This window comes from Oncorhynchus gorbuscha, linkage group LG15 (assembly GCF_021184085.1).
Source record: "Oncorhynchus gorbuscha isolate QuinsamMale2020 ecotype Even-year linkage group LG15, OgorEven_v1.0, whole genome shotgun sequence".
Classification (NCBI taxonomy): Eukaryota; Metazoa; Chordata; class Actinopteri; order Salmoniformes; family Salmonidae; genus Oncorhynchus; species Oncorhynchus gorbuscha.
The window spans coordinates 73,365,619-73,435,816 of NC_060187.1; the positions used below are offsets into that span (position 1 = coordinate 73,365,619).

General features: G+C 44.2%; 5 protein-coding genes across 8 annotated transcripts in view; 1 reads left to right on the forward strand and 4 right to left on the reverse strand.

The window, feature by feature from the left end:
* Positions 1-17,443: 17,443 nt before the first annotated feature.
* LOC123997199 (syntaxin-12-like) lies at positions 17,444-33,794 on the reverse strand. Of its 3 annotated transcripts, none has more exons than XM_046301348.1 (10): positions 33,641-33,794; positions 32,504-32,658; positions 31,982-32,051; positions 27,523-27,616; positions 26,846-26,983; positions 26,620-26,663; positions 26,371-26,482; positions 25,832-25,904; positions 25,588-25,670; positions 17,444-18,069 (listed from the first exon to the last, which is right to left on the reverse strand). In XM_046301348.1, exons 2-10 carry the CDS (start codon positions 32,601-32,603, stop codon positions 17,977-17,979), a joined length of 807 nt encoding a protein of 268 aa, XP_046157304.1. In that variant the 5' UTR covers positions 32,604-32,658; positions 33,641-33,794; the 3' UTR covers positions 17,444-17,976. The 3 variants fall into 3 exon arrangements, with proteins under 3 accessions (XP_046157304.1, XP_046157302.1, XP_046157303.1); XM_046301346.1 differs by having other exon boundaries at positions 26,620-26,666; XM_046301347.1 differs by having other exon boundaries at positions 26,620-26,666; positions 32,504-32,640; positions 33,641-33,762.
* A 2,349-nt stretch (positions 33,795-36,143) lies between these two features.
* LOC123997963 (tRNA selenocysteine 1-associated protein 1-like) lies at positions 36,144-39,428 on the reverse strand. The gene is made up of 7 exons (XM_046302719.1): positions 39,285-39,428; positions 38,809-38,906; positions 38,533-38,632; positions 38,260-38,312; positions 37,839-37,998; positions 37,647-37,680; positions 36,144-37,419 (listed from the first exon to the last, which is right to left on the reverse strand). The coding sequence occupies exons 1-7, from the start codon at positions 39,306-39,308 to the stop codon at positions 37,274-37,276; spliced, it is 615 nt and encodes a 204-aa protein (XP_046158675.1). The 5' UTR covers positions 39,309-39,428; the 3' UTR covers positions 36,144-37,273.
* A 40-nt stretch (positions 39,429-39,468) lies between these two features.
* On the forward strand, positions 39,469-51,235 carry LOC123997961 (mitochondrial folate transporter/carrier-like). The gene is made up of 7 exons (XM_046302716.1): positions 39,469-40,151; positions 40,399-40,549; positions 43,326-43,411; positions 44,198-44,352; positions 49,791-49,904; positions 50,314-50,459; positions 50,748-51,235. The coding sequence occupies exons 1-7, from the start codon at positions 39,962-39,964 to the stop codon at positions 50,869-50,871; spliced, it is 966 nt and encodes a 321-aa protein (XP_046158672.1). The 5' UTR covers positions 39,469-39,961; the 3' UTR covers positions 50,872-51,235.
* A 30-nt stretch (positions 51,236-51,265) lies between these two features.
* LOC123997962 (collagen triple helix repeat-containing protein 1-like) lies at positions 51,266-58,423 on the reverse strand. Of its 2 annotated transcripts, XM_046302717.1 has the most exons (5): positions 58,116-58,423; positions 57,245-57,328; positions 54,290-54,508; positions 53,777-53,993; positions 51,266-52,406 (listed from the first exon to the last, which is right to left on the reverse strand). In XM_046302717.1, the coding sequence occupies exons 1-5, from the start codon at positions 58,224-58,226 to the stop codon at positions 52,264-52,266; spliced, it is 774 nt and encodes a 257-aa protein (XP_046158673.1). In that variant the 5' UTR covers positions 58,227-58,423; the 3' UTR covers positions 51,266-52,263. The 2 variants fall into 2 exon arrangements, with proteins under 2 accessions (XP_046158673.1, XP_046158674.1); XM_046302718.1 differs by lacking the exon at positions 57,245-57,328 and having other exon boundaries at positions 58,116-58,402.
* A 1,264-nt stretch (positions 58,424-59,687) lies between these two features.
* The window catches only part of LOC123997964 (frizzled-6-like), a 15,706-nt gene continuing 5,195 nt past the window's right edge, over positions 59,688-70,198 (reverse strand). Inside the window, exons 3-8 of the mRNA XM_046302720.1 lie at positions 68,470-68,666; positions 67,763-68,171; positions 65,347-65,949; positions 62,520-62,668; positions 61,858-62,302; positions 59,688-61,739 (exon numbers count right to left, since the gene is read on the reverse strand). Coding sequence (XP_046158676.1) covers positions 61,674-61,739; positions 61,858-62,302; positions 62,520-62,668; positions 65,347-65,949; positions 67,763-68,171; positions 68,470-68,666 — 1,869 coding nt within the window. The 3' untranslated portion in view covers positions 59,688-61,673. The remainder of the gene's footprint in view (positions 61,740-61,857; positions 62,303-62,519; positions 62,669-65,346; positions 65,950-67,762; positions 68,172-68,469; positions 68,667-70,198) is intronic.

The window sequence follows — 70,198 nt, forward strand, 5'->3', positions numbered from 1 at the left end:
TATGGTGAGAGGTGAGAGGTGAGGGGTGGGGGTGAGTGGCAGATCAGAGGATGAAAGTGGTGTGGGTTTGTTTGTCTCTGAAAGCCTTATATTGCAACGAGGCTATAACAGTACTGGTTTACAATTATATTATGACACGTATTCTATGAAGGAAGAGAATATTGTGTTTAATTTAAATCATGAACACACGCTAGCATACACACTCTACACACACGTACATTGTAATATTGTTTTACGGTGGTATTATACATTTTGTATTGTAGATATGTAGTGGTGTAATAATGTTACATGATGTACTGTTTAATCTTTTGTTTAATGTGTGATGTAAGTGCATTAATGTTTTGGAACCCAGGAAGAGTAGCTGCTGCCTTGGCAGGAACTAATGGGGATCCCTAATAAATACAAACACAAATGAAGTAATGTAACTATTGATAGGTTACCAGAGCCCAGATTTGACAGGAGGACTGACATTGTCCTGGGAGTGGAACTAAAGACATTTTTTAATTGTCATCACCTCAAAAAGAGCCATGTATTAGCCTACTTTGATTTCCTGTTGCAGAGAGAATCTGTTGCATCTCGTATTGGAGAAGAGAAAACAGGCCATCCTCCTCCTCCTCGTTGTCCTCATCCTGTACGTGTCCATCAATGCAGCAGATCAGCCTCACCGATATGTGTCTGGGCCTATACAACACACACACACACACACACACACACACACACACACACACACACACACACACACACACACACACACACACACACACACACACACACACACACACACACACACACACACACACACACACACACACACACACACACACACACACACACACACACGACAGGGAAAGGGAAAAGGAAAAAAAGGGACTGGCCTCTGATAAAAGAGACTATGGAAAACGAGGTGCCTCTTTTCATTCCTCTCGTATAATGAGAGAGACTCAGACAGGGGATTCTTATCTGGCCTTTTCTCTCTCTGTGCTCCAGAGACATTCATTTGTTCATTCTTTCTGATGAACAAGAGACTCTTCTATTTGTTGTGACTTAAAGAAAAAGACAAAAGGTGAGCGGTGTCTTCCAGTATGGCTCCTACACTCTTCGGGAAAAAAGGAGTTATCTAGAACCTAAAAGGGTTCTTCCGCTGTCCCCATAGTAGAACCCATTGAAGAACCATTTTTGGTTCCAGGTGGAGACCTTTTGGGTTCCATGATCCTTTCCACAGAGATTTCTACAAAATGGTTCTACGTGGAACCAAAAAGGGTTCTCCCTGGATCGTAATAGTTATCCTATGGGGACACGCAAAGAACCCTTTTGGAACCTTTTTTAAGAGTGTATAAACACACACACACACACACACACACACACACACACACACGCACACACGCACGCACGCACGCACGCACGCACGCACGCACGCACGCACACACACACACACACACACACACACACACACACACACACACACACACACACACACACACACACACACACACACACACACACACACACACACACACACACACACACACACACACACTTTCCAGAGTTCAAGCTCCAGTCACACACATCACTCTGAATATGTCCCCAACATAAAGTACTGGCATTAAAAATATCCCAACTAGCTTCACAGAGTTGGTAGCTAGCTAGAGCCATTGGTTCTGCTTTGCTTCAAGTCAAACTCAGTAAACTCTCCATCTCTCCCACACACACTCATGTGAACACATGTCCAGGAGCAGAGGAGAGAGTCTTCATTTCCTTGTCTTCTTCATTAGTCAGTGTACCTGTAGGCCACTCCAGTAATCAGGAACCTGCTTGCATAGTCACAGCTAGGAGGACCAGGGAGGTGTGTGTGTGTCTAACACAAGAGGACTGACTCATTGGCTCTTTTTCCATTGTCTAAAAGTCTGTCCTCTCCTTGCCTCCTCTCCTTCATTGCACTGATTTGAAAGACCTGACAACGTGAAAGCCAGACTAATGATGAGCGTCCACCATATTGTTTCCACCTAGCAAGTCATTCTCAATCAGTGTACTGTAGATGAAGGGGAGGAGGGGAGGGCGGTTTAATTGGGTTGGCGCCCCCCCCTTGGGGTGTGCCGTGGCGGAGATCTTTGTGGGCTATACTCGGCCTTGTCTCAGGATGGTAAGTTGGTGGTTGAAGATATCCCTCTAGTGGTGTGGGGGCTGTGCTTTGGCAAAGTGGGTGGGGTTATATCCTTCCTGTGTGGCCCTGTCCCGGGGTTATCATCTGATGGGGCCACAGTGTCTCCTGACCCCTCCTGTCTCAGCCTCCAGTATTTATGCTGCAGTAGTTTATGTGTCGGGGGGCCAGGGTCAGTCTATTATATCTGGAGTACTTCTCCTGTCTTATCCGGTGTCCTGTGTGAATTTAAGTATGCTCTCTCTGATTCTCTCTTTCTTTCTTTCTCTCTCTCGGAGGACCTGAGCCCTAGGACCATGCCTCAGGACTACCTGGCATGATGCCTCCTTGCTGTCCTCAGTCCACCTGGCCGTGCTGCTGTTCCAGTTTCAACTGTTGTGCCTGCGGCTATGGAATCCTGACCTGTTCACCGGACGTGCTACCTGTCCCAGACCTATTATTTGACCATGCTGGTCATTTATGAACATTTGAACATCTTGGCCAAGTTCTGTTATAATCTCCACCCGGCACAGCCAGAGAGGACTGGCCACCCCTCATAGCCTGGTTCCTCTCTAGGTTTCTTCCTAGGTTTTGGCCTTTCTATGGAGTATTTCCTAGCCAAAGTGCTTCAACACCTGCATTGCTTACTGTTTGGGGTTTTAGGCTGGGTTTCTGTACAGCACTTTGAGATATCAGCTGATGTACGAAGGGCTATATAAATACATTTGATTTGGTTTGATTTGACAAGCCTTTGAGCCAAAGTGGCCGGTAACAGAGACAGAGAGCGGGGGAGGAATGACAGATCAGCTCTCAGTGATGAGGACCACTCATGGCACCTCAACAGCAGCACAGCTATCTCCTCCACTGTCTCCACGACAACCACTAGCTACAGTTGTCTTGACCTATGGGATGGATGTAACTGGTAGGATCTGGCTGTTTTGCTAAAGGGTTGGAAAATAACCACTGGAGTGGAGCTGTGCCAAAGGGGCCTCAAGGGGGCTGGTGGGGACAGAACCACACGCTCCGGGCCAGGTGGCTATATAGCACCAGGGAATGGAGGAGACCTTAGGGAAGGAGGTCCCCCTAAGTTGGTCAAGTCTGAACCTAGGAGTTTGGGCACTCGGAAAACATTCAGGGAGCAGATGGAGGAGAGGAGAAGGGCTATCTGAGATATGTCGAAAGTTTCATGGTTTGACGCAAGACCGGAATCCGAGGTGCTCCTTGATGAACCTGAAATAATTGAACAAGAGCAGTTAGTAAACAGGTTAATAATAGTCTTGGTGGAAGGGAGCATAGCTGGGAGTGGCTCCCCATCCCATCAGAGACTGAACCTGGTCTCCCGCATGCAGGAAGGGGCTCAGTTTTTGGTGAGTGTAAGAATTTCTGACAGAATGGGCTGAAATAGCCCCCCCTCCCCCTGTACGTGTCCCTCCAAGTGTTGTAAGTGAGGGATGCACTTGAGAGGATAAGAGCCAAGGGGTGAGATGTCGGCTAACCTCACCAGCATCAATGAGGGCAATTTCATCAAGAACGAGACACACCTGAATGAGATCTGAGTGAGTGGGGTAGACTATATGGTTTGGATACTGTGTACAGGGCTCATGGAAGGAGGGTTGGGTAATTAGGATGATTATTTTACTAGGAGGAAACATCAAACTAGGAGGGCGGATATGGTTGGGAGCGCCCTGGAGGTACTAATGCAGTTGGTTTATGGTTTACCTATTGAGGAGATGCCCTATGGAACAAGACAAGGACCAGTGCTGCAAATGGAGAGTCTTTATGGTGTGGCAAGCTATGGACGTAAGATTAGAATGGTATGGAACCCTGAGGCCACTGTTGTGGGTGATAGAAGCACTGATAGTGGTGTATTTAGGAATACATCTGGTGGTGTGTGTGAACATGGGCAGTAAGAATGTGCATCAACAAGGCAGGTTGGGAACAGCGCGTAACAATGGGGTGTACTGCAGACAGGTGTGTATCTGTAGTGACAGATACTACTGGGCTGTGTGTAAGATCTCAGGGTGGCTGCTGGTGTTGGGATTGTTCACAGCATTAGACTGGATTATATGACAAATAAATGGACTGATTATGTTATGTTTAATAATGTACGGGTATCCTCTATACAGAGCGAACAAGTCGGGGCTCCAACTTCGATGGGGGTGGAGGACACAAATATTCTGAACTCATGAGGGGTCGCAGTCGCTCGTGGGTTTATTTACATGCTAACAATGGCCCACTGTGGAACATGCGGGATTGCCCATGTATGGATTACCTATGGTTGACCCCAGGGTAACCACCATGTACCGACTGTGTGGAGAGGAGAGGTCTACAGTGTGGAGAGGAGAGGAATAATAATACAGTGTGGGGAGGCCTACAGTGTGGAGAGGTCTACAGTGTGGAGAGGTCTACAGTGTGGAGAGGTCTACAGTGTGGAGAGGAGAGGTCTACAGTGTGGAGAGGAGAGGTCTACAGTGTGGAGAGGAGAGGTCTACAGTGTGGAGAGGTCTACAGTGTGGGGAGGTCTACAGTGTGGAGGTCTAGGGGAGGTCTACAGTGTGGAGAGGACAGGAAGGAGAGAGGGAATAAGTGTGGAGAGGAAGGTCTACAGTGTGGAGAGGAGGCCTACAGTGTGGAGAGGTCTACAGTGTGGAGAGGTCTACAGTGTGGAGAGGTCTACAGTGTGGAGAGGAGAGGTCTACAGTGTGGAGAGGAGAGGTCTACAGTGTGGAGAGGAGAGGTCTACAGTGTGGAGAGGTCTACAGTGTGGAGAGGTCTACAGTGTGGGGAGGTCTACAGTGTGGAGAGGGCTACAGTGTGGAGAGGTCTACAGTGTGGAGAGGTCTACAGTGTGGAGAGGAGAGGTCTACAGTGTGGAGAGGAGAGGTCTACAGTGTGGAGAGGAGAGGTCTACAGTGTGGAGAGGTCTACAGTGTGGAGAGGTCTACAGTGTGGGGAGGTCTACAGTGTGGAGAGGGCTACAGTGTGGAGAGGTCTACAGTGTGGAGAGGTCTACAGTGTGGAGAGGAGAGGTCTACAGTGTGGAGAGGAGAGGTCTACAGTGTGGAGAGGAGAGGTCTACAGTGTGGAGAGGTCTACAGTGTGGAGAGGTCTACAGTGTGGGGAGGCCTACAGTGTGGAGAGGTCTACAGTGTGGAGAGGTCTACAGTGTGGAGAGGTCTACAGTGTGGAGAGGAGAGGTCTACAGTGTGGAGAGGAGAGGAATAATAATACAGTGTGGGGAGGCCTACAGTGTGGAGAGGTCTACAGTGTGGAGAGGTCTACAGTGTGGAGAGGTCTACAGTGTGGAGAGGAGAGGTCTACAGTGTGGAGAGGAGAGGTCTACAGTGTGGAGAGGAGAGGTCTACAGTGTGGAGAGGTCTACAGTGTGGGGAGGTCTACAGTGTGGAGAGGGCTACAGTGTGGAGAGGTCTACAGTGTGGAGAGGTCTACAGTGTGGAGAGGAGAGGTCTACAGTGTGGAGAGGAGAGGTCTACAGTGTGGAGAGGAGAGGTCTACAGTGTGGAGAGGTCTACAGTGTGGAGAGGTCTACAGTGTGGGGAGGTCTACAGTGTGGAGAGGGCTACAGTGTGGAGAGGTCTACAGTGTGGAGAGGTCTACAGTGTGGAGATGTCTACAGTGTGGAGAGGAGAGGTCTACAGTGTGGAGAGGAGAGGTCTACAGTGTGGAGAGGTCTACAGTGTGGAGAGATCTACAGTGTGGGGAGGTCTACAGTGTGAAGAGGAGAGGTCTACAGTGTGGGGAGGTCTACAGTGTGGAGAGGAGAGGTCTACAGTGTGGGGAGGTCTACAGTGTGGAGAGGTCTACAGTGTGGGGAGGTCTACAGTGTGAAGAGGAGAGGTCTACAGTGTGGGGAGGTCTACAGTGTGGAGAGGAGAGGTCTACAGTGTGGGGAGGTCTACAGTGTGGAGAGGTCTACAGTGTGGAGAGGAGAGGTCTACAGTGTGGGGAGGTCTACAGTGTGGAGAGGAGAGGTTCCGGTTGGAGCGAGTGGTCGCATCTGCACTTCGCTCCCGCGGGTAGTATAACTTTTTCATTATATTTCATTATATCACAACGGTTTGATTTGTCTTATCTTAGCAATTTCTTCTCAGCTAGCTACATAGCCGTCTTTGTATCAAAGATAATTGCGTAATTATCGTATTTCGCCGTCCTAACGTAGTCTTCACTAGCCAGCTAGCTAACGTCCACTGATTAGCTGCACTGGAGAAACTACTACACTCAACTGAACGACTTGATTAGTTTAGTGTTAGCTAGCTACATAGCTGTCTTTGCTGTCTTCGTATCATCGTATCCAAGATAATTGTGTTGTTTAGGTTTAGAGTGTGTAGTCTTAGAGTGATTATCTTAATTTACCGAGGTTAGCTAGCCAGCTATTTGTCGTCCTTAAAGTAGGAGACTCTGCTAGCTAGCCAACGCTAGCCAACGTCTTCTGTATAGAACTCAACTACCCGGTCGCATTCACAGGTAGTATCACATTTTCACTTCATTTCATTACAGTACAACGGTTTGATTTGTTTGATCGTAGCTAGCTACTTAGCTAGCTACATAGCCGTCTTTGTATCAAAGATAATTGTGTAGTCTAGAGCGATTTTCTAGGTTCGCTAGCCATCTATTGTCGTTCTTTTAACGCAACGTAACGTAAACAACACTGCTAGCTAGCCTGCTAGCCCCGAATAGCAACACTGCAGAAACTATTACACTCAACGGAACGACTTGATTAGTGTAGTGTCAACAACCCACCCACTGCCAGCTGGCCTACTTCAGCAGTACTGTATCATTTTAATCATTTTAGTCAATAAGATTCTTGCTACGTAGCTTAACTTTCTGAACATTCGAGACGTGTAGTCCACTTGTCATTCCAATCTCCTTTGCATTAGCGTAGCCTCTTCTGTAGCCTGTCAACTATGTGTCTGTTTATCCCTGTTCTCTCCTCTCTGCACAGACCATACAAACGCTCCTCACCGCGTGGCCGCGGCCACCCTACTCTGGTGGTCCCAGCGCGCACGACCCACGTGGAGTTCCAGGTCTCCGGTAGCCTCTGGAACTGCCAATCTGCGGTCAACAAGGCAGAGTTCATCTCAGCCTATGCCTCCCTCCAGTCCCTCGACTTCTTGGCACTGACGGAAACATGGATCACCACAGACAACACTGCTACTCCTACTGCTCTCTCTTCGTCCGCCCACGTGTTCTCGCACACCCCGAGAGCGTCTGGTCAGCGGGGTGGTGGCACCGGGATCCTCATCTCTCCCAAGTGGTCATTCTCTCTTTCTCCCCTTACCCATCTGTCTATCGCCTCCTTTGAATTCCATGCTGTCACAGTTACTAGCCCTTTCAAGCTTAACATCCTTATCATTTATCGCCCTCCAGGTTCCTCGGAGAGTTCATCAATGAGCTTGATGCCTTGATAAGCTCCTTTCCTGAGGACGGCTCACCTCTCACAGTTCTGGGCGACTTTAACCTCCCCACGTCTACCTTTGACTCTTTCCTCTCTGCCTCCTTCTTTCCACTCCTCTCCTCTTTTGACCTCACCCTCTCACCTTCCCCCTACTCACAAGGCAGGCAATACGCTCGACCTCATCTTTACTAGATGCTGTTCTTCCACTAACCTCATTGCAACTCCTCCAAGTCTCCGACCACTGCCTTGTATCCTTTTCCCTCTCGCTCTCATCCAACACCTCCCACACTGCCCCTACTCGGATGGTATCGCGCCGTCCCAACCTTCGCTCTCTCTCCCCCGCTACTCTCTCCTCTTCCATCCTATCATCTCTTCCTCCGCTCAAACCTTCTCCCACCTATCTCCTGATTCTGCCTCCTCAACCCTCCTCTCCTCCCTCTCTGCATCCCTTGACTCTCTATGTCCCCTATCCTCCAGGCCGGCTCGGTCCTCCCTCCCGCTCCGTGGCTCGATGACTCATTGCGAGCTCACAGAACAGGGCTCCGGGCAGCCGAGCGGAAATGGAGGAAAACTCGCCTCCCTGCGGACCTGGCATCCTTTCACTCCCTCCTCTCTACATTTTCCTCCTCTGTCTCTGCTGCTAAAGCCACTTTCTACCACGCTAAATTCCAAGCATCTGCCTCTAACCCTAGGAAGCTTTTTGCCACCTTCTCCTCCCCCTGAATCCTCCGCCCCCTCCCCCTCCTCCCTCTCTGCAGATGACTTCGTCAACCATTTTGAAAAGAAAGTCGACGACATCCGATCCTCGTTTGCTAAGTCAAACGACACCGCTGGTTCTGCTCACACTGCCCTACCCTGTGCTCTGACCTCTTTCTCCCCTCTCTCTCCAGATGAAATCTCGCGTCTTGTGACGGCCGGCCGCCCAACAACCTGCCCGCTTGACCCTATCCCCTCCTCTCTTCTCCAGACCATTTCCGGAGACCTTCTCCCTTACCTCACCTCGCTCATCAACTCATCCCTGACCGCTGGCTACGTCCCTTCCGTCTTCAAGAGAGCGAGAGTTGCACCCCTTCTGAAAAAACCTACACTCGATCCCTCCGATGTCAACAATTACAGACCAGTATCCCTTCTTTCTTTTCTCTCCAAAACTCTTGAACGTGCCATCCTTGGCCAGCTCTCCCGCTATCTCTCTCTGAATGACCTTCTTGATCCAAATCAGTCAGGTTTCAAGACTAGTCATTCAACTGAGACTGCTCTCCTCTGTATCACGGAGGCGCTCCGCACTGCTAAAGCTAACTCTCTCTCCTCTGCTCTCATCCTTCTAGATCTATCGGCTGCCTTCGATACTGTGAACCATCAGATCCTCCTCTCCACCCTCTCCGAGTTGGGCATCTCCGGCGCGGCCCACGCTTGGATTGCGTCCTACCTGACAGGTCGCTCCTACCAGGTGGCGTGGCGAGAATCTGTCTCCTCACCACGCGCTCTCACCACTGGTGTCCCCCAGGGCTCTGTTCTTGGCCCTCTCCTATTCTCGCTATACACCAAGTCACTTGGCTCTGTCATAACCTCACATGGTCTCTCTTATCATTGCTATGCAGACGACACACAATTAATCTTCTCCTTTCCCCTTCTGATGACCAGGTGGCGAATCGCATCTCTGCATGTCTGGCAGACATATCAGTGTGGATGACGGATCACCACCTCAAGCTGAACCTCGGCAAGACGGAGCTGCTCTTCCTCCCGGGGAAGGACTGCCCGTTCCATGATCTCGCCATCACGGTTGACAACTCCATTGTGTCCTCCTCCCAGAGCGCCAAGAACCTTGGCGTGATCCTGGACAACACCCTGTCGTTCTCAACCAACATCAAGGCGGTGGCCCGTTCCTGTAGGTTCATGCTCTACAACATCCGCAGAGTACGACCCTGCCTCACACAGGAAGCGGCGCAGGTCCTAATCCAGGCACTTGTCATCTCCCGTCTGGATTACTGCAACTCGCTGTTGGCTGGGCTCCCTGCCTGTGCCATTAAACCCCTTCAACTCATCCAGAACGCCGCAGCCCGTCTGGTGTTCAACCTTCCCAAGTTCTCTCACGTCACCCCGCTCCTCCGTTCTCTCCACTGGCTTCCAGTTGAAGCTCGCATCCGCTACAAGACCATGGTGCTTGCCTACGGAGCTGTGAGGGGAACGGCACCTCAGTACCTCCAGGCTCTGATCAGGCCCTACACCCAAACAAGGGCACTGCGTTCATCCACCTCTGGCCTGCTCGCCTCCCTACCACTGAGGAAGTACAGCTCCCGCTCAGCCCAGTCAAAACTGTTCGCTGCCCTGGCCCCCCAATGGTGGAACAAACTCCCTCACGACGCCAGGACAGCGGAGTCAATCACCACCTTCCGGAGACACCTGAAACCCCACCTCTTTAAGGAATACCTAGGATAGGATAAGTAATCCCTCTCACCCCACCCCCCCTAAGTTTTAGATGCACTATTGTTAAGTGACTGTCCCACTGGATGTCATAAGGTGAATGCACCAATTTGTAAGTCGCTCTGGATAAGAGCGTCTGCTAAATGACTTAAATGTAAATGTAAATGAATAATAATACAGTGTGGGGAGGCCTACAGTGTGGAGAGGGCTACAGTGTGGAGAGGTCTACAGTGTGGAGAGGTCTACAGTGTGGAGAGGTCTACAGTGTGGAGAGGTCTACAGTGTGGAGAGTTCTACAGTGTGGAGAGGAGAGGTCTACAGTGTGGGGAGGGCTACAGTGTGGAGAGGAGAGGTCTACAGTGTGGAGAGGAGAGGTCTACAGTGTGGAGAGGAGAGGTCTACAGTGTGGAGAGGAGAGGTCTACAGTGTGGAGAGGTCTACAGTGTGGAGAGGTCTACAGTGTGGAGAGGAGAGGTCTACAGTGTGGAGAGGAGAGGTCTACAGTGTGGAGAGGTCTACAGTGTGGAAAGGTCTACAGTGTGGGGAGGTCTACAGTGTGGAGAGGGCTACAGTGTGGAGAGGTCTACAGTGTGGAGAGGAGAGGTCTACAGTGTGGAGAGGAGAGGTCTACAGTGTGGAGAGTTCTACAGTGTGGAGAGGAGAGGTCTACAGTGTGGGGAGGTCTACAGTGTGGAGAGGTCTACAGTGTGGAGAGGAGAGGAATACAGTGTGGGGAGGTCTACAGTGTGGAGAGGAGAGGTCTACAGTGTGGGGAGGTCTACAGTGTGGAGAGGTCTACAGTGTGGAGAGGTCTACAGTGTGGAGAGGTCTACAGTGTGGAGAGGTCTACAGTGTGGAGAGGTCTACAGTGTGGAGAGTTCTACAGTGTGGAGAGGAGAGGTCTACAGTGTGGGGAGGGCTACAGTGTGGAGAGGAGAGGTCTACAGTGTGGAGAGGAGAGGTCTACAGTGTGGAGAGGAGAGGTCTACAGTGTGGAGAGGTCTACAGTGTGGAGAGGTCTACAGTGTGGAGAGGAGAGGTCTACAGTGTGGAGAGGAGAGGTCTACAGTGTGGAGAGGTCTACAGTGTGGAGAGTTCTACAGTGTGGAGAGGAGAGGTCTACAGTGTGGGGAGGGCTACAGTGTGGAGAGGAGAGGTCTACAGTGTGGAGAGGAGAGGTCTACAGTGTGGAGAGGAGAGGTCTACAGTGTGGAGAGGAGAGGTCTACAGTGTGGAGAGGTCTACAGTGTGGAGAGGTCTACAGTGTGGAGAGGAGAGGTCTACAATGTGGAGAGGAGAGGTCTACAGTGTGGAGAGGTCTACAGTGTGGAAAGGTCTACAGTGTGGGGAGGTCTACAGTGTGGAGAGGGCTACAGTGTGGAGAGGTCTACAGTGTGGAGAGGAGAGGTCTACAGTGTGGAGAGGAGAGGTCTACAGTGTGGAGAGTTCTACAGTGTGGAGAGGAGAGGTCTACAGTGTGGGGAGGTCTACAGTGTGGAGAGGTCTACAGTGTGGAGAGGAGAGGAATACAGTGTGGGGAGGTCTACAGTGTGGAGAGGAGAGGTCTACAGTGTGGGGAGGTCTACAGTGTGGAGAGGTCTACAGTGTGGGGAGGTCTACAGTGTGGAGAGGAGAGGTCTACAGTGTGGGGAGGTCTACAGTGTGGGGAGGTCTACAGTGTGGAGAGGAGAGGTCTACAGTGTAGGGAGGTCTACAGTGTGGAGAGGTCTACAGTGTGGAGAGGAGAGGAATACAGTGTGGAGAGGAGAAGTCTACAGTGTGGAGAGGAGAGGAATACAGTGTGGGGAGGTCTACAGTGTGGAGAGGAGAGGAATACAGTGTGGGGAGGTCTACAGTGTGGAGAGGTCTACAGTGTGGAGAGGTCTACAGTGTGGAAAGGTCTACAGTGTGGAGAGGTCTACAGTGTGGAGAGATCTACAGTGTGGAGAGGTCTACAGTGTGGGGAGGTCTACAGTGTGGAGAGAACTACAGTGTGGAGAGGTCTACAGTGTGGAGAGGTCTACAGTGTGGAGAGGAGAGGTCTACAGTGTGGAGAGGAGAGGTCTACAGTGTGGAGAGGAGAGGTCTACAGTGTGGAGAGGTCTACAGTGTGGAAAGGAGAGGTCGACAGTGTGGAGAGGTCTACAGTGTGGAGAGGAGAGGTCTACAGTGTGGAGAGGTCTACAGTGTGGAGAGGTCTACAGTGTGGAGAGGAGAGGTCTACAGTGTGGAGAGGTCTACAGTGTGGAGAGGAGAGGTCTACAGTGTGGAGAGGTCTACAGTGTGGAGAGGAGAGGTCTACATTGTGGAGAGGTCTACAGTGTGGAGAGGTCTACAGTGTGGAGAGGTCTACAGTGTGGAGAGGAGAGGTCTACAGTGTGGAGAGATCTACAGTGTAGAGAGGAGAGGTCTACAGTGTGGAGAGGAGAGACCTACAGTGTGGAGAGGTCTACAGTGTGGAGTGGTCTACAGTGTGGAGAGGAGAGGTCTACATTGTGGAGAGGTCTACAGTGTGGAGAGGTCTACAGTGTGGAGAGGAGAGGTCTACAGTGTGGAGAGGTCTACAGTGTGGAGAGGAGGGGTCTACAGTGTGGAGAGGAGAGGTCTACAGTGTGGAGAGGTCTACAGTGTGGAGAGGAGAGGTGTACAGTGTGGAGAGGTCTACAGTGTGGAGAGGAGAGGTCTACAGTGTGGAGAGATCTACAGTGTGGAGAGGAGAGTTCTACAGTGTGGAGAGGAGAGGTCTACAGTGTGGAGAGGAGAGGTCTACAGTGTGGAGAGGAGAGGTCTACAGTGTGGAGAGGTCTACAGTGTGGAGAGGTCTACAGTGTGGAGAGGTCTACAGTGTGGGTAGGTATACAGTGTGGAGAGGAGAGATCTACAGTGTGGAGAGGTCTACAGTGTGGGTAGGTATACAGTGTGGAGAGGAGAGGTCTACAGTGTGGAGAGGAGAGATCTACAGTGTGGAGAGGTCTACAGTGTGGAGAGGTCTACAGTGTGGAGGGGTCTACAGTGTGGAGAGGTCTACAGTGTGGAGAGGTCTACAGTGTGGAGAGGAGCGGTCTACAGTGTGGAGAGGTCTACAGTGTGGAGAGGAGAGGTCTACAGTGTGGAGAGATCTACAGTGTGGAGAGGAGAGATCTACAGTGTGGAGAGGAGAGGTCTACAGTGTGGAGAGGTCTACAGTGTGGGGAGGTATACAGTGTGGAGAGGAGAGGTCGACAGTGTGGGGAGGTCTACAGTGTGGAGAGACCTACAGTGTGGAGAGGTCTACAGTGTGGAGAGGAGAGGTCTACAGTGTGGAGAGGTCTACAGTGTGGAGAGATCTACAGTGTGGAGAGGAGAGGTCTACAGTGTGGAGAGGAGAGGTCTACAGTGTGGAGAGGAGAGGTCTACAGTGTGGAGAGGTCTACAGTGTGGAGAGGAGAGGTCTACTTTGTGGAGAGGTCTACAGTGTGGAGAGGAGAGGTCTACATTGTGGAGAGGTCTACAGTGTGGAAAGGAGAGGTCTACAGTGTGGAGAGGTCTACAGTGTGGAGAGGTCTACAGTGTGGAGAGGAGAGGTCTACATTGTGGAGAGGTCTACAGTGTGGAGAGGAGAGGTCTACAGTGTGGCGAGGTCTACAGTGTGGAGAGGAGAGGTCTACATTGTGGAGAGGAGAGGTCTACAGTGTGGAGAGGTCTACAGTGTGGAGAGGAGAGGTCTACAGTGTGGAGAGGAGAGGTCTACAGTGTGGAGAGGTCTACAGTGTGGAGAGGAGAGGTCTACATTGTGGAGAGGTCTACAGTGTGGAGAGGTCTACAGTTATAGAAGAGGTTCAGTGGGGACTGTGGATTTTCAGGGATCAGTTGCCGGAGGTAGATGTGGAAAGGTAGAAAAAGCTTGAGGTACAGAGCACACCTCGCTGGGCTCACGAGGAGTGGGGTGACCCGAGAGAGCTGGAGGGAGAAGGATGGGATATATCCATGAGGTGAAGTCGTGGGGAAAGTGGCTGGAGTTGAGTCAGTGTGTTGGCAGCAGCCACTAACATTGAGTGGCTGCTGCCAACACACTGACTCAACTCCAGCCACTTTAATAATGGGAATTGATGGAAATTGATGTAAAATATATCACCAGCCACTTTAAACAATGCTACTTAATATAATGTTTACATACCCTACATTACTCATCTCATATGTATATGTATATACTGTACCCTATATCATCTACTGCATCTTTATGTAATACATGTATCACTAGCCACTTTAAACTATGCCACTTTGCTTACATACCCTACATTACTCATCTGATATGTATATACTGCACTCGATACCATCTACTGCATCTTGCCTATGCCGTTCTGTACCATCACGCATTCAAGAATATCTTTATGTACATATTCTTTATCCCTTTACACTTGTGTGTATAAGGTAGTAGTTTTGGAATTTTTAGGTTAGATTACTCGTTGGTTATTACTGCATTGTCGGAACTAGAAGCACAAGCATTTCGCTACACTCACATTAACATCTGCTAACCAAGTGTATGTGACAAATACATTTGATTTGATTTGATTTGGAACCCGGACCATTCACCTGGCCAATGGAAAGGTTATCTACCAGGAGAGAGAGTTAATGCATGGAGGGGGTGTCGTGACCAGTGGGATGGATGTAACTCTCTCCCCTGCTGAGCTATAGTTCATTCTAGGATGGAGGGAGCATGAGGCCAGAAAAATAGAGATTCATCGTGGGGGAGGAAAAACAGTAAGGGGAAAGCTGGGCAGCGTCTCAGTCAGCCAAGGACTGCAGAGTAAGCATGGTCATTGCCAACATCAGCACCTTCGCTGCCGACACCAGCATCCAAGGGTGGAGCTTGGGGAAGAACTAGAAAGGTAGGTTGAAGAAAAGGCAATGGAACATGAACTTCCTCCAACCCCTCCTTTGACGTCCTCCTGGAGATCGACAAGTGCAACGAAAAATGGGGCTTGGGGGTGGGTGAGTCCAATTTGGACCAGACGTAACCCATTTTGAAGTAGGAGTTAAAGGGTATGTCAGTATATAAATCATTGTTTGAGGGATAGAATCTCTTTCCTTTTGCGGTATTTTGCTTAGAGGGGATTTGGATTATTTTGCTATTTTACTGCTGTTTTTAGATCAACTTTTTGGAACAAGGCTAACTGACACAGCAACCAGGGTCGGGGAGTAACGGATTACATGTGATCCATTGCATGTAAGGGATTATAAATGTAGCTATTTGCGCCTAACAGATTGTCGGTGTTCTGGATTGATGTTCACCAATCTAAATGTGTATTTGAACACAATAATGGTTGAATTCAAGAAGTTTAAGCTGCCTGTCAATCATTGTTTTGGAAACCCGTGGACAGCCAGTGAAAAATGTGCTCTTGCAACAGCTGCATAGTGCAGATCCAAGCCTATGGAATAAAAGTGGGTTTTTATTGCTCAATCTAATTCATGCTGATAAAAAAAAGGAATCCATAGGCCTAATGGACACATGCTCAAATTTGCACGCTTTTGATAGACTTAAAGGGGCAATCTGTAGTTGCTACATCCATTTTTGGATTTATCATGGATGGTCAGTCTTTGCATCCATAGGTCTGTCTATTAATCTGAGAGTGGTTACATTTATCCAGGCCCCATTCCTCAGCTTTTTACCAAAACAGAGGCGGGGTGACCGTTTTATTATTTCTTCATCGGTGGATTTACCCTTTAAACAGCTGCATATTATCAATATATCAAAGTGTCACCAACAAAAAGGTAAACAGTCCTATAGCAAATGCAGCATATGGCATTCATTGTCACATGTAAACAGCCCTTTTCAGTAGTGCTCAAAGCATGCCATTCTACGAGTGCAGCATTTATTTTCAACTCGAATCAATGAGCCAAATCAGTCCTCCATGACAACAAAATCATAAACAACAGAGTAGGGCTGGGGTCATGCTCCAGTAAAACAATTTGGCTAATCTATATTTCCATATTTTAATGTCCTTTTCTAGAAGATCAAGAGGTTTCACATTTATTGGAATGACTGGAATTTCTATTACATAATCATATGTAGTAGAAAGCGATGGGTTAGAGGAAGCCTACATAACCAACCCATAAAGTAACATTTAAAATCCATTTATGACCAGCTATTTAAACTTCAACATTGATTTATCCTGCAATAAAATGTAATTTAATTGGTAACATCCATTTTTGTCGTCTTCTAATGCCTCTTAAGAGGAAAGTAATCTAAAAGTAACCGAATGTAATCAGATTACGTTACTGAGTTTGGGTAATCCAAAGGTTAAGTTACTGATTATAATTTTGGACAGGTAACTAGGAACTGTAACGGATAACATATAGAAAGTAACCTAACCAACCCTGATGGTAACTATACCTCTCATGGAACAGTAGTTCTATTACAGGGAGTAACTCCAGGTCCTCAGGTGAAGGGTTTGTTGCGTGCACCTGTAGGTGTAAAAATTATTTTAATAATGACAGTTGCCGAGTGGAGAAAGTATCTTATAGTCCTAGGAGAGTCTGGGAAACTATTGGTTGTATAAGGGCACAAGGCGAGACCCAGATGCAGACACAGAGTCTTTGTTGTTTTTTATAATCCGAAAGGAGTAGGCAAGAGAATGGTCATGGACAGGCAAAAGGTCAAAACCAGTTCTGAGTCCAAGGCAGAAGGGTCAGGCAGGCGGGTACCGAGTGCAGAAAAACAGGGTCAAAACCGGGAAGACTAGAAAAAGAGAATAGAAAACAGGAGCAGTGGAAGAACACGATGGTTGACTTGAAAACATACAAGACGAACTGGCACAGAGAGACAGGAAACACAGGGATAAATACACTGGGGAAAATAAGTGACACCTGGACGGGGTGGAGACAATCACAAGAACAGGTGAAATAGATCAGGGCGTGACAGGTCGCCCTATCTCCTGAGTTAGTTGTCTTGCTGAGTGGTTTTTAATACAGGTTTCTCCCACTCTGGCGATCATTGACTGTAAGGCTGGTGCCGCAGCTGGAATCAGCAGGGCACTGACATCGGGACAAGACCTGTCAAGGCAACACCCATAGGTAATAAACCTGAAGCAGGGGTAAACTAGGCTAGCTCACTAATCACAAGGGAGAGGTGTGAGTCGAGCATGATACAGCCTCCACAATAACCGTCATCACCACTGCAAATCCCCATGACAGTACCATGGACAATGCTCCCTAATCTTGTGCATAGTTAGCAGGACAGTGTCTTATAAACATATAGTAAACATGTTTTATTAAGGTACCAATATGTTAACCAACCTACCACACATCATAAACACTACTGCAAAATTGCAAGACTACTACACGCTTTAGTATATCTTGACTTGTTTAATAGCTAAATAAAAGCATGGTAGACTACAAGATGCTTGTGCACCTTACACGTTGACCTCATAATACAGGCATAACAGCGCCATCTTGTGGAAAGTACATAGCCCTGCGTGCCACAGTCAGGACTCTTTGCACAGTTTATTTTATTAATGAAAGTGAGCATAATAATCATCATCATCATCATCATTTTGTTTGTTGTTTGTGTGCTATCAAAGGAATCCTCCTTATCTCAACTACATCATGTCCTTGTGGTAATAATATAAGACATCTGGAAGAGAATCAGACATTTACAACATGAAGAGAATAGGGAGGCAGAAAATAAACCATATCAAACCGTACATATGGCATTTATATACATACAAACTTAGATAAGACATATTCTAACACAGTAATGTATGTAATGATGACAGAGATGATTTGCATGGCTGACATGGAAGTAAGTGCAGGGCTGTTAGAACAGTTAGTATATCATATATACAGATGGGGAAGAGAATTTATACAATCTATTCCTTACGCCTCTGTCTATATCTTGCTTGAAAGCAGGCACGCACGCACACCCGCACACACATTCACTCACTCAGACGCTCCATTGGAAGCCATTCTAGGCTGTCATTGCGATGTGCCATTAAAATCCTTCCCCGGTGCTCTTCCTGTCCTCTCATTTGATGGCCTGCCAGATGATGATAGCCAGGACGGTGACCACCAGAGACACCACCATGGCCAGCATACACATCCTCTTACGGGACTTCTTCTACGAGGGGAGGGAGCACAAACATGCCGTGATTGGTGATTGGAAATAATAATTTGTTCTTCACTGATTCGCCTGGTTAAATGAAGGACGCTGATCATCGACAGATCATTCGGACTTATCTACATATCAAACACGGCCCATGTTGTGATGGTGTTGTGTTGATACCTGGTAGTAGGGCTGACAAAATAATCGTATAATTGTGTAACCGACAATTATGGACAATAACCTAAAATATTGTCATAGTCGTCTTAATACGTTCATTTTAGGAGGGGGGTTTAAACTTTATTTTCATTTACAAATAGTTCGCCCAATAGCAGTTTTTCATTATTATATGAAGAGGGTAAAGTTATTTTAGGAAAACTTCCTTTCCAAAAGCTCCAAATGGTCAAAACCATTCGTTTTTGAGACAGGGGTATCACCAAAGCTGTGTTGTATTCATTAGGTATAAAAACAACATTAGGTATATTCTCCGTTAGTCAGCACCTCTACAGTCGTGGACAAAAGTTTTGAGAATGACATAAATATTAATTTCCACAAAGTTTGCTGCTTCAGTGTCTTTAGATATTTTTGTCAGATGTTACTATGAAAAACTGAAGTATAATTACAAGCATTTAATAAGTGTCAAAGGCTTTAATTGACAATTACATGAAGTTGATGCAAAGAGTCAATATTTGCAGTGTTGACCCTTTTTTTTCAAGACCTCTGCAATCCGCCCTGGCATACTGTCAATCAACTTCTGGGCCACATCCTGACTGATGGCAGCCCATTCTTGCATAATGCTTGTCAGAATTTGTGGGTTTTTGTTTGTCCACCCGCCTCTTGAGGATTGACCACAAGTTCTCAATGGGATTAAGGTCTGGGGAGTTTCCTGCCTATGGACCCAAAATATCAATGTTTTGTTCCCTGAGCCACTTAGTTATCACCTTTGTCTTATGGCAAGGTGCTTCATCATGCTCGAAAATGCATTGTTTGTCACCAAACTGTTCCTGGATGGTTGGGAGAAGTTGCTCTCTGAGGATGTGTTGGTACCATTCTTTATTCATGGCTGTGTTCTTCGGCAAAATTGTCAGTGAGCCCACTCCCTTGGCTGAGAAGCAACCCCACACATGAATGGTCTCAGGATGCTTTACTGTTGGCATGACACAGGACTGATGGTAGTGCTCACCTTCTCCGAACAAGCTTCTCCGGATGCCCCAAACAATCGGAAAGGGGATTCATCAGAGAAAATTACTTTACCTCAGTCCTCAGCAGTCCAATCCCTGTTCCTTTTGCAGAATATCAGTCTGTCCCTGATGTTTTTCCTGGAGAGAAATGGCTTCTTTGCTGCCCTTCTTTACACCAGACTATCCTCCAAAAGTCTTCGCCTCACTGTGCGTGCAGATGCACTTACACCTGCCTGCTGCCATTCCTGAGCAAGCAGCCAAAACAACTTTAGGAGATGGTCCTGGCGCTTGCTGGACTTTCTTGGGCGCACTGAAGCCTTCTTCACAATAATTGAACCACTCTCCTTGAAGTTCTTGATGATCCGATAAATGGTTTATTTAGGTGCAATATTACTGGCAGCAATATCCTTGCCTGTGAAGCCCTTTTTGTGCAAAGCAATGACGACGGCACGTGTTTCCTTGCAGGTAACCATGGTTGTGTCATGCAGGTGAATGAGGACCCAAAAGCGACTTGGCGAAAACAGAGTATTTAATCCAGTAATAAACTTTACAAAACAAAAAGCATAATACTACTCGTAAAGACGAGAACAGACTGGAGACTTGATCGAGAACTGCAGGTTGCCTCGGGAAGGCACTTGAACCTAGCAGACTCAGACACCTGCTCACCACGCAGCATCTGAGGGAAACACGACACGACAGGGCAAAACATAGACACAGCACGGTGAATTATAGATGAGGATCCGACAGGGCAGGTACGGGAAACAAGGAGAGAAATAGGGACTCTAATCAGGGAAAAGGATCGGGAACAGGTGTGGGAAGACTAAATGATGATTAGGGGAATAGGAACAGCTGGGAGCAGGAACGGAACGATAGAGAGAAGAGAGAGCGAGAGAGTGAGAGAGGGAGGGGGAGAGAGAGGGATAGAAAGAGGGAAAGAACCTAATAAGACCAGCAGAGGGAAACGAATAGAATGGGAAGCACAGGGACAAGACATGATAATAAATGACAAAACATGACAGTACCCCCCACTCACCGAGCGCCTCCTGGCGCACTCGAGGAGGAATCCTGGCGGCAACGGAGGAAATCATCAATGAGTGAACGGTCCAGCACGTCCCGAGACGGAACCCAACTCCTCTCCTCAGGACCGTAACCCTCCCAATCCACTAAGTATTGGTGACCCCGTCCCCGAGAACGCATGTCCATGATCTTATGTACCTTGTAAATAGGTGCGCTCTCGACAAGGACGGGAGGGGGGGGGGGAAGACGAACGGGGGTGCGAAGAAAGGGCTTAACACAGGAGACATGGAAGACAGGATGGACGCGACGAAGATGTCGCGGAAGAAGCAGTCGCACAGCGACAGGATTGACGACCTGGGAAACACGGAACGGACCAATGAACCGCGGAGTCAACTTACGAGAAGCTGTCGTAAGAGGAAGGTTGCGAGTGGAAAGCCACACTCTCTGGCCGCAACAATACCTAGGACTCTTAATCCTGCGTTTATTGGCGGCTCTCACAGTCTGTGCCCTGTAGCGGCAAAGTGCAGACCTCACCCTCCTCCAGGTGCGCTCACAACGTTGGACAAACGCTTGAGCGGAGGGAACGCTGGACTCGGCAAGCTGGGAAGAGAATAGAGGAGGCTGGTAACCCAGACTACTCTGAAACGGAGATAACCCGGTAGCAGACGAAGGAAGCGAGTTGTGAGCGTATTCTGCCCAGGGGAGCTGTTCTGCCCAAGACGCAGGGTTTCTGAAAGAAAGGCTGCGTAGTATGCGACCAATCGTCTGATTGGCCCTCTCTGCTTGACCGTTAGACTGGGGATGAAACCCGGAAGAGAGACTGACGGACGCACCAATCAAACGACAGAACTCCCTCCAAAACTGTGACGTGAATTGCGGGCCTCTGTCTGAAACGGCGTCTAACGGGAGGCCATGAATTCTGAACACATTCTCGATAATGATTTGTGCCGTCTCCTTAGCGGAAGGAAGTTTAGCGAGGGGAATGAAATGTGCCGCCTTAGAGAACCTATCGACAACCGTAAGAATCACAGTCTTCCCCGCAGACAAAGGCAGACCGGTAATGAAGTCTAGGGCGATGTGAGACCATGGTCGAGAAGGAATGGGGAGCGGTCTGAGACGACCGGCAGGAGGAGAGTTACCCGACTTAGTCTGCGCGCAGTCCGAACAAGCAGCCACGAAACGGCGCGTGTCACGCTCCTGAGTCGGCCACCAAAAGCGCTGGCGAATAGACGCAAGAGTGCCTCGAACACCGGGATGACCAGCTAACTTGGCAGAGTGAGCCCACTGAAGAACAGCCAGACGAGTGGAAACAGGAACGAAAAGGAGGTTACTAGGACAAGCGCGCGGCGACGCAGTGTGCGTGAGTGCTTGCTTAACCTGTCTTTCAATTCCCCAGACTGTCAACCCGACAACACGCCCATAAGGAAGAATCCCCTCGGGATCAGTAGAAGCCACAGAAGAACTAAACAGACGGGATAAGGCATCAGGCTTGGTGTTCTTGCTACCCGGACGGTAAGAAATCACAAACTCGAAACGAGCGAAAAACAACGCCCAACGAGCTTGACGGGCATTAAGTCGTTTGGCAGAACGGATGTACTCAAGGTTCTTATGGTCTGTCCAAACGACAAAAGGAACGGTCGCCCCCTCCAACCACTGTCGCCATTCGCCTAGGGCTAAGCGGATGGCGAGCAGTTCACGGTTACCCACATCATAGTTGCGCTCAGATGGCGACAGGCGATGAGAAAAATAAGCGCAAGGATGAACCTTATCGTCAGACTGGAAGCGCTGGGATAGAATGGCTCCCACGCCTACCTCTGAAGCGTCAACCTCGACAATGAATTGTCTAGTGACGTCAGGAGTAACGAGGATAGGAGCGGACGTAAAACGTTCTTTTAGAAGATCAAAAGCTCCCTGGGCGGAACCGGACCACTTAAAACACGTCTTGACAGAAGTAAGAGCTGTGAGAGGGGCAGCAACTTGACCGAAATTACGAATGAAACGCCGATAGAAATTAGCGAAACCTAAAAAGCGCTGCAACTCGACACGTGACCTTGGAACGGGCCAATCACTGACAGCTTGGACCTTAGCGGAATCCATCTGAATGCCTTCAGCGGAAATAACGGAACCGAGAAAAGTAACGGAGGAGACATGAAAAGAGCACTTCTCAGCCTTTACGTAGAGACAATTCTCTAAAAGGCGCTGTAGAACACGTCGAACGTGCTGAACATGAATCTCGAGTGACGGTGAAAAAATCAGGATATCGTCAAGATAGACAAAAACAAAGATGTTCAGCATGTCTCTCAGAACATCATTAACTAATGCCTGAAAAACAGCTGGCGCATTGGCGAGACCAAACGGCAGAACCCGGTACTCAAAATGCCCTAACGGAGTGTTAAACGCCGTTTTCCACTCGTCCCCCTCTCTGATGCGCACGAGATGGTAAGCGTTACGAAGGTCCAACTTAGTAAAGCACCTGGCTCCCTGCAGAATCTCGAAGGCTGATGACATAAGGGGAAGCGGATAACGATTCTTAACCGTTATGTCATTCAGCCCTCGATAATCCACGCAGGGGCGCAGAGTACCGTCCTTCTTCTTAACAAAAATAACCCCGCCCCGGCCGGAGAGGAAGAAGGCACTATGGTACCGGCGTCAAGAGACACAGATAAATAATCCTCGAGAGCCTTACGTTCGGGAGCCGACAGAGAGTATAGTCTACCCCGAGGAGGAGTGGTCCCCGGAAGGAGATCAATACTACAATCATACGACCGGTGAGGAGGAAGGGAGTTGGCTCGGGACCGACTGAAGACCGTGCGCAGATCATGATATTCCTCCGGCACTCCTGTCAAATCGCCAGGTTCCTCCTGAGAAGTGGGGACAGAAGAAATGGGAGGGATGGCAGACATTAAGCACTTCACATGACAAGATACGTTCCAGGATAGGATATAATTACAAGACCAATTAATAGAAGGATTATGACATACTAGCCAGGGATGACCCAAAACAACAGGTGTGAAAGGTGAACGAAAAATCAAAAAAGAAATAGTCTCACTGTGGTTACCAGATACTGTGAGAGTTAAAGGTAGTGTCTCAAATCTGATACTGGGAAGATGACTACCATCTAAGGCAAACATGGGCGTAGGCTTGTCTAACTGTCTGAAAGGAATGTTATGTTTCCGAACCCATGCTTCGTCCATGAAACAACCCTCAGCCCCAGAGTCAATCAAGGCACTGCATGTAGCACCCGAACCGGTCCAGCGTAGATGGACCGACATAGTAGTACAGGATCTAGATGAAGAGACCTGAGTAGTAGCGCTCACCAGTAGCCCTCCGCTTACTGATGGGCTCTGGCCTCTTACTGGACATGAATTAACAAAATGTCCATCAAATCCGCAATAGAGGCACAGGCGGTTGGTGATCCTCCGTTCCCTCTCCTTAGTCGAGATGCGAATCCCTCCCAGCTGCATGGGCTCAGTCTCAGAGCCAGAGGAGGGAGATGGTTGCGATGCGGAGCAGGGAAACACCGTTGATGCGAGCTCTCTTCCACGAGCCTGGTGACGAAGATCTACCCGTCGTTCTATGCGGATGGCGAGAGCAATCAAAGAGTCCACACTGGAAGGAACCTCCCGAGAGAGAATCTCATCTTTGACCACTGTGTGGAGTCCCTCCAGAAAACGAGCGAGCAGCGCCGGCTCGTTCCAGTCACTAGAGGCAGCAAGAGTACGAAACTCTATAGAGTAATCCGTTATGGATCGATCACCTTGGCATAGGGAAGCCAGGACCCTAGAAGCCTCCCCACCAAAAACTGAACGGTCAAAAACCCGAATCATCTCCTCTTTAAAGTTCTGGTAATTGTTAGAACAATCAGCCCTTGCCTCCCAGATAGCTGTGCCCCACTCTCGGGCCCGGCCAGTAAGGAGTGAAATGACGTAAGCAACCCGAGCTCTCTCTCTAGAGTATGTGTTGGGTTGGAGAGAGAACACAATCTCACACTGGGTGAGAAAGGAGCGGCACTCAGTGGGCTGCCCGGAGTAGCAAGGTGGGTTATTAACCCTAGGTTCTGGAGGCTCGGCAGGCCAGGAAGTAACAGGTGGCACGAGACGAAGACTCTGGAACTGTCCAGAGAGGTCGGAAACCTGAGCGGCCAGGTTCTCCACGGCATGGCGAGCAGCAGACAATTCCTGCTCGTGTCTGCCGAGCATGGCTCCTTGGATCTCGACGGCAGTGTTACGAGCGTCTGTAGTCGCTGGGTCCATTCCTCGGTCGGATCCTTCTGTCATGCAGGTGAATGAGGACCCAAAAGCGACTTGGCGAAAACAGAGTATTTAATCCAGTAATAAACTTTACAAAACAAAAAGCATAATACTACTCGTAAAGACGAGAACAGACTGGAGACTTGATCGAGAACTGCAGGTTGCCTCGGGAAGGCACTTGAACCTAGCAGACTCAGACACCTGCTCACCACGCAGCATCTGAGGGAAACACGACACGACAGGGCAAAACATAGACACAGCACGGTGAATTATAGATGAGGATCCGACAGGGCAGGTACGGGAAACAAGGAGAGAAATAGGGACTCTAATCAGGGAAAAGGATCGGGAACAGGTGTGGGAAGACTAAATGATGATTAGGGGAATAGGAACAGCTGGGAGCAGGAACGGAACGATAGAGAGAAGAGAGAGCGAGAGAGTGAGAGAGGGAGGGGGAGAGAGAGGGATAGAAAGAGGGAAAGAACCTAATAAGACCAGCAGAGGGAAACGAATAGAATGGGAAGCACAGGGACAAGACATGATAATAAATGACAAAACATGACAGGTTGACAGAGGAAGAACAATGATTCCCAGCACCACCCTCTTTTTGAAGCTTCCAGTCTGTTATTCGAACTCAATCAGCGTGACAGAGTGATCTCCAACCTTCTCCTCGTCAACACTCACACCTGTGTTAACGAGAGAATCACTGACATGATGCCAGCTGGTCCTTTTGTGGCAGGGCTGAAATGCAGTGGAAATGTTTTGCGGGGATTCAGTTCATTTGCATGACAAAGAGGGACTTTGCAATTAATTGCAATTCATCTGATCACTCTTCATAACATTCTGGAGTATATGCAAATTGCCATTATACAAACTGAGGCAGCAGACTTTGTGAAAATGAATATTTGTGTCATTCTCAAAACTTTTGGCCACGACTGTACACTAAATAATTTTCTCTGGGTGTTTTCTCTCTCTTGTTTTTTTATTAGACTAGTATTCATTAGGTATGCCATAGCTAGTTTTCAAAGATGCATTATAATCTCAAACATTTTTCAATAATGGTGGTCATTCCATAATTGTCACAGCCCTACCTGGTAGTAGGCAGCCCTTTGGAGCTGTCCGGTCCCTCTGTCTACATGGACCTCTGCACTCTCCACGTTAGCCTCAATGCTGTCTGTGAAACAGAGAGGAGAGGAGACACAGTGAAGGACAGGGTCACAGGAGCCAGGACTGATACAGTATCAGATGGAGTTCTAAACCTTCACAGACAGCAACCTTCTGAACCAGCATGTTATAAAACCAGAGAGGGAGAAAATCCATGTCAAATCTACTAACCGATCATCTCTCCCTGGTCGTGGATCATCACTGCCAGGTCCTTAAAGATCTGGTTTACATCCATGATGTCAGACTGGAGGGAGAGGAGAAAGGGAGAAAGTCAACACGAGGGTTAGTTAGCCTGAAGTCCAAATCAAACCCTACTCCCTAGCCCCTACCCCAGTCCTGTCAGATCTACAGGAGTGGCTATACTCAGGAATAGGGGCTAAAGGTCAGGCTATACTGGAGACAGTGGAGGCTGGTGGGAGGAGCTGTAGGAGGATGGGGTCTGTGTAATGGCTGGAATGGAATGAATGGAACGGTATCAAACATGTGGTTTGCATATATTTGATGTGTTTGATATCGTTCCATTCATTCCATTCCAGCCATTACTATGAGCCCATCCTCCTATAGCTCCTCCCACCAGCCTCCACTGTCTAGAGAGTTTGGGCAAAGGGTTGATTTGGAGTTCAACAGTATGCTAAATGACTCAAATGTAAATGTAATATGGCTCTGTGTTTCCTGTATGGAATGTGAGTGGAGCTGGTAGCTGTGAGTACCTCTAGCTGCCTGATGTTGGTCTCTCTCTCCTTGATGACCTCCAGGTCCTCCTCTGTGACCTCTGGCTCCTCCAGCTGCTGGGTCTGACTCTGACTCCAGTCATCATAATCTCTACACACACACACATCAAACACACACACGCACAAACCCACGGACACAGACACACACAAACACACAACTTTGTTACAATTTAACATTTTTATTCTAACAGTATATTTGATAGGATTCTACCTCCACTGTGTACCTACTTTTCAAATGTCACAAGTTGTTCATCGACGTTCCCCTCATCTTCCTGCTGAAATAAAAACAAACCCATCATTGAAGCACTCTCATTCACATTGCATTACACTAATCAGTCATCATACTGTAATATGACAATGAAACAGTGTTTTATTTTGCCTTTCTAATAATACTATTGGTGAGTGACTATGACAGGCGGCTAATTCTAGGCCTATGAGAAAGCAGGGTGTTTACTGTGAGGCGGGACCCGGCCCGGGCCCTGGCCACTGATTCCCTCTCCTTCTCAGCCGCCCGTCGCTGGACTGCCTGGAAGTTGTTGAGCGCTGCAGAGAAGTCATTCATCAGTCGGTCCTTCTGGATCTTCTGCTGTCTCTGGAAGGATCAATCACACAATACAGTAAAGTAGATTAGAGCAGAGTACAGCAAAGTAGAGAGGAGAAGAGTACAGTAGAATAGAGCAGAGTACAGTACAGTACAGTAGAATAGAGCAGAGTACAGTACAGTACAGTAGAATAGAGCAGAGTACAGTACAGTAGAATAGAGCAGAGTACAGTACAGTAGAATAGAGCAGAGTACAGTACAGTACAGTAGAATAGAGTAAAGCAGAGCAGAGTAGTGCAGAGCAGAATAGAATAGATACAGTAGGATATACTGTATAGTGAGATGTCCTCACCAGAGTTAGATATGATTTACACATTTGGGTTGTTAGATAAGATGATATACTGTATCAGGAAATAGAACACAAGAATATCAACATACAGTTAGTTAAAATGTTAGCATTAGTAGGACTTTGATGTAGCCTGGTCCCAGATATGCTTACACAAACAGATCAGGGGCCAGTCCATAGATGTGGAATTCTTCCAAAGAACTATAAAACATATACAGTATCGATGCATGTAACTTCCACTCACCTGTTCCTTGGGAGGGAGAGGCAGGGAGCCCAGATCTTTCAGGTGTCTGTTGGTCTCTTTGGCCAGCTGGTTGGTGTAGTGCTGTACCTGTTGGCTGTGAGTAGCAAACACACACACACACACATTCATATATTTCATTAGTGATGCGCTTGTTGTCCCCATCAGTGGTGGAAAAGGCTAAGTGTTGAAGTAGTCAGTTAGTGTTAGTAGTTACTTAGTTACTGAATAGCAGTCAGTAGTAATAGTCAGCAGTAGTGTCAGTAGTACTGAATAGCAGTCAGTAGTAATAGTCAGCAGTAGTGTCAGTAGTACTGAATAGCAGTCAGTAGTAATAGTCAGCAGTAGTGTCAGTAGTACTGAATAGAAGTCAGTAATAATAGTCAGCAGTAGTGTCAGTAGTACTGAATAGCAGTCAGTAGTAATAGTCAGCAGTAGTGTTAGTAGTACTGAATAGCAGTCAGTAGTAATAGTCAGCAGTAGTGTCAGTAGTACTGAATAGCAGTAGTACTGAATAGCAGTAGTACTGAATAGCAGTCAGTAGTAATAGTCAGCAGTAGTGTCAGTAGTACTGAATAGCAGTCAGTAGTAATAGTCAGCAGTAGTGTCAGTAGTACTGAATAGCAGTCAGTAGTAATAGTCAGCAGTAGTGTCAGTAGTACTGAATAGCAGTCAGTAGTAATAGGCAGCAGTAGTGTCAGTAGTACTGAATAGCAGTCAGTAGTAATAGTCAGTAGTACTGAATAGCAGTCAGTAGTAATAGTCAGCAGTAGTGTCAGTAGTACTGAATAGCAGTCAGTAGTAATAGTCAGTAGTACTGAATAGCAGTCAGTAGTAATAGTCAGCAGTAGTGTCAGTAGTACTGAATAGTAGTCAGTAGTAATAGTCAGCAGTAGTGTCAGTAGTACTGAATAGCAGTCAGTAGTAATAGTCAGCAGTAGTGTCAGTAGTACTGAATAGTCAGTAGTACTGAATAGCTGTCAGTAGTAATAGTCAGCAGTAGTGTCAGTAGTACTGAATAGCAGTCAGTAGTAATAGTCAGCAGTAGTGTCAGTAGTACTGAATAGCAGTAGTACTGAATAGCAGTAGTACTGAATAGCAGTCAGTAGTAATAGTCAGCAGTAGTGTCAGTAGTACTGAATAGCAGTCAGTAGTAATAGTCAGCAGTAGTGTCAGTAGTACTGAATAGCAGTCAGTAGTAAAAGTCAGCAGTAGTGTCAGTAGTACTGAATAGCAGTCATCAGTAATAGTCAGCAGTAGTGTCAGTAGTACTAAATAGCAGTCAGTAGTAATAGTCAGTAGTACTGAATAGCAGTCAGTAGTAATAGTCAGCAGTAGTGTCAGTAGTACTGAATAGCAGTCAGTAGTAATAGTCAGCAGTAGTGTCTATAGTACTGAATAGCAGTCAGTAGTAATAGTCAGCAGTAGTGTCAGTAGTACTGAATAGCAGTCAGTAGTAATAGTCAGCAGTAGTGTCAGTAGTACTGAATTGCAGTCAGTAGTAATAGTCAGCAGTAGTGTCAGTAGTACTGAATAGCAGTCAGTAGTAATAGTCAGCAGTAGTGTCAGTAGTACTGAATAGCAGTCAGTAGTAATAGTCAGCATTAGTGTCAGTAGTACTGAATAGCAGTCAGTAGTAATAGTCAGCAGTAGTGTCAGTAGTACTGAATAGCAGTCAGTAGTAATAGTCAGCAGTAGTGTCAGTAGTACTGGATAAGAGCATCTGCTAAATGACTTAAATGTAAATGTAAATGTAGTGTCAGTAGTACTGAATAGCAGTCAGTAGTAATAGTCAGCAGTAGTGTCAGTAGTACTGAATAGCAGTCAGTAGTAATAGTCAGCAGTAGTGTCAGGAGTACTGAATAGCAGTCAGTAGTAATAGTCAGCAGTAATGTCAGTAGTACTGAATAGCAGTCAGTAGTAATAGTCAGCAGTAGTGTCAGTAGTACTGAATAGCAGTCAGTAGTAATAGTCAGCAGTAGTGTCAGTAGTACTGAATAGCAGTCAGTAGTAATAGTCAGTAGTACTGAATAGCAGTCAGTAGTAATAGTCAGCAGTAGTGTCAGTAGTACTGAATAGCAGTCAGTAGTAATAGTCAGCAGTAGTGTCAGTAGTACTGAATAGCAGTCAGTAGTAATAGTCAGCAGTAGTGTCAGTAGTACTGAATAGCAGTCAGTAGTAATAGTCAGCAGTAGTGTCAGTAGTACTGAATAGCAGTCAGTAGTAATAGTCAGTAGTACTGAATAGCAGTCAGTAGTAATAGTCAGCAGTAGTGTCAGTAGTACTGAATAGCAATCAGTAGTAATAGTCTGTAGTACTGAATAGCAGTCAGTAGTAATAGTCAGCAGTAGTGTCAGTAGTACTGAATAGCAGTCAGTAGTAATAGTCAGCAGTAGTGTCAGTAGTACTGAATAGTCAGTAGTACTGAATAGCTGTCAGTAGTAATAGTCAGCAGTAGTGTCAGTAGTACTGAATAGCAGTCAGTAGTAATAGTCAGCAGTAGTGTCAGTAGTACTGAATAGCAGTAGTACTGAATAGCAGTCAGTAGTAATAGTCAGCAGTAGTGTCAGTAGTACTGAATAGCAGTCAGTAGTAATAGTCAGCAGTAGTGTCAGTAGTACTGAATAGCAGTCAGTAGTAAAAGTCAGCAGTAGTGTCAGTAGTACTGAATAGCAGTCATCAGTAATAGTCAGCAGTAGTGTCAGTAGTACTGAATAGCAGTCAGTAGTAATAGTCAGTAGTACTGAATAGCAGTCAGTAGTAATAGTCAGCAGTAGTGTCTATAGTACTGAATTGCAGTCAGGAGTAATAGTCAGCAGTAGTGTCAGTAGTACTGAATAGCAGTCAGTAGTAATAGTCAGCAGTAGTGTCAGTAGTACTGAATAGCAGTCAGTAGTAATAGTCAGCAGTAGTGTCAGTAGTACTGAATAGTCAGTAGTACTGAATAGCTGTCAGTAGTAATAGTCAGCAGTAGTGTCAGTAGTACTGAATAGCAGTCAGTAGTAATAGTCAGCAGTAGTGTCAGTAGTACTGAATAGCAGTAGTACTGAATAGCAGTCAGTAGTAATAGTCAGCAGTAGTGTCAGTAGTACTGAATAGCAGTCAATAGTAATAGTCAGCAGTAGTGTCAGTAGTACTGAATAGCAGTCAGTAGTAAAAGTCAGCAGTAGTGTCAGTAGTACTGAATAGCAGTCATCAGTAATAGTCAGCAGTAGTGTCAGTAGTACTGAATAGCAGTCAGTAGTAATAGTCAGCAGTAGTGTCAGTAGTACTGAATAGCAGTCAGTAGTAATAGTCAGCAGTAGTGTCAGTAGTACTGAATAGCAGTCAGTAGTAATAGTCAGCAGTAGTGTCAGTAGTACTGAATAGCAGTCAGTAGTAATAGTCAGCAGTAGTGTCAGTAGTACTGAATAGCAGTCAGTAGTGATAGTCAGCAGTAGTGTCAGTAGTACTGAATAGCAGTAGTACTGAATAGCAGTCAGTAGTAATAGTCAGCAGTAGTGTCAGTAGTACTGAATAGCAGTCAGTAGTAATAGTCAGCAGTAGTGTCAGTAGTACTGAATAGCAGTCAGTAGTAATAGTCAGCAGTAGTGTCAGTAGTACTGAATAGCAGTCAGTAGTAATAGTCAGCAGTAGTGTCAGTAGTACTGAATAGCAATAAGTAGTAATAGTCAGCAGTAGTGTCAGTAGTACTGAATAGCAGTCAGTAGTAATAGTCAGCAGTAGTGTCAGTAGTACTGAATAGCAGTCAGTAGTAATAGTCAGCAGTAGTGTCAGTAGTACTGAATAGCAGTCAGTAGTAATAGTCAGCAGTAGTGTCAGTAGTACTGAATAGCAGTCAGTAGTAATAGTCAGCAGTAGTGTCAGTAGTACTGAATAGCAATAAGTAGTAATAGTCAGCAGTAGTGTCAGTAGTACTGAATAGCAGTCAGTAGTAATAGTCAGCAGTAGTGTCAGTAGTACTGAATAGCAGTCAGTAGTAATAGTCAGCAGTAGTGTCAGTAGTACTGAATAGCAGTCAGTAGTAATAGTCAGCAGTAGTGTCAGTAGTACTGAATAGCAGTCAGTAGTAATAGTCAGCAGTAGTGTCAGTAGTACTGAATAGCAGTCAGTAGTAATAGTCAGCAGTAGTGTCAGTAGTACTGAATAGCAATAAGTAGTAATAGTCAGCAGTAGTGTCAGTAGTACTGAATAGCAGTCAGTAGTAATAGTCAGCAGTAGTGTCAGTGGTACTGAATAGCAGTCAGTAATAATAGTCAGCAGTAGTGTCAGTAGTACTGAATAGCAGTCAGTAGTAAAAGTCAGCAGTAGTGTCAGTAGTACTGAATAGCAGTCATCAGTAATAGTCAGCAGTAGTGTCAGTAGTACTGAATAGCAGTCAGTAGTAATAGTCAGCAGTAGTGTCAGTGGTACTGAATAGCAGTCAGTAATAATAGTCAGCAGTAGTGTCAGTAGTACTCACAGTCTGTCCTGCAGCTCTGGGGTCTCTTGCCTCGTCCCCATCTGGTACAGCATGTTTTTGATCTGCCCAGCTGTATAGCAAAACAAACACTGAGGTGAGCTGAACTTAGAGAAGGGGGAACTGAGAAAGCAGGATAGACCAACTCTTCTCTCTCTTTATCTCACTCTCTCTCTAAATAGAGCACTATATACTGTAGGCATACTCAGGCTATTCTTGTCTCAGAAGTTCATTTTTTTAAACTTCAGACACCTCTGCCTAATATTAGTTAATTCAAGAGATGAGATCAGAAGTAGGTGGAGGACACAAATAGACCCAAAACATCATGCCTCCTAGACTTATTTGTGATAGTCAATTGTCCAAAGTGTGGGTGTCTGGTGTTAGGGTAGGTTGTAGAATAGAATATGCCTACTTTCTGGTGTTAGTGTAGGTTATATACCATATAGGGAAATGTGCATTGTAACATGTCACTCGCAGCAGTAGAACATTGGGTTCTGTCACTGTCTTGTTCATTTCACCACTCACTGTTCTGTGTGATTTTCTGGATGTTGACACTGCATGTCTGGGTGAGGTTGCTGAAGTCTCGTGGCTGCGAGTGGTAGCTGTCTGTTCTCCCGTATGACATCCTTGCTCCTGGCGTCTGTCACACTCCGTAGTGGGGACTGAATTGTTGGACACACCTGTCATACAGTCACATATAGCAGCCTTCATATATTCAAAAAATCACCATTGTCAGAGTGCATATAATATCATCACTTGACGCTACATAAGACTAAGTAAGGATGGAAAGACAGAGATAGTTGTGGTTTATCCTCCATCCGACCACATTGGTGGGCTATAATATATCGACTACTTACAGTGCACATTGCCGCATAGGCTAGGCCACATTTCGTCATGAGCGCAGGTTGTTTACAATCGGAGCGAAGGTTCAGCAGAGCCGACTGTAGGCTGGCTATCCATGTGCACATGATAAAAATACCATTCTATTTGGCGCGCTACTTCATTGTAATAGCCCAAATAACAGTAGCTTGCTGTTGCACAAAAAATATCCCAGGAACGTTATTTAGCGGGTCAAACATGACCAAGATATGAGATCACGTTATAATTTTAACTGATTATTAATTACACAATTCTGTGAGCTGCTCATTTCATGATTGTAGGCTATGGTATAGCCCAATTGAACATGAATGACTATTTAAGAATAGCCTCGGTCTAACACTATTATTCAGCCATAACATCTGAAATATCAGCTAAAAACTATAAAGTGACAGCGACAAGCCTGCATTGCATTAAACATTTTTTATGGAGAGCCTTCAGTCAGTCTGACATACTCATATAGGCTATTGGTTTCAATGGGTTGTGTAAGCATATAGGCCACTAGGCTAATTCAAATCGAAAGGCAGAAGACAAGCATTCAATTTAATTAAGAAAACAGCTACAGCTACACAGAAACAACTGTAACCTGTTCCATACTATGTGTTGAACGCTGTAGATACAACGTAGCCTACCTATCCAGTTGAATCACTGACAGTTATAGGCACTGGCAGTCGCAACGTAGCCTACTTTCTGGGTGGTTTTTACCAGTGTAGACAATCAACATAAATCTGTTTTCTACTTACATATGTAAAATGGTTGATCAAATATTATGATAAAAACCCTTACTTTTCAATGCGATTGCAGTATAATGCGTCGTTTCCCGTTTATGTCTCCGTATTATGAGATTTCATCTAAGACCGAGCCCATAATGCGACGTCACACGTTGGTTGTTGGTCACAGTAATTCAGTGTGCGATTTCAGTGTGCGATTGTGATGTGATTGTGTCAAAATCGCTACTCTGATCATATTCTGAGGCAGCAGACAAAAACTCATAGGCTGAAACAACATACTAGATCTGTACTAAATAAGTAAAATAGTAACCTCGGGTCAAGTGTATCCCTATAGAAAAGTAACTCATTTTATGAATTCTGATTTGTTTATGTTAGGTTATAGGCTACTTTCTCTGTTTATGAGAGATTCGTATCTCTGATATGAGGGTTGGGATATGATTGGAGTGCAACATCTGTCACTCAGTCCTAAAATCTAGGTCAACATAACTAAGGATAGAATAACTAAGCCTTTTGGTTTAATAGAGACCAGCAGTAGTAGGCTGACCTGTGCCTGTCCCATGACTTTCACACTGCTTCTTATAATGGATCCCAAAGGCTGCTGCACTGAGCTTCACTCACATGACCAGCCGGTGTCAGGCCCATTAGTAGGACATGAACAGATTGAGTGGGTAGGATTTTGCAACATGGTCTCAGAGCATTTTGTATTATTCTGTAAGTAAATATGTGACACTCCATTCAGTCAAAATGCACTGACTTTTTAAATCATGACTTAAAAAACATAAGCCTATGCAACATTAACCAATTAAAACAGTACTGTAGCAATGAGGTTTGTGCAGTAGGCTATAGGCCCAATACATCATCACTGCGTATTGGCAATGCTGGAATTGCCCTGCCAATGTTGTTATTCTCAGACCATTTTGGTTGGGGAAAAACAGGTGGATGATCAACTTGTTGTATTACTCCTCCGCTAAGTGAGCATAATATACATTTATTGGACTGATGGCCTACATCTGACGGTCAATCTGAGGGGAAGGACCAGCGGTGAGACTGCCTCTCATCCGACTCATTGTCCCTCTGTCCTCCTTCCCCTCAGACTGACCATCAGATGAGTAAAGAGGACAGTCTTCCAGCTGATGGCAAAACTCAAGTCACACTGCATTATTTCTGCCTCATGCACCAATTCATGGTGTTAATCCTTTGACCAGAGAAAGTGAAATATTCCTCGATATTAAAAAAGATAAGACGCTAATAATAACAACCCAAGTTTATCGGAACACTTTGCAAAACTCATTCATTGCAGCTGCAGTACTGTTTGTAGCGTTTGGAAGTAGGGCGAACGCACATTTAATGGCTTATAGCGGTTTTGAACAAAGTGTTGACAGTGCTGAATAACAACTTAAACATGAACTTACACGTTAAAACAGCAGCTCTTTACTGTATCTGTTTTCTCTCTCTAGTCATGGTTGTAAAAGTTTTTAAATGTCAGTATCAACTTTGCCTTGCGTTCGATGCTTCTATTTTTCCAGTCTATGGCTCGATAAACTGTGCAGACACAGTAATCTGAGCCATTTGACTGGCAAACTGTAGGCCTATGGATGCACTTGATTCGCTCTCTGGGCCTGCCGGGTAGGCAGAGTTCTGCCTTCAGACACATGAAATGGTTCAAAATGGGAACACTTTGCCTTCCCGGTGCTAGGGCTGTTGAATCAAGTGCACCTACCGCCAACAGCGTGAAACAAATACAAAAAAACAGGAACACAAGGCTTTATCGTTGGCATTTTTACAGAAATGTTTGGTGATCGACTAGGAATGCCTTGTAGATTGACCGGTTGGTGACCACTGATTTAGTATATGTTACGTTTCATATGGTATGTATTAATTTGTTAATGTTCATCATCCATTTCGTATGTTACCAATTAAAAAACGTACAATATGTTGCGAATTTGCAAAACATATGATATGTTACAAATTCCAATTTGTTGTGGCTAACGCTAATGTTAGCTAGCTCTAGGGGTTAAGGGTAGGAGAAGGGCTAGCTAAAAGGATTAAGGTTAGGGGAAGGATTAGCTAAAAGGATTAAGGTTAGGGGAAGGGTTAGCTAACAAGCTAAGTAGTTGCTAATTTGCTAAAAATGCTAAAGTTGTCCATGATGACATTTGAACATGCAACTTTCAGGTTGCTAGACATTCACATTATCCACCCACCCACCCATCCCGACCAACCTACTTTCATTTTTGCCATAAGAACCCTTCTATGTGAACATACCAAACTAAACATAATATACTCATTTGAGTGTCCCGGATGTACGTATACTATGCTACATCTAGTCTATGAGAACAGTCTGCAACGATAGACACTCTCTGGGGCTGGGTGTGTGGAATGACTGAGGTAGCTGGATGCAACCCGAATGGCTCTGTTTCACTTCAGGATTCTGATTCCAGCCTATAATTGAGGAGGATTCTAGGACGGAATACCCCCCCTCAAGACATAGCTACACTCCTGAAAAATAACAAATTAAAAGACAAAAAAATGCAATAAATTCACAACCAAATATGTTATATAATTAATTAAATGTATCAAAATGAGCTTTTAATACATGTCAGTCTCAGAGCATCAATGTCACATGTATTTATCTTCAAAAGCAAGACATATGAACACTGGTGATGTGAGCTTGTAGATACGGATATTCTTTGCTGTAGTCAGCATGTGGTCTCGGAGCTAATTAACACTGAAAGAGCTGATCTGATACTGTATTTCTACTACAGTAATATGAGGTGATCCGTAGACTAGCATTAAAGAATACCATCATATCCTGCTAAACAGGACATTCCATTTGACATTGATGAAACAGTTCCACTTTATAATAACTTTAATGAATAAGCATTCATAAACTACTTAAAGTATTTCATTATATGAAAACACGAAAAAGCATATATATGAATTTATGAAGCATTTATAACGTATTATTCATGTAAGTTATTATAAAGTGCGACTGATGAATTGAGAATGAATACACGCACCTCCACATTGTCTTCTGTTGAAGAATATTTACACAAAGCAGAATCAACAATCCTGTCTGTACCACAGCTTTCAAATTATAACATGGAGGAGAAAGGTTTAAAACACCCACTACACAGTCTTCCACTCCACAATAAAAAGCAAGTGACCCTAGATAGATAATCAATAGGTTGAATAGGGTGTCGAATAGGGATAATATATTTCAATCTTATTCTATTTTCCAGTGTGGACAATGAATATGAAAAGGAAGCTATGTGAGGGAGGGAAAAGACAGAGGCTCATACTCGCACTGCGGTCCTTTAAGATGATTACAAAGACATCAAGCACCGAAACAAGCCTGTTCATTGGGCAATCAATTGGAACAAAACCAGTGCCCAATAACCCAAAAGAAATGAGTGGAGGTGAGCAATAAAAATTCAAACATGAGGGGAGCATCCTTTCAGTCACTGGAGCTGGGTTCACACAAATCACACGAATCATACACTGTGGTCTGTTCGCTTAGCTTAGCCCATTGCAAGAGTACCATACACTGAAGACCAGCTACTCTTGGCAGGCAGGACGAGATGCCTTTACCCTTTGAACCTTCACACTGGGCTGTTCCAAACAATCCACATCGAGAGGTTGAGAGAGTCTGACTGTTGCTGTCTGTCGACCAGGGGGTCTGCTAGCTCTACTGTGCCTTGGATGGTGCAACAGCAGTAGGACCAGGAGGCTCCAGGGCAGGCCAGTGGCAGTCTGTGAGGGCATCATACAGCTCCTCACTCTCCTCCATGTACTGCCTGTTGGCAGCCACCACATCCAATGCCACCATGGGGTCTGCAGGAGGCACACACACAAGGCACACAGTAAGAACACACAGTCAGGCACACAGACAAAGGGGCACAGCCCGAGAGCCTTAAAGATCAGACAGACTGGACAGTTTGAAGGCTATACTCCAGGCCTGGGTTCAATACATTATGTCAAATAGTGTCAAATACTTAAGCTGCTTTTTTGAGAGCGAAATGAGAAAGAAAGAGAGAAATGAAAGAAAACAGAGCACTCACACTCCAGTCCATCATCTTCAGTCTCCCCATAACCCTAAAACAAACAAAAAAGGTCTTTACTCACAACAGCCATACCCTAACCCTGAGAACCACAGTTATTAACCTCTAACATCACATATTCAGTGGTCATTAGAATGGTACAGCTTATTTATATGTAAAGAAGGGTAGAGTAGAGGGGGTGGGAGAACACACCTGGTTGCTATAGTCATAGTGGTTGTAGTTGTAACCTCCGTAGCTGTCTGTGTTCTGGTCATAGCCCCAGTTGGAGTAGTAGTCAGGGTACTGTTGGTAGTACTGGTTGTTGTTGTTGTACGAGTATGGCTGACTGTACCTGTTGTCTGAGTAACCACCTCTGTTTTTACAGGAAAGAAAAATATCACGTTTATTCATAAAGGTTATTAAAAATCAATATGCTATTAATAATGAGTAATGAATGAAACGTGTGGATTATTTGGGATATGTCCTACATCTGTGATGGGAGACAACAACTTGAACATACCAAACAAATGGAGTAAAAGTGTCTTCTTTCATCTACACACAACTACCTTTACTGTATGAAGGGAGGCTCTGTTAGTCCCTGGACAAAGTCAGTTCAGTGGCATGCAGTACATACCTGTTCTCTCCTTGCCTTCCGTACGTGGCGCGGTTTAGTTTGAACCTCTTTGGCTGTAGAGAAGAGAGTGTTTTGTTCAGAATGGATTATTCCAGACGTTATTTATCTCTAATAAAGTTAATGGGTATATCAATAGTTCACCATATGCCCTATACATATCCAATCCTCTCAGAGTGCCTGAAATAGGTGTAGTAGGTAGGGGCTATGGGTTGATTCGGGATTGGAAATCAATGTGGAATCCTTAAGTGCTGTGTGTATGTGGTGGCCCTGTACCGGTGTGGCTCCAGGGAGAGGCTTCCCGTTAACTTTCCTGAGACACCTCTCAGCAGTGGCCTCGTCTGCCAGCTCAACAAAGCAATAGCCTGCCGCACCCCTAGACAAGGTGGAGAAGGACCAAAACACATAGGTGTCGTGTTTGATCGTTGTGCAATTTATTGTTATTGAATAGTGATAGTAATACAGTAGCTACAAGACATCCCCAAAGACAAAAAAAAGTCTGCATCAGTCATAACCCTTCTATTGTAGTAGCCTAATGTTCTCCCGTCTTACCAGTTCATTTTGTTCCGGATGATTCTCACCCCCACCACAAGCTCTCCCATGGTGGCGAATGCACGAGAGATGAACTTCTCGTCCATATAAGGCTCTAACTACAGGGGATGAGAGAAAAACACTAAGTTTAACAGAAACCCTATACTCTAGCTAGCTACTGTAAGTTGCCTACACTCTGTACTCTACACTCTAGCTAGCTAGCTACATTCAACTGAACATATTCTCAAACGTTCAGGGTCACTGACTTGGTGTGGTCTTTATCACCTGGAAATGACAGTCTTCACTAGACTAGCGGCTCTTTGGGGCTTGTCAGTGAGGGTGCATCTATTAGCTAACGAGCTAGTTGTTATCACAGTGGTCGCACTGAGGGGAGGTAACACTAGCTATCCTAAAGTGGGAGTCACACAAGAGCTAGGATATGCTAATGCTAGTTTTCTATGCATGCAACGTTGTTATAATAACATATCAGGACTTACGTTACCCATCCATAAGCAACTCATTTTGTTTACAATTTTAGTTCACCAACGTAAACACAGCTTCATAACACAAGCTGCGATTGTTGCAAATCTGCAGACTGCCATCTAGAGGATTGGTGGTTGGGGGTGTTCCTTTTACTGTTGCATTGTGGGATAGTAAAGTCCTCCACATTGCGTCACATTTCCTAAAACGTATTGGCGCTTTTGGTGCGTTCAAGACAACTGGGAATTTAAAAAAAAACGTCAGTGATCTTAAGGTCGGAATGACCGAGTTCGAGAAAGAGGCCCGAGTTCCCGGCTTGGAATTCCGAGTTGGATGACCGTTTTTTCAGGCGGAGTTCGTTTTTCCGAGTTCCCAATTATCTTGAACCCACGGAAGTCGGAGGTTTCCGAGGTCTGAGTACCAGTTGTTTTGAACTGGGCATATCTGCTGCGAACTAGTCATTTGGGAAGGTCGTGCCAAACATAAATGTAGCTTGTACCACATGACAAAAACGTGGGTCACTAAAACGTCTTAAAATATGATGTGGTTAATTCAAGTATGTGCCTTTTGGATTCCGGGATTAGATTTTACAGTAGCACGGTAGCGTGCGCGTTCAGTTGAATAAAATCGGAAGAATCAAGTAACATTAGCTGACGTTACCTTCTAGCTAAATTCACAGAATAACTAGGTAAACATGAGTCCTGCTACAGGACTTCCTGCTTCTTCGGGATCCCATGGAAGTAGCACACCTTTCTCCATAACTGGACATATCCAGCAAGTCTATAGCCATGTCAAAATAGAGAATTTGGTTGCAGGACTCAGTGGAGGAGTCGTGTCAACATTGGTGCTTCACCCTCTTGACCTAGTCAAAATCAGGTTTGCAGGTAACTTATGTCAATGTGTGGCTCTAAAAATCTTAGCTACAAGGTGTTTATTTGTCCTGACTAAAAAGTATTTTCAGCAGCTAGCTAACTTCTACCTTTGACAGGTGTAAGAACCTGAAAATTATGCAATCGGCACATGGTAATAACATAGGAGTAGCTTGCTACCTGGCTATAACTTGAATGGACAGTTGGTGTTCTGTTGACTCTGACAGTGCATGTTTTCCCCTGCCTTGTCTTTTTCCTTCAGTGAGTGATGGACTGGACCTGAGACCTAAATATAATGGCATTATTCATTGTTTGAGAAATGTGTGGCAGCAGGAGGGGGTCCGAGGACTCTACCAAGGAGTCACCCCCAACATCTGGGGTGCTGGGGCATCATGGGGTCTCTACTTCTTCTTGTATGTATAACCAGAATAAGTAAAACCAGTCTACTTTCTCAGGGATAATAACTTTACAATATGAAGCTGGATGACATGACAGTCCATCAGCTGACATATATTTTAGTTTCAATAGTCTATCCCAGTTTAAAATGATTTATTTATTTTTGTTACTTTTCTTCACCAGGTAAACTGCAGACATTTTTATTTTATTTTTACAAAATCAAATGTTCTACAATTCTACAAATATTGCCATTGAGCTGACATAAAATGTTGAAGATTTGAAGCTAGTTTACAGCAATTCTACACAGTTTGGCATGGAGCTAAGAGACAATTCTGCAGTTTTAAAGCTAATTTCCAGCAATTCTATGCATTTTGCAATGCTTAATGCTGTGTTCTGCTGCTCAGACATTATAACAAAATCCCTGACTGTCTAGCTATTATTGGATTGTTAGTGCTCAAATATGGTAATATTTAAAATATATACAATACCAGTCAAAAATTTGGACACATCTACTTATCTTTATTTTGTAGTATTTTCTACATTGTAGAATAATAGTGAAGACAACAACACATAACACAATAACACATATGGAATCATGTAGTAACCAAAAAAGTGTTAAACAAATATATTTTATATTTGAGATTCATCAAAGTAGCCACATTTTGCCTTGATGACAGCTTTGCACACTCTTGGCATTCTCTCAACCAGCTTCATGAGGTAGTCACCTGGGATGCATTTAAATTAACAGGTGTGCCTTGTTAAAAGTTCCTTTGTGGAATGTCTTTCCTTAATGCATTTGAGCCAATCAGTTGTGTTGTGACAGGGGTGGTATACAGAAGATAGCCCTATTTGGTAAAAGACCAAGTCCATATTATGGCAAGAACAGCTCAAATAAGCAAAGAGAAACGACAGTCCATCATTACTTTAATTAAGTCATGAAGGTCAGTCAATCTGGAAAATGTAAAGAACTTTGAAAGTTTCTTCAAGTGCAGTCGCAAAAACCATCAAGCGCTATGATGAAACTGGCTCTCGTGAGGACCGCCATAGAAGACCCAGAGTTACCTCTGCAGCATTAGAGTTAACTGCACCTCAAATTGCAGCCCAAATAAATGCTTCACAGAGTTCAAGTAACAGACACATCTCAACATCAACTGCTCAAAGGAGACTGCGTGAATCAGGCCTTCATGGTTGAATTGCTGCAAAGAAACCACTATTAAAGGACACCAATAAGAAGAAGAGACTTGCTTGAGCCAAGAAACACAAGCAATGGACATTAGACGGGTGGTAATCTGTCCTTTGGTCTGATGAGTCCAAATTTGAGATTTTTGGTTCCAACCGCGGTGTATTGGTGAGACGTAGAGTAGGTGAACGGATTATCTCTGCATGTGTGGCTGAAGCATGGAGGAGGAGGTGTGGGGGTGCTTCGCTGGTGACACTGTCAGTGATGTATTTAAAATTCAAGGCACACTTAAGCAGCATGGCTACCACAGCATTCTGTAGCGATACGCCATCCCATCTGGTTTTGGCTTAGTGGGACTATCATTTTTTTCCCGCTAGGACAATGACCAGAAACACACATCCAGGCTGTGTAAGGGCTGTTTGACCAAGAAGGAGAGTTGTATGAGATGACCTGGCCTTCACGATCACCCGACCTCAACCCAATTGAGATTGTTTGGGATGAGTTGGACCGCAGAGTGAAGGAAAAGCAGCCAACAAGTGCTCAGCATATGTGGGAACTCCTTCAAGACTGTTGGAAAAGCATTCCTCATGAAGCTGGTTGAGAGAGAATTTACATTTTGATTTTATTTAACTAGGCAAGTCAGTTAAGAACAAATTCTTATTTACAATGACGGCCTAGGAACAGTGGGTTAACTGCCTTGTTCAGGGGCAGAGCAACACATTTTTACCTTGTCAGCTCGGGGATTCGATCTAGCAACCTTTCAGTTACTGGCCCAACCACTAGGCTACCTGCCGCCCCAGAATGCCAAGAGTGTGCAAAGCTGTCATCAAGGCAAAGGGTGCCTACTTTGAAGAATCTCAAAAATAAAATGAATGTTGATTTCCTTAACACTTTGTTGGTTATTACATTATTCCATATGTGTTATTTCATAGATTTTGATATATTCACTATTATTCTACACCGTAGAACATAGTAAAATAAAGAAAAACCCATGAATGAGTAGGTGTGTCCAAACTTTTGACTGGTACTGTATATATAGTTCAATATATTTTCTGCATGTTTTCTATCTGGTTTTGGTTGTTTAAGTTAACACTGAAACAGTTTTCCTGTCCTGAAAATGACCACAGCCCGCCTAAGAATTTTCTATACAGAAAAAAAAACAAATTAGCTCCAATTACTGTTATTTCCTCAATTTTAAAGGGGTAGTTTGAGATTTTGGCAATGAAGCCATTTATCTACTTTCCCAGAGCGGGTTGAACAAAACAGCTAGCATGCTAACTGTTAGTGTAATCTTCAAGTCATTACGCTAACCCTAGTTGGCATTGGCTGGTGAAACTACCTCTAACTTCCTTCATACTGGACACGGAGACGTAAAAAAATTGTATCCACGATGGTATTCTGTTGCAGCTAGCGATATTCATAAAATCATTATTTTTCACATTAACCCCCCCCCCAGCCCAGTTTGAAATCCCCTGATCTATCCAATCAAATATGAACTCATAACTTAACATGACTCTTGATAATAGCACTTTTAAATAGCAATGGTAGCTTAGGGATTTGTCTATTGAAGTGTCCAATTAATTTTCTGTACTGTGCGTTACCTTCCCCCACAGTTACAATGCCATCAAGGAGTACACTAAGGAAGGGCGTCAGTCTGAACTGAGTGCCACAGAACACCTGCTGTCAGCCGCCCAAGCAGGTTAGTACTGCCTTTGTCTAGACCCCAGGGACACACACACTGATGGTGACGTGAGGTCAATACAATGTCTATAACCACAACTTCGAAGGTCAACACTGTTTGATCTATCCGCATAGGACCAGTGTGGCTCGGTCCATGCTTTCATTCCAATCAAACAGTTACCGTTACACAGCTAAATAAACATATCATAGTCTGCTCCTCTAGTCCAGACTTTGATTAGTTGAATCAGGAGTGTGACTGACTGGTTGGAACAAAATATTTGACTCTTCTGACTCAGGAAAAAGTACATATGTATACAGTAACTGGTCAATTTTCTGACCTTTTATTATTTTTTTGGCTATATACAGTCATGTGATTTGATTTACCCTAGCCTAATGATGTTAGAGAGCTCAGTAGAATAAACTAATGCACTGCACTCATTGCCAGACAATGGTAAAGGGAAGAAAGACACTGACTGCTCTGTGTCGTGTTCTACCAACCTCAAGTGACTTTAATTAAACTTAATGAGATAGGGATGTCTTCACCGGCTCCATGCTTCACAGGCTCCATGTAATGTAGAGTTTGTAGTTTGGTTTAATTCATGTTGTACACTTATGTAGCTGTGTGTGTGTGTGTGTGTGTGTGTGTGTGTGTGTGTGTGTGTGTGTGTGTGTGTGTGTGTGTGTGTGTGTGTGTGTGTGTGTGTGTGTGTGTGTGTGTGTGTGTGTGTGTGTGTGTGTGTGTGTGTGTGTGTGTGTGTGTGTGTGTGTTAGCTCAGAAACTCACCTCTGTTTCCTCCGTCTCCAGGTGTATTGACTCTCACCCTAACCAACCCTATCTGGGTGACTAAGACTCGCCTGGTGCTGCAGTATAACGCTGATCCCACCAGGAAACAGTATAAAGGGATGATGGATGCACTGGTGAAGATCTACCGGTATGAGGGGATACCTGGACTGTACAGGGTGAGGCTCAGTATAACCCAGGTTTTGTCATCTGTATGTATGATGTCTATTCTGAATAGAGATTATTAGGACTCTTGTCTGCTTACAGGTCAGGTCCAGTGAATGTGCAGGACATGTGAATGGTGTCATATGTAAACATGTTTTCTCCTTATGATCCCTCACAGCCTAAAATTAGGCAATGTACCATAAAACTTCAATTTAACGCTGACTCAAATAGCCACCTGTCCTTTTTAATAGCCGGGCACCGGCAAACACTTCAGCAAATAAACATCTGTTTTAAATCAACGCTGGGTCTAAATGAATTGTTTACGAGGTCACCATGGACAAAGCTCTGATCTTTCCACAGTCAACATTTTTTACATTTATTCTGTCATTGTTGCCAGACTGTCATTGTTGCCAGCCATGGCGCCACCAAAAAGAAAACACGAGATCAAATGGAGCTCTCTATGGAGCTGATGCGCGAAATTAGGGTGTATGATAGGCACGCTAGTCTTTGCAAGTCTGATCTACAATTCGTTATTATAATGTTTATACTGGTCACAATAAATAGTGTGGTAGTCCTTTCAACTTTTGATTGAGCAAAGCTGTGTGGATTAAGGAAATAGTCGCCTGGCTCAGATAGAAACCTGTCTCTAATAAGCACAGATTGTGTATAAGTGATTAAAGCAAATAGACACCACGCCTATTAAAGATGCAGAAATCTCTCTGACATTTCTTGGTTGCTCAAATTCTAATACACTGCTCAAAATAATAAAGGGAACACTAAAATAACACATCCTAGATCTGAATTAATGAAATATTCTGTAACGGGGTTCTTCCTGGGAAGGAGAGGCAGACCAAAATGCAGCGTGGTTATAATTCATGGTTCTTTAATTTTTTTACCTTTATTTAACCAGGCAAGTCAGTTAAGAACATATTCTTATTTTCAATGACGGCCTGGGAACAGTGGGTTAACTGCCTGTTCAGGGGCAGAACGACAGATTTGTACCTTGTCAGCTCGGGGGTTTGAACTCGCAACCTTCCGGTTACTAGTCCAACGCTCTAACCACTAGGCTACGCTGCCGCGTAATAAAGAAACTATACATGAATAAACTACAAAAACAAGAACCGTGAAAACCCGAAACAGTCCAGTGTGGTACAAATACTGACACAGGAGACAACCACCCACAAAACCCAACACAAAACAGGCTACCTAAATATGGTTCCCAATCAGAGACAATGACTAACACCTGCCTCTGATTGAGAACCATATCAGGCCAAACACAGAAACAGACAAACTAGACACAACATAGAATGCCCACTCAGATCACACCCTGACCAAACAAAACATAGAAACATACAAAGCAAACTATGGTCAGGGTGTGACATATTCTTATTAAATATTTTTTTCTTTACATAGTTGAATGTGCTGACAACAAAATCACACAAAAATTATCAATGGAAATCAAATTTATCAACCCATGGATGTCTGGATTTGGAGTCACACTCAAAATTAAAGTGGAAAACCACACTACAGGCTGATCCAACGTTGATGTAATGTCCTTAAAACAAGTCAAAATGAGGCTCAGTATTGTGTGTGGCCTCCATGTGCCTGTATGACCTCCCTACAACACCTGGGCATGCTCCTGATGAGGTGGCGGATGGTCTCCTGAGGGATCTCCTCCCAGACCTGGACTAAAGCATCCGCCAACTCCTGGACAGTCTGTGGTGCAAGACATGATGTCCCAGATGTGCTCAATTGGATTCAGGTCTGGGGAACGGGCGGGCCAGTCCATAGCATCAATGCCTTCCGCTTGCAGGAACTGCTGACACACTCCAGCCACATCAGGTCTAGCATTGTCTTGCATTAGGAGGAACCCAGGGCCAACCGCACCAGCATATGGACTCACTAGGGGTCTGAGGATTTCATCTCGGTACCTAATGGCAGTCAGGCTACCTCTGGCGAGCACATGGAGGGCTGTGCGGCCCCCCAAAGAAATGCCACCCCACACCATGACTGACCCACCGCCAAACCGGTCATGCTGGAGGATGTTGCAGGCAGCAGAACGTTCTCCACGGCGTCTCCAGACTGTCACGTCTGTCACATGTGCTCAGTGTGAACCTGCTTTCATCTGTGAACATCTTGGTGTTCTCTGGCAAATGCCAAACGTCCTGCACGGTGTTGGGCTGTAAGCACAACCCCCACGTGTGGAAGTCAGGCCCTCATACCATCCTCATGGAGTCTGTTTCTGACCGTTTGAGCAGACACATGCACATTTGTGGCCTGCTGGAGGTCATTTTGCAGGGCTCTGGCAGTGCTCCTCCTACTCCTCCTTGCACAAAGGTGGAGGTAGCGGTCCTGCTGCTGGGTTGTTGCCCTCCTACGGCCTCCTCCACATCTCCTACCTGTCTCCTGGTAGCGCCTCCATGCTCTGGACACTACGCTGACAGACACAGCAAACCTTCTTGCCACAGGTCGCATTGATGTGCCATCCTGGATGAGCTGCACTATCTGAGCCACTTGTGTGGGTTGTAGACTCACTCTACCACTAGAGTGAAAGCACCGCCAGCATTCAAAAGTGACCAAAACATCAGCCAGGAAGCATAGGAACTGAGAAGTGGTCTGGTCACCACCTGCAGAACCACTCCTTTATTGGGGGTGTCTTGCTAATTGCCTATAATTTCCACCTGTTGTCTATTCAATTTGCACAACAGCATGTGAAATTTATTGTCAATCAGTGTTGCTTCCTAAGTGGACAGTTTGATTTCACAGAAGTGTGATTGACTTGGAGTTACATTGTGTTGTTTAAGTGTTCCCTTTATTTTTTTGAGCAGTGTAGTTCTAATAAGACTCCTGAACAGGTAATCAAATGGCTACCCGGACTGTTTGCATTGTATTCCCCCCCAACCCCTCTTTTACGCTGCTGCTACTCTCTGTTTATCATATATGCATAGTCACTTTAACTATACATTCATGTACATACTACCTCAAGTAGCCCGACCAACCAGAGCTCACGCACATTGGCTACACAGACTATCTGCATTGTGTCCCACCACCCGCCAACTCCTCTTTTACGCTACTGCTACTCTCTGTTCATCATATATGCATCGTCACTTTAACCATATCTACATGTACATACTACCTCAATCAGCCCGACTAACAGGTGCCTGTATATAGCCTCACTACTTTTATAGCCTCGCTACTGTTATTTATCACTGTCTTTTTATGGTTGTTTGTATTTCTATACTTACCTATTGTTCACCTAATACCTATAAAAAATATATATATATTACACTGTTGGTTTTAAAGCTTGTAAGTAAGCATTTCACTGTAAGTTTGTATTTGGCCCACGTGACAAATAAACTTTGATTTGAGTTAGCCTAATTTAATTTAGTGTAGTGTAGAGAATCATTGTATCATCTAAACCGCTGTGAAATAGCTTTTCCATACCCCAAAATATTGTATTTTCAGATGTTTGAAGCTGGTGTACAAAACCAAAAGTAAAAGAAGCAAAACAAAACTTAAGAACAAGAAGCATAGAAATAGCCACATAGAACAGATGTACCACTTCTTAGACTTGCTTTCAATGAGTGACATACCTATAACTCAAATTTCTATGTGAATTTGGTCATTTGCTTTTATTGAAGTTTTACAGTATGTACTGTAGTTGCATCAAATTTGAATGAATGTCTTGTAGACTACCACTAGGGGGCAGTACATCCATTTTTACATTTGAGCAATTTAGCACACTTATCCAGAGGGACGTACATTTAGTGCATTCATCTTTAGCTAGGTGAGACAACAACATTTCAGTCAGTGGTGGAAAAAGTACCAAATTGTCATACTTCAGTAAAAGTAGAGATACATTAATAGGGAACGACTCAAGTGAAAGTCGCCCATTAAAATACTACTTGAGTAAAAGTTGAAGTATCTGGTTTTAAATATACTTAAGTATCAAAAGTAAATGTAGTTGCTAAAATATACTTAAGTATAAAAAGCAAAAGTATCAGTCATTTCAAATTCCTTATATTAGGCAATCCAGACTGCACCAAACCAGTACAGCTACCCCAAAAACTACTTAAGTAGTATGTTCAATTATTTTTTCTTAACTACTTTACACAGCTGTTCACAGTCATAGTAATAAGTGCATTTTTTCCTCAATAAAGTAGTTAGTAGTGCTAGTAGGAGTAGATCGTGCACAGGGCAGGGCTGATCAATGTCAGTCCTCTAAGCCCAAAACACTTCTGGTTGTCATCCTCTACTTCTAATAAGGGACTAATTCAGACCTGGGACACCAGTTGAGTGCAATTAACTACCAGGTAGAAACAAAAACAGAAGTGTTTCGGACCTCCAGGATTGGAATTGAACAGCCTGGGTAGTCGATAGGATAAATGGTCTTTCAAGATATTAGTGTCTTTAAATCAGCTATAAGTATTTTTCAATATTATAAATACCATGATCATATCAATTGGATTTGGAAGATAATATATAACATTTCATTTCAAAGTTTATTTGTCAGGTACAGATAATGACCCCACTGTTTATTCCTCCAGGGGTATGTTCCTGGCTTATTTGTCAGGTACAGATAATGACCCCAGTGTTTAATCCTCCAGGGGTATGTTCCTGGTTTATTTGTCAGGTACAGATAATGACTCCAGTGTTTAATCCTCCAGGGTTATGTTCCTGGTTTATTTGTCAGGTACAGATAATGACCCCAGTGTTTAATCCTCCAGGGGTATGTTCCTGGTTTATTTGTCAGGTACAGATAATGACCCCAGTGTTTAATCCTCCAGGGGTATGTTCCTGGTTTATTTGTCAGGTACAGATAATGACCCCAGTGTTTAATCCTCCAGGGGTATGTTCCTGGTTTATTTGTCAGGTACAGATAATGACCCCAGTGTTTAATCCTCCAGGGGTATGTTCCTGGTTTATTTGTCAGGTACAGATAATGATCCCAGTGTTTAATCCTCCAGGGGTATGTTCCTGGTTTATTTGTCAGATAATGTACAGATAATGACCCCAGTGTTTAATCCTCCAGGGGTATGTTCCTGGTTTATTTGTCAGGTACAGATAATGATCCCAGTGTTTAATCCTCCAGGGGTATGTTCCTGGTTTATTTGTCAGGTACAGATAATGATCCCAGTGTTTAATCCTCCAGGGGTATGTTCCTGGTTTATTTGTCAGGTACAGATAATGATCCCAGTGTTTAATCCTCCAGGGGTATGTTCCTGGTTTATTTGTCAGGTACAGATAATGACCCCAGTGTTTAATCCTCCAGGGGTATGTTCCTGGTTTATTTGTCAGGTACAGATAATGACCCCAGTGTTTAATCCTCCAGGGGTATGTTCCTGGTTTATTTGTCAGGTACAGATAATGACCCCAGTGTTTAATCCTCCAGGGGTATGTTCCTGGTTTATTTGTCAGGTACAGATAATGACCCCAGTGTTTAATCCTCCAGGGGTATGTTCCTGGTTTATTTGGCACGTCACACGGGGCATTGCAGTTCATGGCCTATGAGGAGTTGAAGAGAGACTACAACAAATACAAGAAAATGCCTTCAGAAGCTAAACTGGTGAGTGCAGACTGCAGAGTGAGGAAACATTAAGACTTCTATAACCACACCTAGTTTGAATGACTCAACCATATGGGGAATAAACCTTTAAAGTACTTATAAAGAAAACCCACATCTAAGTGTTGCAGGATTTCTGGAAGAATTACCGTAATGCTTATGAAAGAAGTGACTCACAGGCAATCATTCCTCCAACCTATAATAAATAATATATGCCATTTAGCAGACGCTTTTATCCAAAGCGACTTACAGTCATGTGAGGAGTTGAATACATTCTTCGAAGCTAAACTGGTGGTCCTGCAGAGTGAATCGAACCCACTACCAACCATGGGGAATAAACCTAAATAAAGCCATGCTCTACCAACTGAGCTACAGAAGGACCACCTCTCTCTCTCTCTCTCTGTCTGACCAGAATCCATTGGAATATATCACAATGGCAGCTCTATCCAAAATATTTGCTGTGGCTACCACATACCCTTACCAGGTGGTGCGGGCTCGCCTGCAGGACCAGCATAATAAGTACAATGGAGTCCTGGATGTGGTCGGGAGGACATGGAGGTAGGCCAAGACCACACTGTTGGTTAACTGTACATACAGGGAAAACAGCTAGTTTTAGGTTAACTTGCCAAAACTTGGTATAATTGACTGTTAACTGGGCATATAAACATGTTCATGGGTTAGGTAACATAACAGTATGAAGCAACAAAGATCTGCAGCTTCAAACTCTAACCCTACAGAGAGCCATGAGAAAGCTTGCTAACGCCCATTCCAATGCTGCCATTTCAATCTGTTTTTTTCCCCTCCCACATAGTGACTACTGTGTTTCTTTTGGCCCCTCCTCCACAGGAATGAGGGAGCTGTAGGGTTCTATAAAGGCATGGTGCCCAACCTGATCCGTGTCACCCCAGCCTGCTGTATCACCTTCGTGGTCTATGAGAATGTGTCTCGCTTCCTGATGGGCCAGAAGTGAGGAGGACTAAGGAGACAGCCATGGAAAGACCACAAATAGGAAGGGACTCAGACAGTGTATGTGGTGCTAGATAAGATAAGCCATGAACAGAGGTCTCCAGAACTGTCACAGCAGGTAACTGGACAACTGAAGCAGACATGTCACCTGGATGCACCTCTGGTAGCCGAGTCAAAACATGATGTTGACAATGCTGATAATTAAAGACTGGTCTCTGTCTCTTCCTTGGATGCATCAGAGAAGAACAGACCTCACTGGAGGTACTATACAGGATGTGGGTGTGAAACATCAAAGCAAACTGAACCATTTCAATGCTGCTGGCTGTGATGTGAGTACTGTGTGTGTGTGTGTGTGTGTGTGTGTTAAAAGCATACCTGCTATTTTCAGGGGACTAATGTACGCCCAATTTGTTTTTATTTAATGTATTGGTGTCATACTGTAGTGCATATAATTATGTCATAGGAAATGATCACAGATGACTGATTACACTGTTTAACATCTTTGAAATAATGTTAATTTCAGAAGTCTTAATCTGAAATATCAGTGTTGAATTGGCATTAGTTCATTTTCAGGTAAAATGTTCTACTAAAGTTGAATGCTTTATGTTGCTTTTTCATTTCAGATAATTGTACATTTTGCTGTGCTGTGTTCACTTGTCATTTCAAAACGATATGAACACATTCATTTTTTATGAATTCACCTGGTCATGCATAAACCAATGTTCAACAAAAGTTCTCTGATAGTAAAACATTTGTTAGCTTTTTGTAGCTTCAGATTACATTTTAACAGCTGTCCTGTGTTCATTTTTCACTTGGAAAAAGATATTAACACATGCATTTCTTTATTAATTTACCTGGTAATGCATAAACCAATGTTCAAATGATGTTCTTCTCTGATAGGAAAACATTTGTTAGCTTATTTTGCTTCAGATAACATTTTAAAGCTGTGTCGTGTTAACTTGTCACTTGAAAAATATATCTACCCATGCATTTCTTTATGAATTCACCCATTTTCAAAAAACATATCCGATAGGAAAACATGTTATAGTGTAATGAGTAACACAATGCATGATTCATATAATATATGACTTAATTGACAGTAATTCAAAATCTTGCCTTATTAAACAGGAATGGGACTAATGAGGAATAAATCTAATTTCAGGTGGCCAATAAACTAGACCCTACCCATGTGCTGTAGTACAAAACATTCAAGTGAACATCAGTGATACTGTAGTAGGATTTAGCCACAACTGAAGTTGTCTGATTGGCCAGAGGACATTGTCAAAGACTAGGAACCCATCCAGAAACTAAACTGATATGTAGTCAAAGGCTTCAGAAGGATTGTTAGGGGTTCTTTCTCTATGGGGCCTGGTCCCATCACTTAATAAAGAAGGCCTCATTTGGGCAGCTCCTCTATGAAGACCCTGGATACAGAGTTCCACCCTGTAGATGCATCTCCTCTGGGGTAGTCAGCACAGGTCCCCACCCAGATAGCCACGTCCACCAGGCCTGCCCGGATCCCCTCACACAACCCTTCAACTGGGACAAGACAAGAAGAGGAGTTACTCTAACGACTGTTAACAAAGTGTTGTTTCTACACTCATTAATGCATAGTTAAAAGGGTATAAAGGCAACTTAAGGCAAAGTGTCACTGAGAAAAGTACTAAGGTCATTGAGGTATATTTACAAGACAACTTCCTGAGTTACATTGAACACACACACTGCCGTATGTGTGCCAATATGAGGGCTGTTAATGGCTTTGTTTTGGTCTTGCTACACTGGTGAACTTGGCAGCTACAGAAAACTATGAAGTGGGCATGCATATGCAAAATGTCTTGCTTCACAGTAGAATTTAAACAGTAATGGTAGAGATATTGTTCATATTTTAAGGCTACAATAGATTTCACATTTGAGATATATAAGCAAAATACCACCACAAACAAATGGCTACCACTAGGCTACAATAGCTCAGTTTAGCTCCGTTCCACTTACCGGATGAGCTATACATGTTGGTGGTATAATCTGTAACCAGATGAGGGTTTGTATATAGTGAGTGTAAGGTTGATTACCAGATGAGGTTCTGTATATAGTGAGTGTAAGGTTGATTACCAGATGAGGTTCTGTATATAGTGAGTGTAAGGTTGATTACCAGATGAGGTTCTGTATATAGTGAGTGTAAGGTTGATTACCAGATGAGGTTCTGTATATAGTGAGTGTAAGCTTGATTACCAGATGAGGTTCTGTGTATAGTGAGTGTAAGCTTGATTACCAGATGAGGTTCTGTATATAGTGAGTGTAAGGTTGATTACCAGATGAGGTTCTGTATATAGTGAGTGTAAGGTTGATTACCAGATGAGGTTCTGTATATAGTGAGTGTAAGGTTGATTACCAGATGAGGTTCTGTATATAGTGAGTGTAAGGTTGATTACCAGATGAGGTTCTGTATATAGTGAGTGTAAGGTTGATTACCAGATGAGGTTCTGTATATAGTGAGTGTAAGGTTGATTACCAGATGAGGTTCTGTATATAGTGAGTGTAAGGTTGATTACCAGATGAGGTTCTGTATATAGTGAGTGTAAGGTTGATTACCAGATGAGGTTCTGTATATAGTGAGTGTAAGGTTGATTACCAGATGAGGTTCTGTATATAGTGAGTGTAAGGTTGATTACCAGATGAAGTTCTATATATAGTGAGTGTAAGGTTGATTACCAGATGAGGTTCTGTATATAGTGAGTGTAAGGTTGATTACCAGATGAGGTTCTGTATATAGTGAGTGTAAGGTTGATTACCAGATGAGGTTCTGTATATAGTGAGTGTAAGCTTGATTACCAGATGAGGTTCTGTGTATAGTGAGTGTAAGCTTGATTACCAGATGAGGTTCTGTATATAGTGAGTGTAAGCTTGATTACCAGATGAGGTTCTGTGTATGTTGATGGTGGAGTTGAGCTCAGGGCTGCCTTGGTCCAGGTAGATGATGAACTCGATGGGCAGAGGTCCTGTACACTCAGCTCCGTTGAAGGTGAAGTACCAACGCTGGCAGCAGGCTGTCTTACACTTCAGCCTCAGGGAGCCGCTGAAGAGCACACGCAGGGCACTGTCTGAACGCAGCTTGGTGAATGTACAGTCCTACAGGGGAGACACGAGAGGTGGAGACACTAGCATCCAATGATGGCATCTTCAATGTTTTATGTTTTGTATTCATGTCTCGTTTCAATTCAGTGTGAATAATACAATGTTGTTAACAGTAATTATACTGTTAGTACAGAGGCTTAAGAGCAAATGAAAATAACATTTTAACGAATGCTTTTCTCTAAACGAACACAATCAACATTATTATGGATGATCAACATAGTAATAATGCTGATGTAACTATATTACTCTGTGCCCCAGATCCTGTCTAATGAGCATTGCCAGCCACTTACAGCTATCTTGCCCAAGTCGATCCCATAGTTGAGTGAGTTCCAGGCACACTGCTTGTAGTTGGGTTTCCAGGGCTCCTCAAACACCTCACTCACACACTCTCCTTTCTCCCCCTTGATGCCATCGCGCCCCGGGATGCCAGGGGTCCCAGGGATGCCATTGGTGCCAGGGTTACCCTCCCTGCCAGGGGTGCCAGCCGGACCCTGGGGGCAGCTGTTGTACTGGAGAATGAGAGAGGGAGGGAGAGAGACACTGTTATAATGGGGAACAAGAAGGAGAAACAGACTGTTCTAATAACCACACTAATCACAATCCAATCACATTCATTTTTGTTTGTTTAAATGATGTGGAAACAACACTGATTCAACCAGTTTGTGTCCAGGGGGACTTGACTCCTAATCACAAAAGTGCAAAAGAAGATGTCAAATGTCTGGGCCTTTTGTGACCAAAATACATGAGTGATAGAGTGAATTCATCAGGAATTCAGAGTGTAAATCTGTGTTCCTGTGTTTGTGGTCAGTCAGTGACTTGAAACAGACAGACCAGCATGATTCAATGTCCAGTTCTGTTTTGTTTAAACAGATGCTCCCTCTTACTCACAGTGACTCAAACACATACAGACAGGCTGGCTGGCCAGAGTACCCATACCACACACAGAGAGAGAAACCATGCTTCTCTAACATGACTATTTATCGCAAGACTCTCATATGTAGATATACTTGGTGAATCAGCAACTGAGTAAATGTAAATGGGGGGAAATCAGGAAGTATTTTTCTGTGCAGTTGTCTGATGTACTAGGCCTAGAGTCCAGTATTTAACATACAAACTTGTGATACTCTTAGCTAAGCACATTGTATCCGAATAAATAAAGTAGCCATGTTCTCAAATCAAGAACATTCACTCAAAGGATATAAACAAACATAGGAACAAATTAGCCAGTGCTCAATGAAGTCATAAGTAACCGTTGAGAATCGGCTAGGAAAATGTCCGCTTTTTATTAGTCATGCAGCTGTGCTGTGCTAGGTTGTGCTGTGCTGTGCTGTGCAAAGCCTGAGTCTTCTATAACAAAAAAGAAACCAAAGACAACTTCAGCTTATATTACAGTGAACTGGTTATTTCAAGAACTAATTTGAGCTGATATTGTTCATATTACTTTTAGACAATGAGAATTTCAGGAATGCCAAAATCAAATATAAAATGGGGTAGACTATGGAATTACATGTCGCATTTAAATTCCAGCTGTCGAGACACAAATGGTATAGTGAGCAATATACCAGGCTTGAAGAGACCTGGGCCCGGTTTCCCAAAAGCATCTTAAAGTTAAGTTCATTGTTAGAACCTTCGTAGGAGCATCGTTATATCTCCGAGCTGTTTCCCTAAACCATCGTTATTAACGTTGCACTTGAAAACGCTCGAAATCTAACACCTGCCTCAGACCACTCATAGAACAGCTAAGCGTGCCGTAAAGATGCCTTTTTGCCCTCACACGTCACTTTATACACAGAAGATCTCCGCTAAACATAGAATCAATCACATCTGTCTCTGTGAGCATGACAACTTCAGAACAAAAATTCTAAGTTGCCACTGTCTTTGCAAATGATACAAACTAGCGACATATAAAAATATGTTTCAATGAGAGATGACCGCATTAAAATATAAACAGTAAGCTATAGGCCTATTTCAATCATATTGAAATACATTTCATTTTGCTGTCTTTAATTTGCCTCAACATATTCTATGATGTGTAGCCTAACATGTGCACAATGATCTGCCAAATAAGTGATTTTGTGCAAATTTATCATTAGAATAATACCCCTCAATATTTCCAGCCATAAGTAGTAATATCTCTCTAGGTCTAGGAACTGTTCCGTCGTCGTTATTGTGAAATCATTATAACTTTAAGGAAAGATTTTGATGGAGAAAGCTGATCCGAGAGCAGCACTCGCTTTCTTTCGATCCTAACAGTATCAACATGTGCTCCAACGATACACTTCGCGACGATTCTCTCTGTATGGTGTTTAGGGAAACGCCTGATATATCTTCGGCCTTTGTAGGAAAGATGCATCGTTAAAACACTCGCCTACATTCCATCGCTATTGGAAAACGAGACCCCGGTCTATTTTTGCCATTAAGTGGCAATGATGGAGTCACCTGGGGGTCTGTTCTGGCTGGGGGAGTGATGTGTCTGGGTCCCACAGCTCACCAAACAAAGTACCAGGGTCATGCTGGTGAAATGACAGATTGTGACTAAGATAAACCAAGTATTCTCCTATAAAAGCACTTGAGCACAGGCATGGGATTTGAGATACACAATACAGTAAGTAGCCTATAAGTGACAATATGTAAATGCCTCTGTGACTATACATATATTTGAATGTGGTTATTATCCTTTATTACCATATGCCATTTAGCAGAAACTTTAATCCATGCATTGTTACATATGGGTGGTCCAGGGACTCCAACCCACAATCCTGGCATGCTCTATCAACTGAGCCATACAGGACTGGATCCAATATCATTAGAAGACCACAGTTGAGGGAATGAATGTCTCAGATGTTTATTCGGGTTTGATGTATTTCTGGAGAGATTTCAAACGTCATGAAAGGAACCTCTGTTTCTGAAACGTGCTGAACAAACTGCAGTAGCAGTATAATATACGGCGTTTATACTTTACACAGACAAACATACTACTGCTGTGATAACGGAGAAAGTGACTGTTATTGCAACTATGGACTAACATTGGGAAATCTCCAACACACCACACACAGATCCAAACTTTTCAAACGAGCTGGACAAAAAAAGAAGACCTAAAATAGCGGAAAAGGTGATGTCTCAGCAAACAATGTGCAGACTTCAAGCCAATGTGAGAGCATGCTGCTAAAGACACACATAATACACAGTAACGTTACATTGACAAGAAAAAAAGCTATATGCTCTGGAAAGGATGAGATTATTACCATGTTGTTCAAATAAGAGGTTCTTGAATCGGATTCAGCAGAGATTCTGGTGCAGTTTGGTTTGTCTGCATCGTTTCCAGTACACTAGACAGATAATAACAACATTACTCAGTTATTACCATGCAGTCCTTTACTGCTCGTCAGATGTTTAAACTAGGAGTACACCAAAGGACCCACCCACTATTTTACAGTAGGCTAAACCTACTGGACAAAAACTGGTTGAAAATGTCGTTTCCATGTAGCTCAAACCCCAACTAAATCAACGTGAGGAGTTGAATCAACGTGGAAAACTCATTGGATTTGCAAAAAGTAATCAACATAATGGAATTTCGTATTTTTTCCCCAAAAAACGTTTAATCGAAATCCAATGACATGGTAACATGTTTGTGGATTTCACGTTGAATTCAAGATAGTTGACAACTGAACCAAATGTAAATCCAAACTCGACGTTGAAATGACGTCTGTGCCCAGTGAACAATGAACCGGTCAGACCACTCATGACTTCTGTCTGGGTCTTTGTTATTCTTCTGCATGCTGGGCCTTTGTCAACTTCTTGTTTGCATCAGTTATGCCCAACATGCCATATAATATTGAAAGAACATTAGCGAGTGGCCACTGGTCAACGTGGCAACAATCATCCATAGCACATTCAAAATGATGAAAGTAGGTATAGAACTGAAAATCACTAAAAAGCAAACATCTTTGAAAAAAACGTTTTGATATTCTAAATGGTGAAATAATGAAAGGAAATTGCAACAATTAAAGGCTTAAACATTGGTTAAATTAATCGGGATGAGATTCGGTAGTTGCGGCACTTTGAGGGATGTGTAGCTTTAACCCACAATAGTTGATTTGAGATGGGTTTTTTTACCTTTTCGTATTCAACATCCTTCCTGTCAAGTGCCTTTCTCAATTTCTCTGCTCCATGGAAAGGTAGAATCACGCAGGTGATGAGCAGCAGACGAGTTAGAGCTGATACCATCTTTTATTTTCCCAAAAGATCGAGAGAGGCCACAGCACTTCCCTGCTGCTCTGCTGCGCGGTACTTCAAGTGAGTGTGGATGAGCGAAGTTTAGAGCGCGCCTATGCTCTGCCCATAAATGTGTTCTCACATAGCGTATGATTCATGAGTTTTTGTCACTAAACTTTGTCAAATGTCTGGGCGGGAAATAACATTTTATTTGAAAATATAAATGATCTTAATGTGAGCCTACTGCGTGTCAATTGGTCTGGAACTGGAACGTGTGTTTTTCCACGTGGTCACTTGTTCAAGACCCGTTTTAGGCTATTTGTTCCCCCTCAATTGCTTCACTATAACAAAGGGCTCCAGCGAATTTGGAACTTTTACTGTTGAAAAGCGATATCTCAAGTATAAATAACGTAAAGTGCACACACTAAAGCGAAGAAGAAAAACACTTTTGAGCAAAATAGTGTTTTTTTTAGACATAACTGCAAACTTCAAGGAGTTGGTGTGATGGGAATCGGTGATGTCATCGGCCTCCCACCTTGCTTGAGGAATAATAGAGGAGCAATAAAGAACAAAAGAAGAAACGTCTTCAGTGTTATAGATTGAATAGAACCCAACATATTGATTATGCTTCAGCTTGTTTACAGTTGTTGTGGGCTGCCCTGTGCACCACCACTAATATAACAGATTGGGGGAATGGACTATATACTTTCTCATCTATTGTAGACCCACATCATGGTATGGAATCAGTTATATGTGGGTATCCTAGTCTGTTATTTCATGAAATTGGGAATAATATGGCATACTCCTTGTGTCCTCTCGCCTCATCTCCTTCTCAATACCCATTGGATGAGAAAGTCAGAGGTCCCGCCCGTCTGATCTTCTCCTCCAATGGGTTTTGAGAAGGAGGCATATTTAATTGAGATGTTCCCTATGTATGTTTCTTATAGGCTAGTTGATGATGATTATGTTGATGACTACAAACAATTATAGCTTATGTCTATTGATGCTTTCAAGACAACTAGGAACCCAGAAAAGAACAAGGTCAAATCATGACGTCAGATATTTTCAGGTCAAAAAATCTGAGCTCTAGAAACACAGTTTCTCGATTTGTAATTCAAAGTTGGATGAACGTTCAAAAAGATTTTTCCCAGTCGGAGCTACTTTTTTCCCATCTTGAACACACTGAAGTCAGAAGTCTGAGATTTCCAAGTTCCCAGTTGTTTTGAACACGAACAAATAACACAGACATAATAATAATAATATATATGCCATTTAGCGGACGCTTTTATCCAAAGCGACTTACAGTCATGTGTGCATACATTCTACGTATTGGTGGTCCCGGGAATCGAAACCACTACCCTGGCGTTACAAGCGCCATGCTCTACGAACTGAGCTACAGAAGGAGCACGTGACCAAATGACAACATGGTTCAACGTCTGTATGGGCGATACAAAACCAGGCATCCATTCATGAGACAAAATACATTTCAGTTTATTCTATTCAATAATCTTTTATTAAAAGGAAATAAAATTGATACAAAATATATATCAAATAGTACATACAACATAACACTACAAAAGTTCACAAAAATGTATAGGGAATTTAAAATAAAAATGTTCTACAGCCTAACAAGTCTATATGCAATCAAGGATGAGTAGTGGTTATATTATTCATGTGTGAAGGAGTGGAAGCAAGATAACACATTCTCTTAAGCTGGAACCTTTGTCTTCTGATAGCCACATAATACTATACAAAATATTTACTGGATGAAGATCAAGGACAGGGTCAGATTAAAGACAATAAAACAATTCAGCATGGAGGGATTCAAATACTTATCAAATTATTGTGAGTATGTATGGATGGATAAATGGTTTTTATTAATACAGTGTGCAAGACTTATTCCCAACAGGCCTTTCGGGAAAATACTTGCGAGAAAAATGTGTAGTCAAACACAGTTCATGGATTACCAGTAAGTATCATGCCAATTGAAATACTGAACAAAACCCACACATTTGTCAAAAAATATCAACTCCACTAGGTACATGCATTGGATTGGATTTCGTCTCTGATTTTTCTACTGGTGTTTTCATATTGTATCATCAGTTATGTTAGGTATATATACTACTATATTTGGTTTAAAGATAATTACGTAGCAGAAATATAAACTTTAAAAAAATACATTCTATTTCAGTACAAATTGTACAGTATCAATCCGTCTTTGCACTGGGTTCATCTTTAAGTGGTAACTCCTCTAGTGTAGTGAGATGTCCAACCAGAGCCAGAAATAAGCCTGGTTACTTTGTCCACATATTTCACTGGAGATGAATGCACACATGGAATGACTGTCACACATGTAAAGCATCTGTAGGTAGACAGACAAAAAGTAGGTTATCTGAAGACCATGATTTAGTTCATGGGGCACATTCTTCAAGGAACTGTAGTATAAAAAAACACATGCTCCACTCAGATTTACAGGAAATGAAGTTTACGAGAAGTCAGCAAAATTGAAAAATGCTTATGTAACTATTTATAAAAATACTGAAAAACACTATAATGGAAATGGAATGAAAGTAGAGTAGCATACTGAGTGTATTGGTAGTGAGAACCTCCCGTCTACTGCAACTACAGAACTGCTATGTTTGCTTCTCATTGTTTCATGATGGAATTGTCTACATTCACATGACATTGACCATTTGAATACAAAAATAAAATAGATTTAACCAACATAGCTAGATATCGTTGAAGTTCTGATTGTTTGGTGAAACCTTCGCGATTTTCAGATTTTCAAGCGCTTAAACTCAGTGTAAAGACTAGTCCAGTGATAGAAAATAAAATAGTTTACAATAATATTGCCAGTGTATATTCTACACACTTTACATATCAATCTACCCTCAGAAAAGTACATAAACAATATGTAAAGTGACTGTTTTCCAGCAGGGAAATGCAACCATCGGTCTGAAGAGCTGCATGATTCTCTAACATCATTCACCTTGATGTGGCCAGTGATCCAGTCAAGCTGACTGATCAGTAGCTACACCTGTTGGGTCAGTCACTGAAGGGAACTCTCTAGGAACCTGGTGGCCCACCTAGTCTCTTCCTTCCTGTCTCTGTGGTGTGAAGGAAAACTCCTGTCCTCTGAATTTTCTCGACTTCCTGCTGGTTTTCTCTTCTCCCTCTGGTACTTAATCGATCCACTAATATCATTGATTGTTCTGAGAGTGTACACATCTGGTATGGTATGACAGGCTAAATCAGTTGCTCATTTGAAAGGAAGAACAAAAACCAGCAGACACTCAGTCCAGCCCCTGAGGACCAGAGTTGCCTGTCTCTGTTGGTGTTAAGTATCATAGGACCCTGTTGATTGGGCTCAGCAGCTGCTGTCCTTCTCCTTTTTCTCCTCTGGTAACTGGCGAACCAGGTGAGGGACGGAGCCTTTCACACTGCCGCTGTGGGAGTTGCTTAAAGCCAGGTGCTGTCCACTGGGCATCTGTCTCGTCTCTGATAGTTCACTCCGGGGGAGTCATCCTACAAAACAAGTTTGTAAAAAACAACTTGTAAACAGTGGAGTGGACAAAACCTTTTGAAGTACGTATGTGTAGGTCAGAAAGTACTTGGGCAAAACGGTGAAAGTATCGGTCTTTACCTTCCCTCTGGGACTCTGTGGAAGCTCTGAGCGGCTGCTAACCTTGCTGGAGCTGCCCTTCTTACTACGTCTCTCTGCCCTCTCTTTCCCTCCAGACAGGGCCTGTCCACTGGGCTGCCTCTCCCTGTCCCTCTCCCCCAGCCTGGAGCCACGGGTGGAGCTGCCCCTCTCCAGCTTCTCCCTGGCAGAGGCATCAGATGAGCCCCTGGCCTCAGAGAAAGAAGCCTGGCCCCGGATGGCCTCATGGTTGCCCAATGCTGAGGTGCAGTGGTTGCCTGTGGCACCTGTGGCCGAGGCACCGGTGCTGGTGCCCATGGACTTGGAGATGACCTTGAGTTTGTGGGAGCCGGGGTTGTAGTGGTTCTTCTTGTGCTGGACACGGCTGTTGTGTTTGAGGAAGAACTCACAGGACTCCTGGAGAACTCTTCGGCTCTCACTAATGGGGCTGGATAGAGAAATAGAATTAGAACACAGTAGAATTATATTGATCTGCAATCTGGGAATGTTGCATACTGTAAAAAAAACCAGTTGCTTCCCAAATGGCACCCTATTCCTTATACAATGCACTACTTTTGCCTTAGGGTGCCATTTGGGATACAATCCATGGAAGAATATGATTTGTTTCAGCAGTTGAGAGACAGGCATTAGTGAAGTGTCCTTACTCTTTCTTCCTGGTCCTGTTGAAGAAGAAGGCCCATTCTGAGCAGGTCTTCTTGCTGCTGACCCAGAACACAGCTGAGATCCCAACCACCAGGGTCATCAGGTATTTAATTAGGAATAGGGACAGGTCTGGACGACCAGACTCTGTAGTCTGAAACAGACATTACAGTGTTATAAACCGGACGGCCTGAGCCCTGAATGCGGATTGGCTGAAAGCCGTAGTACATCACGGGTATGACATAAAAATACGTTTTACTGTTATAATTACGTTGGTAACCAGTTTATAATAGCAATAAGGCACCTCTGGGGTTTGTGGTATATGGCCAACCCCTTAGCAGTGGAATATTAGACATATACTACCAGTCAAAATATTTAGAACACCTACTCATTCAAGGGTTTTTCTTTATTTTTACTATTTTCTACATTGTAGAATAATAGTAAAGACATCAAAACTATGAAATAACACATATGGAATAATGTAGTAACCAAAAAAAGTGTTAAACAAATCCAAATATATTTTATATTTGAGATGGGTTTTGTGGGTGATTGTTCCTGTCTCTGTGTTTGCACCAGATAGGACTGTTTAGGTTTTCACTTTTCTTGTTTTGTATAGTCTGTTCATGTATAGTCATCTTTATTAAAAACATGAATAACCACCACGCTGCATTTTGGTCCGCCTCTCTTTCACCAGAAGAAAACCTTTACAGAATCACCCACCACAACCGCCATATCCTTGTGAGACGCGGTGTGGGTGAACGGATGATCTAAATGACTTAAATGTAAATGTAATGATCTCCGCATGTGTATTTCCCCACTGTAAAGCGAGGAGAAGGTGTTATGGTGTGGGGGTGCTTTGCTGGTGACACTGTCTGTGATTTATTTAGAATTCATGTCATGTATTGTCATATATTGTCATGTCTTGTCCCTGTGCTTTCTCTTCTATTCGTTTCCCCCTGCTGGTCTTATTAGGTTCTTTCCCTCTCTCTATCGTTCCGTTCCTGCTCCCAGCTGTTCCTCATTCTCCTAACTACCTCGTTTACTCTTTCACACCTGTCCCCTATTTTGCCCTCTGATTAAGTCCCTATTTCTCTCTCTGTTTCTGCTTCTGTCCTTGTCGGATTCTTGTTTGCTGTGCTGTGTTCTTGTTCCGTCCTGTCGTGTTTTGCCTTCATCAGATGCTGCGTGTGAGCAGGTGTCTCTGTCAGCTACGGCCTGCGCCTACCCGAAGGGACCTGCAGTCTGTGGCCGCTTATCCTGTTATTCCCCTCTACAAACTAGAGGATTTCTGTTATCCCCGTTTGGACATTTCCTGTTAAGGATTCAGGATTTGTTATTTTCTGTTTGGACTTGAATAAACTCAGTTTCGGTTAAGTCGCTTTTGGGTCCTCACTCACCTGCATAACAATTCAAGGCACACTTAACCAGCATGGCTACCACAGAATTCTGTAGCGAATATGCCATCCCATCTGGTTTTGGCTTAGTGGGACTATCATTTGTTTTTCAACAGGAAAATGACCCAAAAACACTTCCAGGCTGTGTAAGGGCTATTTTACCAAGAAGGAGAGTGATGGAGTGCTGCATCGGATGACCTGGCCTCCACAATCCCCCAAATTCAACCAAATTGAGATGGTTTGGGATGAGTCGGACCGCAGAGTTAAGGAAAAGCAGCTAACTGTGGGAACTCCTTCAAGACTGTTGGAAAAGCATTCCAGGTGAAACTGGTTGAGAGAATGCCAAGAGTGTGCAAAGCTGTCATCAAAGCAAAGAATCTCAAATATAAAATATATTTTTGATTTGTTAAACACTTTTTTGGTTAATACATGATTCCATATGTGTTATTTCATAGTTTTGATGTCGAAAATGTCGAAAATAGTAAAAATGAAGAAAAACCCTTGAATGAGTAGGTGTTCTAAAACTTTGGACCGGTAGTGTACATTTACATTTGAGTCATTTAGAAGATGCTCTTATCCAGAAAGACTTCCATTTATCTTAAGATAGCTAGGTGGAACAACCACATATCACAGTAAGTACACTTTTTCTCAATAAAGTAGCTATCATCAAAGCTAGAAAGAAGGTGGGGGGTTCAAGAACAATTGTGTTGTTTCAGGATTATTTTATTATCATCCTTTTTTGGGAGGGGGATTATTTAAGATACTCTATGAAGATGTAGGGTTTCAGGTGCTTTCGGAAGATGGGAAGGGACTCTGCTGTCAGGGGGAAGTTGGTTCCACCATTGGGGTGCCAGAACAAAGAAGAGCTTGGACTGGGCTGAGCAGGAGCTGGCCAAGAGACCAGAGTTGGCAGAACAGAGTGCTCAGGTTGGGGTGTAGGGCTTGAGCATAGGTAGGGAGAGGCAGTGTTCCGAAGGCAAGCCCCATGGTCTTGTAGTGGATGAGCTTTGACTGGAAGCCAGTGGAGTGTGCTGAGGAGTGGGGTGACATGGGAGAACTTGGGAAAGTTGTAAAACCAAGTGGGCTGCAGCGTTCTCAATAAGTTGCAGGGGGTTGATGGCACAACAGTGAGTTGCAGTAGTCCAGACAGGAGAGGACAAGTGCCTGGATTAGGACCTGCGCCGCTTCCTGTGTGAGGTAGGGTCGTCCTCTACGGATGTTGTAGAGCACCACACCCCCTCGTGCCTTATTGCTTAATGACACCATTTCCATTTAAACATCTGCCAAATATATTCATACATTTTACTGTGGCTGAAAGAAGGCATAAGAACAGCAATGATTTTTAACATCTATTAATTTTAGATTAATTTTGCAGTGGCATATATTCATAGAGATATCAAATTATTATGAAAATGTTCTAGTGCTGAGCGTGTGTTACCTTGTGTGAGCAGGGAATGCTGTACTCCTGGCAACGGTCATTGATCCAGGTGTTTTCCCAGGTGGATCGCTGGCTCTGTTCATAGATATAACACCCCTGCAGAGTGACCAGGGGCACCAGGTACAGACCACTGAACACTCCGATACGGATCATAAACTTCTTCAGCTTCTCCTGGTTCCTCTCATCGTGCTGGATCACCTGACGCACGTTGTTGAGCGACACGATCCCAGCCAGGAGCAGAGACAGCCCAACCACAACCCCGATACACAGTGGCGCCAGCACAAAGTACCGCAGCGCGTCCAGATCATAGAGCCCCACGAAGCACACCCCGCTGATGTTATCTCCCTCCACCTTGTTGAGAGCCAGTAGCATAACGGTTAGTGCTCCAGGGATCCCCCAGGCGGCAGAGTGGAACCACACCGCCTTCTTCTCGATGGCCTCGCAGCTCCACTTGGGCCCGGCGGCCAGGAACCAGGTGATTGTGAGGATGACCCACCAGACGATGCCGGCCAGGGAGAAGAAGTAGAGTAGCATGAAGAGTAACGTACAGCCTTTACTCTGGGAGCCCAGTACCACCGTGTCCATGGCAGCCGGGTGCACCGCCTGGCATGAATGAATAAATAGATTAACGAATGAATGATCACTTTTATGTCCCGTAGAGAAGTTTTCTAGGAAAAGAAGAGGTATACCTGGCATACATATAAACATCACCATATATAGCTACATGACTTCAGATATCATCACAGGACATACATCACCAGACATGGTTTGTGTCCCAAATGGCACCCTATTCCTTACATACAGTGCATTCGGAAAGTATTCATACCCCTTCACCTTTTCCACTTTCTTTTTTACATTACAGCCTTATTCTAAAATGTATTCAAATTCATGTTTTTCCTCATCAATCTACACACAATACCCCATAATGACAAAGAGAAAACAGGTTGACATTTTTGCACATTTATTCAAAATTAAAAACAGAAACATGTTATTTACATAAATATTCAGACCCTTTGCTACGAGACTCGAAATTGAGGTCATGTGCATCCTGTTTCCATTGATCATCCTTGAGATGTTTCTACAACTTGATTGGAGTCCACCTGTGGTAGATTCAATTGATTGGACAGCCTTTCAAAAGGCACAGAACTGTCTAGATAAGGTCTCACAGTTGACAGTTCATGTCAGAGAAAAAAACAGGCCATGAGGTCAAAGGTATTGTCCATAGAGCTCCGAAACAGGAGGATTGTGTCGAGGCACAGATCTGGGGAAGGTTACCAAAACATTTACGCAGCATTGAAGATCCCAAGAACACTGTGGCCTCCATCATTCTTAAATGGAAGAAGTTTGGAACCACCCAGACTCTTCCTAGTGCTGGCCGCCCGGCCAAACTGAGCAATCAGAGGAGAAGGGCCTTGGTCAGAGAGTTGATCAAGAACCCGATAGTCACTCTGACAGAGCGTTAGAGTGCTTCTGTGGAGATGGGAGAACCTTCCAGAAGGACAAACATCTTTGCAGCCCTCCACCAATCAGGCCTTTATGGTAGAGTGGCCAGACGGATGCCACTCCTCAGTAAAAGGCACATGACAGCCCGCTTGGAATTTGCCAGAAGGGACCTAAAGGACTCTCACGACCATGACAAACAAGATTCTCTGGTCGGGTGAACCAAGATTGACCTCTTTGACCTGAATGTCAAGCATCATGTCTGGAGGAAACCTGGCACCATCCCTACGGTGAAGCATGATGCTTTTCAGTGGTAGGGACTGTGAGATTAGTCAGGATCGAGGAAAGAATGAACAGAACAAAGTACAGAGAGATCCTTGATGAAAATCTGCTCCAGAGCGCTCAGGACCTCAGACTGGGGCAAAGGTTCACCTTCCAACGGGGCAAAGGTTCACCTTCCAAGAGGACAATGACCCTAAGCACACAGTCAAGACAATGCAGGAGTGGCTTCGGGACAAGTCTTTGAATGTCCGTGACAGAGCTTGAGAGGTTCTGCAGAGAACAATGGGAGAAACTCCCCAAATATAGATGTGCCAAGCTTGTAGCGTCATACCCTAGAAGATTCAAGGCTGTAATCGCTGCCAAAGGTGCTTCAACAAAGTACTGAGTCAAGGGTCTGAATACTTATGTAAATGTGATATTTATATATTTTTAATACATTTGCCATTTTTTTTAACAAAAAATGTTTTTTCTTCGTCATTATGGGGTACTGTGTGTAGATTGATGAGGGAAAAAAACAATTAAATCAATTTTAGAATAAGACTAAATGTGGAAAAAGTCAAGGGGTCTGAATACTTTCCGAATGCACTGTATTACAATAGTTTAGACCAGGGTTCAATAGGGCTCTGGGGGCTGGTCTAAAGGAGTGCACAATACAGGGGATTGGTTGCCATTTCAGACACAGACATAAACAGACCTTGTTGCAGGATGCATTGTTCCCCAGCAGGAAGCCAATGAAGTAGATGAGCGACACGAAGCTGTAGCACACGGCGTAGAAGATGATTGGCCGTTCGGGGTAGCGGAAGCGTTTGACATCGATGAGGAAGGTGAGGAAGGTGAAGAGCGTGGCGCAGAGGCAGACGATGGAGCACACCCCGATGAAGGTCTTGGCGAACTCGATCTCATGGGGCTTGAAGTACATGTTGGAGCAAGGGGGAGCGCAGTCCCTGGCACCTAGGAACGTGGATCCCTGTCCGGGCCGAGTCTTCAGCTGAAGGGGGCACCAGAAGCCCATGTCCCTCTTGGCAGACAGAGAGCTCTTGGGTGTGGTCAGTCTGGTTGGTGGCAGGGCTGAGCCATCAGGAGAGTAGAGGCAATACTCCAATCTAGAGGAGAAAAAGTAGGGTAAAGAGTCAAAACCATAACTAAATGAATACCATTTGAAAACGTAGTGCTGATAAATGTAATAACTGGTTAACTGTCTGTTTTCAAGCAGTTTATAAACGTTTACTATTTGGTCACCTGAAAAATGTCAGGCATGTGTCTTTTCATCTATAAAACTTGGCACGGTACAACACGCCTATGTATGTAACTGATGTTGTGGTTCAGTGAACCTCGCACACGTGATGAGTAACCTGGCCTGAGACCTGGAGAATTGAGTTCAACTCAGTCAGTCACATTTACCTGTCACACTGCAGCTCCGGAGGCCAGGTGATGCCGAAGGTGCCGATGTCCTTCCTGCAGTCTGACCTCACTTTCTCACACAGGTCACGACATGGCTGGATCACTTTGGTGTCCTCAGTGCATGCTGGGATAAAGGCCTGACACAGGAAGTGATGTACGTCTGGAGAGCAGCGCAGATTGACCAACGGCATGAAGGGCTAAGGAGACAGGAGGGAGGGAAGGGGAGCGAGAGAGAAAGAGAGAGAAGGAGAAAGGGAGAGAAAGAGGAAGAGAGAAAGAAAGAGGGAGAATGAGGGAGCGAAAGGGAGATCAACAGAGAGAGCGAAAGATAAAAATCTGAATTTATCTATGGTTCAAGAACATACAGTAAATGCTAGGGTTACAAAATTCCAGTATATTTTCCTCAATTCAAAGGTTTTCCAGAAGTCCTGGTTGTAGTTTCTGGATTTATGTCTTTCTGTCCTAATTCTAGGAATCTTCCAACCAGGATTTTGGGAAAACCTGTGAAAGTGACCTGAATTTTGCTACCCTAGTAAATACTAGCACTGTAGCTGTACCTGTAAGAATGGAGCTGAACAAATGGTCAGACATGTTTTTAATCCAACAACCAATATTGATTTCAACTAGATTCATCTAGACATCACAACAGTTTGTAATTAAAAAGTCAGTCAACGGCCACAATACAGTCCATGCAGTTCCCTTGCCATGGGCAGATCCAGAAATAGAATAGTTTTATTTTCCTGTACACGTGACTTGGTTGCAAAAGATTAAAAGGCTACAGTACATAAGAGGCTGTAATGCACTGTATGATGGTGCCACACAAAGGATTCCTTTCACAGGCTGTCTCAGTTTCTTTCGTTTGAACAGATTTGAGTAGGGGGGGGGGCATCAGGAAATGACTCTGGGACTATTTGGAAACAAGGAGAGGGATGTTGACTGGAATGGACAGAACTGTTGGGCTTTTGCTCAGTATCCATTCCATCACACTAAAGCTGCAGCTCTGATCTAACAACCATTCGAGTTCACAGTGATTTCTACCAAAGCATGAATGTGGCATTGTTGAGTCACGCTAAACAGAATTTATCCAAATAAACAGATCTTGTCGAAGTAACGACCATATCACAAAATCTTAAGATACCATCTGTAACGAATGCCACAAATCATTCAACAAAACAAGTAACTGTATCCTTCAAAGGTTACAGACTGTATCATGTTGCCATCTTAATCTAAGGGCCACTTGGTTTGGATCAGATACACCATATTATCAAACAGTCCTGTTCAGTTTACAAATGCAGTTATGCAGGAATTTTTATTTTACCTTTATTTAACCAGGCAAGTCAGTTAAGAACATATTCTTATTTTCAATGACGGCCTGGGAACAGTGGGTTAACTGCCTGTTCAGGGGTAGAACGACAGATTTGTACCTTGTCAGGTCGGGGGTTTGAACTCGCAACCTTCCGGTTACTAGTCCAACGCTCTAACCACTAGGCTACGCTGCCGCCCCAGGAAGAACTATGACTGCTGGAGGCAGTGAATCCAGCCGATGTTTACACTGTATAAGCAACATTTCCCCATCAGCACAGGGCCAATCTAACAACCACACTATTCAACGTTCTCTCCCTGACGGTTTCCCCAGCTCCAGGCTGGCTGCAGCCCAGATCTAGACGGGGGCTGGGGTACTGGCCCTCCGACTGTATGAGTCCTTGTTTCACTTCTTTGGAGGTCCCAA

Bases quoted from the DNA above. Each gene is read 5' to 3' on its own strand.
- LOC123997199 (XM_046301346.1), bottom strand. From the start codon at position 32,603: ATGTCATACGGGAGAACAGACAGCTACCACTCGCAGCCACGAGACTTC. The intron at 32,052-32,503 runs GTGAGTGGTGAA...TTTGCTATACAG, and splicing joins CCAGAAAATCACACAGAACA to CTGGGCAGATCAAAAACATG. The intron at 26,483-26,619 runs GTAGGTACACAG...GTGTGTGTGTAG, and splicing joins CAACTTGTGACATTTGAAAA to AGATTATGATGACTGGAGTC.
- LOC123997963 (XM_046302719.1), bottom strand. From the start codon at position 39,308: ATGAGTTGCTTATGGATGGGTAAC. The intron at 37,681-37,838 runs GTGTGTTCTCCC...TGTTTGTTTTAG, and splicing joins ACTATGACTATAGCAACCAG to GGTTATGGGGAGACTGAAGA. The intron at 37,420-37,646 runs GTGAGTGCTCTG...TGCCTCCTGCAG, and splicing joins TGAAGATGATGGACTGGAGT to ACCCCATGGTGGCATTGGAT.
- LOC123997961 (XM_046302716.1), top strand. From the start codon at position 39,962: ATGAGTCCTGCTACAGGACTTCCTGCTTCTTCGGGATCCCATGGAAGT. The intron at 43,412-44,197 runs GTTAGTACTGCC...CTCCGTCTCCAG, and splicing joins GCTGTCAGCCGCCCAAGCAG to GTGTATTGACTCTCACCCTA. The intron at 44,353-49,790 runs GTGAGGCTCAGT...TTAATCCTCCAG, and splicing joins GGATACCTGGACTGTACAGG to GGGTATGTTCCTGGTTTATT.
- LOC123997962 (XM_046302717.1), bottom strand. From the start codon at position 58,226: ATGGTATCAGCTCTAACTCGTCTGCTGCTCATCACCTGCGTGATTCTA. The intron at 57,329-58,115 runs GTAAAAAAACCC...TTATCTGTCTAG, and splicing joins AGGATGTTGAATACGAAAAG to TGTACTGGAAACGATGCAGA. The intron at 52,407-53,776 runs GTAATCAAGCTT...GTCTTGTCCCAG, and splicing joins CATACACAGAACCTCATCTG to TTGAAGGGTTGTGTGAGGGG.